The sequence below is a fragment of the Triticum urartu genome, chromosome 5A (assembly GCF_056163025.1).
Source record: "Triticum urartu cultivar PI428250 chromosome 5A, HENAU_Tu73, whole genome shotgun sequence".
Lineage (NCBI taxonomy): Eukaryota > Viridiplantae > Streptophyta > Magnoliopsida > Poales > Poaceae > Triticum > Triticum urartu.
This window is the reverse complement of record NC_141877.1, coordinates 505548618-505620287: the sequence shown is the minus strand read 5'-3', so window position 1 is coordinate 505620287 and position 71670 is coordinate 505548618. Positions and strand designations below refer to the sequence as shown.

Below are 71670 nucleotides of genomic sequence, written 5' to 3'. Positions count from 1 at the left end.
TGAACAGAAAGTTTCTGGAATTTTCAGCAAGATCAAATAACTATCATCCAAGAAGATCCTATAGGTTTTACTTGGCACAAACACTAATTAAAACATAAAACCACATCTAAATAGAGGCTAGATGATTTATTTATTACTAAACAGGAACGAAAAGCAAGTAACAAAAATAAAATTGGGTTGCCTCCCAACAAGAGCTAACGTTTAACGCCCCTAGCTAGGCATGATGATTTCAATGATGCTCACATAAAAATAAGAATTGAAACGCAAAGAGAGCATCATGAAGAATATGACTAGCACATTTAAGTCTAACCCACTTCCTATGCATAGGGATTTTGTGAGCAAACAACTTATGGGAACGATAATCAACTTGCATAGGAAGGCAAAACAAGCATAACTTCAAAACTTTAAGCACATAGAGAGGAAACTTGATATTATTGCAATTCCTACAAGCATATATTCCTCCCTCATAATAATTTTCAGTAGCATCATGAATGAATTCAACAATATAACCAGCACCTAAAGCATTCTTTTCATGATCTACTTGTATAGAAAATTTACTACTCTCCACATAAGCAAAATTCTTCTTATTCGGAATAGTGGGAGTATCATAAGAGACTTGAATACTATAAATTGTTTCCATATTAAAGGAGTAATGTTCAGAAAAAGGGTAATCATAATCGTGACAAGTTTTATAAATATAATCATCACTACTTTTTATAGCATAAGTTTCATCACAATAATCATCATAAGTAGCAACTTTGTTCTCATCATAATCGATTGAAACCTCTTCCGAAATAGTGGATTCATCACTAAATGAAGTCATGACCTCTCCAAATCCACTTTCATAATTATCACAATAAGATTCAACATCCTCCAAAATAGTGGGATCACTACTTCCTAAAGTTGACACTCTTCCAAACCCACTTTCATCAATATAATCATCATAAGTAGGAGGCATGCTATCATCATTATAAATTTGCATATCAAAACTTGGGAGACTAAAAATATCATCTTCATTAAATGTAGCATCCCCAAGCTTGGGACAAACATTAATTGCAGCAAATATATTCTCAAAAACATCATCTTCATCAAACATAGCATCCCCAAGCTTGGGCCTTTTCATATCATAAGCATAATCACTCTCATCATTAATAATATGGATAGCACCAATAGTATAGCAATTATAATCATCACGATGAGTAATAGGAGCAACATCATTTGGGGGAGATACCTTTCTACCTTTGCTTCTTCGTCTTTTCTTTTTCTTCTTCACATCATGTGTGGGTTCAATCCTCTTCTTGGAGCTCCTTATTAATGAGATTGGTTGAATAGAAAGCTCTTCCTCGTTACCTGATTCATCATAAGAAATAATAGGAGGATATTGGGAAGTCTCTTCCCTTTCATTAGTATTCTCTTCATCTTCTATTTGTTTTCTTTTATTTATGTAATTGGCAATATAAGGATTTTCAATGCAATTCACCGCACAATACATATAAATTTCTTCTAGATCAATATCAAGGAATTTCTCGAGGTTATATTCTGGAATAAACTTAGTTTGACGTTTCAATTCTTCATAACCCAAAATCAAACTAAGTTCATTATAATGTGCAAGGGAAATCAAGTCATCACAATTTTTGGACATCATTCGATCATGAAACAATTTGCATTTGATATTTAAATGACCATGTTCATTGCAAAGCTCACAAGTATGGCTAAGAAATTTTAAATTTTCAGCACTAACATTTAGCCTTTCTTGCAACCATTTAGTTTCTAAATGCTTATGCCTCTTGCAATATCTATGTTCCCTATTTGGTGTGTACTTGCAAACCCAATGCACTCCACAAAAATTGACATGTTTATAGGAGACATTTTCATCATAACTAGTGCAATCATCATTAGTACTATGGATATTCAAGGAGTTCATACTAACAACATTGCAATCATACTCATCATTCAAAGATTTAGTGCCAAACATTTTAATGCATTCTTCTTCTAACACTTTGGCACAGTTTTCCTTCCCATCATACTCACGAAAGATATTAAAAAGATGAAGCGTATGAGACAAACTCAATTCCATTTTTTGTAGTTTTCTTTTATAGACTAAACTAGTGATAAAACAAGAAACAAAAAGATTTGATTGCAAGATCTAAAGATATACCTTCAAGCACTCACTTCCCCGGCAACGGTGACAGAAAAGAGCTTGATGTCCACTACACAACCTTCTTCCTGTAGACATTGTTGGGCCTCCAAGTGCAGAGGTTTGTAGGACAGTAGCAAATTTCCCTCAAGTGGATGACCTAAGGTTTATCAATCTATGGGAGGCGTAGGATGAAGATGGTCTCTCTCAAGCAACACTGCAACCAAATAGCAAAGAGTCTCTTGTGTCCCCAACACACCCAATACAATGGTAAATTGTATAGGTGCACTAGTTCGGCGAAGAGATGTTGATAAAAGTGCAATATGGATGGTAGATATAGGTTTTTGTAATCTAAAAATATAAAAACAGCAAGGTAACTAATGATAAAAGTGAGCACAAACGGTATTGCAATGCTAGGAAACAAGGCCTAGGGTTCATACGTTCAATAGTGCAAGTTCTCTCAACAATAATAACATAATTGGATCATATAACTATCCCTCAACATGCAACAAAGAGTCACTCCAAAGTCACTAATAGCGGAGAACAAATGAAGAGATTATCGTAGGGTACGAAACCACCTCAAAGTTATTCTTTCTGATCGATCTATTCAAGAGTCCGTAGTAAAATAACACGTAGCTATTCTTTCCGTTCAATCTATCATAGAGTTCATACTAGAATAACACCTTAAGACACAAATCAACCAAAACCCTAATGTCACCTAGATACTCCAATGTCACCTCAAGTATCCGTGGGTATGATTATACGATATGCATCACACAATCTCAGATTCATCTATTCAAACCAACACAAAGTACTTCAAAGAGTGCCCCAAAGTTTCTACCGGAGAGTCAAGACGAAAATGTGTGCCAACCCCTATGCATAGGTTCATGGGCGGAACCCGCAAGTTGATCACCAAAACATACATCAAGTGGATCACATGATATCCCGTTGTCACCATAGATAAGCATGGCAAGACATACATCAAGTGTTCTCAAATCCTAAGACTCAATCCGATAAGATAACTTCAAAGGGAAACTCAATCCATTAAAAGAGAGTAGAGGGGGAGAAACATCATAAGATCCAACTATAATAGCAAAGCTCGCGATACATCAAGATCGTACCACCTCAAGAACACGAGAGAGAGAGAGAGAGAGAGAGATCAAATGCTACTACTACATACCCTCAGCCCCGAGGGTGAACTACTCCCTCCTCGTCATGGAGAGCGCCGGGATGATGAAGATGGCCACCGGTGAGGGTTCCCCCCTCCGGCAGGGTGCCGGAACAGGGTCCCGATTGGTTTTTGGTGGCTGCAGAGGCTTGCGGCGGCGGAACTCCCGATCTATTCTGTTCCCCGATGGTTTTAGGGTATATGGATATATAGGCGAAAGAAGTCGGTCAGGGAAGCCACGACGGGCCCACAAGGGTGGAGGGCGCGCCCAGGGGGTGGGCGCCCCCTGCCTCGTGCTCTCCTCGTTGATTCTCTGACGTGCACTCCAAGTCCCTTGGATTGCTTCCGTTCCAAAAATAACTCTCCCAGAGGTTTCATTCCGTTTGGACTCCGTTTGATATTCCTTTTCTGCGAAACACTGAAACAAGGGAAAAACAGAAACTGGCACTGGGCTCTGGGTCAATAGGTTAGTCCCAAAAGTAATATAAAAGTGCATAGTAAAGCCCACTAAACATCCAAGATGGATAATATAATAGCATGAATACTTCATAAATTATAGATATGTTGGAGACGTATCACCAGCCACCTGTGTGCAAAGCACGTCGGTAGAACCAGTCTCGCGTAAGCGTACGTGTAATGTTGGTCCGGGCCGCTTCACCCAACAATACCGCCGAACCAAAGTGTGACATGTTGGTAAGCAGTATGACTTGTATCGCCCACCACTCACTTGTGTTCTACTCATGCAAATAACATCAACGCATAAAACCAGGCTCGGATGCCACTGTTGGGGAACGTAGTAATTTCAAAAAAATTCCTACGCACACGCAAGATCATGGTGATGCATAGCAACGAGAGGGGAGAGTGTGTCCACGTACCCTCGTAGACCGAAAGCGGAAGTGTTAGCACAACGCGGTTGATGTAGTCGTACGTCTTCACGATCCGACCGATCAAGTACCGAACGTACGACACCTCCGAGTTCTGCACACGTTCAACTCGATGACGTCCCTCGAACTCCGATCCAGCCGAGCTTTGAGGGAGAGTTCTGTCAGCACGATAGTGTGATGATGGTGTTGATGATGCTACTGACGCAGGGCTTCCCCTAAGCACCACTACAATATTATCGAGGTGGAATATGGTGGAGGGGGGCACCGCACACGGCTAAGAGATCCAAGGGATCAATTGTTGTGTCTCCAAGGGGTGCCTCCCTCCCCGTATATAAAGGAGTGGAGGAGGGGGAGCGGGCCGGCCACCCTAGGCGCGCCCCATGAGGAGTCCTACTCCCATCGGGAGTAGGACTCCCCCCTTCCAAGTGGGAGTAGGAGAGGAGAGGGAAGCAGAGAGAGGGGGAAAGGAAAGGGGGGCGCCGCCCCCCTCCTTGTCCAATTCGGACTGGGGGGGAAGGGGGCGCGCGGCTGCCCTTGGCCGCCCCTCCTCTTCTCCACTAGGGCCCAATAGGCCCATTAGTCTCCCCGGGGGGTTCCGGTAACCCCCCCCGGTTCTCCGGTATATGCCCGAAACTCTCCGAAACCATTCCGGTGTCCGAACATAGTCGTCCAATATATTGATCTTTATGTCTCGACCATTTCGAGACTCCTCGTCATGTCCGTGATCACATCCGGGACTCCGAACTACCTTCGATACATCAAAACACATAAACTCATAATATAACCGTCATCGAACTTTAAGCGTGCGGACCCTACGGGTTCGAGAACTATGTAGACATGATCGAGACACATCTCCGGTCAATAACCAATAGTGGAACCTGGATGCTCATATTGGCTCCCACATATTCTACGAAGATCTTTATCGGTCAAACCGCATAAAAACATACATTGTTCCCTTTGTCATCGGTATGTTACTTGCCCGAGATTTGATCATCGGTATCTCAATACCTAGTTCAATCTCATTACCGACAAGTCTCTTTACTCGTTCCGTAATACATCATCCCGCAACTAACTCATTAGTTGCAATGCTTGCAAGGCTTATAGTGATGTGCATTACTGAGTGGGCCCAGAGATACCTCTCCGACAATCAGAGTGACAAATCCTAATCTCGAAATACGCCAGCCCAACAAGTACCTTCGGAGACACCTGTAGAGCACCTTTATAATCACCCAGTTACGTTGTGACGTTTGGTAGCACACAAAGTGTTCCTCCGGTAAACAGGAGTTGCATAATCTCATAGTCATAGGAACTTGTATAAGTGATGAAGAAAGCAATAGCAGAATACTAAACGATCAAGTGCTAAGCTAATGGAATGGGTCAAGTCAATCACATCATTCTCCTAATGACGTGATCCCGTTAATCAAATGACAACTCATGTTTATGGCTAGGAAACATAACCATCTTTGATCAACGAGCTAGTCAAGTAGAGGCATACTAGTGACACTCTGTTTGTCTATGTATTCACACAAGTATTATGTTTCTGATTAATACAATTCTAGCACAAATAATAAACATTTAGCATGATATAAGGAAATAAATAATAACTTTATTATTGCCTCGACCGCTTCCAGGCCCTGGCATGCCATGCGTCGGGCGTGACGGCGCAGCAGCGAGCCGACCGCTTTGTCGGTGGCCTTCCGGATCACATTCGCGTGGACGTGGAGCTTCGCAGGCCTCAGGATCTCCAGACGGCCATGTATTACGTATGCGCCTTCGAGGCCCGCGCCCAGGCCATGCAGCCGGCCGCCCCAGCCCGAGGAGGCCGGCAAGCCACCCGACCGTCCCCTACGCCGGGCCAACCACCCCCGGCCGCACCGGCGACAACTACCCCAGCCACGACGCGAACCTTCCGTCGTCTCTCTCCGGTGGAGCAGATGGAGTGGCGGCGCCAGGGCCTCTGCTTTAACTGTGATGAGCCCTATACGCCGAGCCATGTCTGTCCGCGCCTCTTCTACTTGGAGATTGTCGAATTCATCGAGGAGGACGCCTTGGCCGACGGGGCAGATGCACTACCGCCCCCAGCGGCGGCTGAGGGCACACCCGCGGCTGCCCCGGCGACGGCGCTCGTGGTTTCTCTCCACACGCTCGCCGGCATCCGCGACGAGCGGACCATGCTCTTGCCGGTGATGATCCATGGCCAGCGCTTGGTGGCCTTGGTGGATACAGGCTCCACCCATAACTTCCTGCCCGAGGCTACCATGCGTCGCTTAGCGCTTCAGCCGACGAGCGGGGAGCAACTTCGGGTCACGGTGGCCAAAGGCGATCGCCTCCGGTGTCATGGCCTCACACGTGACGTACCCATCACCATCTGTGATGAACACTTATCCATCACATGTGCGGGCATCGACTTGGGCTGCTTCGACTTCATCCTTGGCGTCGACTTCCTGCGGACTCTTGGTCCCATACTTTGGGACTTCGACGCTCTGACGATGACCTTCTGGCGGCTGGGCCGCCGCATCCGATGGGACGGCATTGGGGGTGCCGCGCTGGCGACGCCACAGCTTCAGCTGGCCACGGCTACCTCCGAGGCCGAGCACCCACCATTGGAGCACCTCCTGCAGTAGCACGGCGACCTCTTCACCGAGCCGCAGGGCCTTCCACCAACCCGGGTTTATGATCACCGTATTCATCTCTTGCCGGGCTCCGCCCCGGTGGCCGTGCGTCCTTACCACTATCCGTAGCTGCAGAAGCACGAGTTGGAGCGGCAGCATGCACTCATGCTCGCCGCGGGCAGATCTCCACGTCGCCGTTTACCGCACCGGTTCTCCTCGTCCGCAAATCGGACGGCACATGCCGCTTCTGCATCGACTACCGCGCCCTTAATGCTCTTACACTCAAGGACAAGTTTCCTATTCCAGTGGTCGATGAGCTCCTGGATGAGCTACATGGGGCGTGCTTCTTCACCAAGCTCGATCTCCGGTCGGGGTACCCACAGGTGTGCATGCATCTAGATGACATCGCCAAGACGGCATTTCAAACTCACCACGACCACTTCGAGTTCTTGGTGATGCCCTTTGGCCTCTCCAACGCACCGGCGAATTTCCAGGCTCTGATGAACGACGTCCTCCGGCCCTACTTGCGTCGGTTTGTGATCGTTTTCTTTGATGACATTCTTATCTACAGCGCTTTGTGGGCGGAGCACCTCCAGCATGTTGCCATCGTCTTCAACAAGCTTCGAGCACACCATCTTCATCTTAAGCGCTCGAAGTGCTCGTTCGGGACGCCTTCAGTCGCCTACCTCAACCACGTCATCTCGGCCGACGGGGTGGCTATGGATGCCGATAAGGTGGCGGCCGTCGCAGCTGGCCGATGCCGCACTCACCGCGGGCTCTTCGCGGTTTTCTCGGCCTCGCGGGATACTACCGAAAGTTTATCCGGGAGTTCAGCCTCATCGCTTTGCCACTCACGCGTTTGCTGCGCCGCGACGCCTTCGCATGGGACGACGAGGCAACGGCGGCATTCAAGGCCCTCAAGGAGGCCCTCACGACGAGACCCGTTCTTTAGATGCCAGACTTTGACCGCCCATTCATGGTGGACTATGATGCCTCGGGTGTGGGGTTCGGCGCCGCGCTTCACCAGGGCGATGGCCCTCTCGCCTTTTTCAGCCGGCCTTTCGCTCCGCGCCACCTTAAGCTCGCGGCGTACGAGCGGGAGCTCATTGGCTTGGTGCAGGCGGTGCGCCATTGGCGGCCCTATCTGTGGGGTCGGTCTTTACGGATTCGCACGGACCACTATAGCCTCAAGTTCTTGCTGGACCAGAGGCTCTCGACCGTGTCGCGGCACCAGTGGATCAGCAAGCTCTTTGGCTTCGACTTCTCCGTCGAGTATCGTCCGGCCGCCTTAACACTGTCGCCGACGCCTTGTCTCGCTGCGACGCCGACCACGACACCACCGGCGGCGGCTCCGAGGGGACGGCACTCTACATCCGCTCCGCGCCGACCTTCGGCCTCTTCACCGACATTCACCGAGCGATGGTGGCTGCGCCCGACGCTCTTCTTCTTCAGCAGCAGTTGGCTGCGGGCGAGCTAGAGGAGCCTTGGCACCTCACCGACGGGTTGCTCCTTCACGGGCGCCGCGTCTTCGTGCTGGCGCTTGACGATCTCCGTCACCAGGTGCTGCTGCTGGCCCACTCGGCGGGCCATGAGGGGGTGCAGAAAACCCTCCATCGTCTCTGCGCTGACTTCTACATCCCTGGTGATCGGGCCCTGGTCCGGGACTGGGTCCAGTCTTGTGTGACGTGCCAGCGCAACAAGACGGAGACACTACGGCCAGCCGGTCTGCTCCAGCCGTTGGAGGTGTCGTCTCAGGTCTGGGCGGATATCTCCATGGACTTCATCGAGGGCCTCCCTAAGGTGGGCGGCAAATCAGTCATTCTCATGGTGGTGGACCGCTTCTCCAAGTATGCTCACTTCATTGCGCTCGGTCATCCATACACCCTTGCCTCCATGGCCCGCGCCTTCTTCGACGGGATAGTTCGCCTCCATGGGTTTCCCTCTTCGATCGTCAGCAATTGGGACCCAGTGTTCACCGGCCATGTCTGGCGCGATCTCTTCCGGTTGGCGGGCATGAAACTCCGCCTGAGCACGGCCTTCCATCCTCAGACGGACGGCTAGTCCGAGGTTGTCAACAAGGTGATTGCCATGTATTTGCGTTGTGTCACAGATGATCGTCCTCGCGCTTGGGTGGACTGGCTCTCATGGGCGGAGTACTGCTACAACACCTCCTACCACTCCCCCCTGCGCGCCACTCCTTTTGAGGTGGTCTATGGCCGACCGCCCCCGGCCATCATTCCGGTTGATCCGGCCACGGCTCGGACAGAGGTGGCGGGTGAGCTTCTGCGGCGCCGGGACGAGATGTTGGCCGAAGTCTGGCAACGCCTTCTTCAGGCCCAGCAGCTGGTCAAGCACTACTACGACGACCACCATCGCAAGGCGGAGTTCGCGGTGGGAGATTGGGTGTGGCTGCGTCTTCTTCACCGCTCTATGCAGTAACTGGACCCGCGCGCGAAGCGCAAGCTGGGCCCTCGTTACGCCGGGCCTTTTCCTGTCTTGGAGCGCATCGGGAAGGTGGCTTACCGCCTTCAGCTTCCTGCCGGTGCCCGCATTCACGACGTCTTCCACATGGGGCTGCTGAAGCCTTTCCGTGGGGAGCCACCTGCGGCCCCTTCCGCGCTGCCTCCCACCTTCGATGGGCGCATCCTTCCGGGACCGGAGAAGGTGCTGAAGGCCTAGCTTCGTCGCGGGGTGTGGTACGTGCTGATTCAGTGGGCTGGACTTCCGGAGGACGAGGCCACTTGGGAGCAGCGTGATGAGTTCCGCCAACACTATCCAGACTTTTAGCTCGAGGACGAGCTATTTGCGCAGGCGGGAGAGATGTTATGACTGGCCTGACTTACGGCCGTAGAAGGCCACCGAGCAATCTTAGCCCACAAGTTATCTTAGGTTAATTCGTATGCAAGTTATCTAGGTTATAAATATATGATGTAAGACTCTTTTTCAGATTAAGCAATAAGAATATTATCTCTATTGCCCGGCTCCCAGAAGAGCCGGAACCCTAGCCGCCCCCTGCCTCTTGCGCCGGTGCCGCCATCTCCCTCTTCCGCGATGGCGCCCAACCGCCGGCGCGGCCGCTCATCGCCTCGCCCAGCCCCCTCCTTCCCTTACCGCTTACGCCCCAGGCCTGGTAGGATACAAGCTCCTACCACTCCCATTGTACAAGGCCTTAGCGGAATAAGAAGCAACCGACAAACAGTTCCAAAAAAAACTGACGAAGTAAAAGACATAATTGATTACTTCACCTTAAACTGTATAGATTCGTAGAGAATGAACTAAGTGTAGTTACAGGGTAGAAGAGGATGATATTTGAGCTGACCAACTTGCGTACGAACGGTGCATGTTGGGGGCAACCCATGCCAGCAAGGGTGTATGCACTATACAGTATTCATGAGCCTCGATGAATCCGCGTGGGCTAAAAACAAAATCAGAAGCTCTCATCGTGAAAGAATGGACCTGCAAGAAGTTGCTACTGGCACGGAAAGAATTGAGCCATATGGCGAGCGCTCTGGGTGCCATGACACCCGTCCAGGTTCAGGCATTTCCACAAGCGCCTTGCGTGCACCGCTACAGGAGTGGGGAGGAGAAGCAAACCTGAGGGTGGGGGGAGTTTGGGGTCGCATGTCGTGTTTGGCGAGCCAGCCGTGTCGCGCTGCACGCACGGCGAGACGGCATGCCGGCGCGAGCGTGGCCTTGGCCGTGGCGGGCGCCAGCATGTATCCCTCGCTCTCGCTCGGTCCGGCACCAGCATCAGCATGGCCGTCGCCGTCGCCGCCCGTGTCCACGCGAAGCTATTCGCCTGCTGTGCGGCGCTGGCTGACATGGACGATTTGTCAGCATGGAACACCTGAGCTTTTTGAACTTGAATAGCGTGCGAGCTCGTAAGAGAAAGCGGTGACAGTTTTTTGAGAAACGGAAAACATAGAGCAAGACTGAGTTACATGATACTCCCTCCATTCCATAATTCTTTTTATGGGTTTACTTCAAATTTAAACTAAAACCACGACAAAAATTATGAAACAGAGAGAGTAGTGGCCATGACCACCGGCAAGACAAGGTACAACATACTCTATGGAGAAAACAGACATATTCTTCTTGTCCTATAAAAAGCAAAAGAAAAAATGTGAAAAAGAGCCCAAGGTCATGTATTAAGTAGTACATGTCCTTACAAACACATCCATACGGAAAGATATAACAAATCTTTAGGTGTGTCGAAGTCTTTTTCCTCCCGCATCCATTGGCGACGCGCCCTGAGCATACATAGCTCAATGCCAGCTCCCGGCCTCCGTTTCAATGGAGCAAGCTTTTTGAACTCAGGAGCCTGAGGAAGACGCGGGCGAAAAGTCGTCAATGCAGACTAGGAAACGTCTGCGGCTGTGATCCGTGAAGCAAATCGTCGTCTCGGAGAAGAAAAACATCGATAAGGGCGTGTAGAAACTCCTAACTCCTAAGACCAAGAACGCCAGCCGGATTCAAACAAATTCACCGCAAACCTTAACCGACCGGATCTCGAAAGACTCGGAGACAAGACTCCACACTCTCCTTCGGTGATAAGCAAACCAACGAAACAGGAAAAGAGATGGGAGAACATTAATCCTATACGGGGATGGCGCTGCCATATCGCCGCCCTAAACCAAACTCGAAGACTCCCTAAAGAAAAGCTAAAAAAACACACATGTCATTGCTCAAAACGTACGGGTCAGCTGTCGACCTTGCCGCCGTCAGTTGTCAGACCGGCTCCTGCCTACATCTATTACTATTACTCCACATGTCGACCGCTATCCAGCATGCATCTAGTGTATTAAGTTCATGGAGAGAAGGAGTAATGCAATAAGAACGATGACATGATGTAGACAATATCTATCTATGTAGAGATAGACCCCGTCATTTTATCCTTAATAGCAACGATACATACGTGTCGGTTCCCCTTCGTCACTGAGATCAAGCACCGTAAAATTGAACCCACTACAAAACACCTCTTCCCGTTGCAAGATAAATAGATCAAGTTGGCCAAACAAAACCCAAATATCGGAGAAGAAATACGAGGCTATAAGAGATCATGCATAAAAGAGATCAAAAAAACTCAAATACTTTCATGGATATAAAAAGATATAATTGATTATAAACTCAAAGTTCATCATCAGATCCAAATAAACACACCGCAAAAAGAGTTACATCATATGGATCTCCAAGAGACCATTGTATTGAGAATTCAGCGAGAGAGAGGAAGCCATCTAGCTACTAATTACGGACCCGAAGGTCTACAAAGAACTACTCACGCATCATCGAAGAGGCACCAATGGAGGTGGTGAACCCCATCCATGATGGTGTCTAGATTGAATGTGGTGGTTCTAGACTCTGCGGTGGCTGGAATTGATTTTCGTCGACTCCCTAGGGTTTTTGGAATATTGGGGTATTTATAGACCAAAGAGGCGGTCCGGGGGGAACCCGAGGTGGGCACAACTGGGCCTCCTGGCGCGCTCTGGTGGGTTGTGCTCTCCTTGGAGCACCCCCCAGGCGGAGCCTTGGCCCATTACGTGCCTTCTGGTCCATAAAAATTCTACGTGAAGTTTTGTTGCATTTGGACTCCGTCTGATATTGATTTCCAATGATGTAAAAAACATGCAGAAAACAACAACTGGCACTTGGCACTATGTCAATAGGTTAGTACCAAAAATGATATAAAATGATATAAAATGACTATAAAATGATTATAAAACATCCATTATTAATAATATAATAGCATGGAATAATCAAAAATTATAGATACGTTGGAGACGTATCAGAGGCACATGGGTGTAGCCAACCCTTCACCCTTGCCCATTGCCTCTCCCAACAATCCGTGGGAGGCGTAGGATGAAGATGGTCTCTCTCAAGCAACCCTGCAACCAAATAACAAAGAGTCTCTTGTGTCCCCAACACACCCAATACAATGGTAAATTGTATAGGTGCACTAGTTCGGCGAAGAGATGGTGATACAAATGCAATATGGATGATAGATATAGGTTTTTGTAATCTGAAAATATAAAAACAGCAAGGTAACAAGCGATAAAAGTGAGCGTAAACGGTATTGCAATGCGTTGAAACAAGGCCTAGGGTTCATACTTTCACTAGTGCAAGTTCTCTCAACAGTAATAATATAATTGGATCATATAACTATCCCTCAACATGCAACAAAGAGTCACTCCAAATTCACTAGTAGCGGAGAACAAACGAAGAGATTATGGTAGGGTACGAAACCACCTCAAAGTTATTCTTTCCAATTAATCTGTTGGGCTATTCCTATAAGTGTCACAAATAGCCCTAGAGTTCGTACTAGAATAACACCTTAAGACACAAATCAACCAAAACCCTAATGTCACCTAGATACTCCAATGTCACCTCAAGTATCCGTGGGTATGATTATACGATATGCATCACACAATCTCAGATTCATCTATTCAACCAACACATAGAACCTCAAAGAGTGCCCCAAAATTTCTACCGGAGAATCAAGACAAAAACATGTGCCAACCCCTATGCATAGGTTCATGGGCGGAACCCGCAAGTTGATCACCAAAACATACATCAAGTGAATCACGTGATATCCCATTGTCACCACAGATACGCACGGCAAGACATACATCAAGTGTTCTCAAATCATTAAAGACTCAATCTGATAAGATTACTTCAAAGAGAAAGCTCAACCCATTACAAGAGAGTAGAGGGGGAGAAGAAACATAAGATCCAACTATAATAGCAAAGCTCGCGATACATCAAGATCGTGCCAAATCAAGAACACGAGAGAGAGAGAGAGATCAAACGCATCGCTACTGGTACATACCCTCAGCCCCGAGGGTGAACTACTCCCTTCTCGTCATGGAGAGCGCCGGGATGATGAAGATGGCCACCGGTGAGGGTTCCCCCCTTCGGCAGGGTGCCAGAACAGGGTCCCGATTGGGTTTTGGTGGCTACAGAGGCTTGCGGCGGCGGAACTCCCGATCTATTCTGTTCTTCGGAAGTTTTAGGGTACGTGGGTATATATGGATGAAAGAAGTACGTCAGGGGAGCCACGAGGGGCCCACGAGGGTGGAGGGTGCGCCCTAGGGGGGTGGCGCATCCCCTGCCTCGTGGCTCCCTCGTCTCTTTCCTGACGTGCACTCCAAGTTTTTCCGGTAGCTTTCCTTCCAAAAATAACTTCACCAGTTGGTGTCATTCCGTTTCGACTCCGTTTGATATTCCTTTTCTTTGAAACACTAAAATAGGCAAAAAAAACAACAATTCTAGGCTGGGCCTCCGGTTAATAGGTTAGTCCCAAAAATAATATAAAAGTGGATAATAAAGCCCAATATTGTCCAAAACAGTAGATAATATGCCTGATACGTTGGAGACGTATCAGGCATCCACAAGCTTAATTCCTACTCGTCCTCGAGTAGGTAAATGATAAAAAAATAATTTTTGATGTGGGATGCTACTTGGCATAATTTCAATGTAATTCTTTTTAATTGTGGTATGAATATTCAGATTCGAAAGATTCAAGACAAAAGTTTAATATTGACATAAAAATAATAATACTTCAAGCATACTAACAAAACAATCATGTCTTCTCAAAATAACATGGCCAAAGAAAGTTATCCCTACAAAATCATATAGTCTGGCTATGCTCTATCTTCACCACACAAAGTATTTAAATCATGCACATCCCCGATGACAAGCCAAGCAATTGTTTCATACTTTTGACATTTTCAAAACTTTTTCAATCTTCACGCAATACATGAGCGTGAGCCATGGATATAGCACTATATGTGGAATAGAATGGTGGTTTTGGGGAAGACAAAAAGAGGGGAAGATAGTCTCACATCAACTAGGCGTATGAACGGGCTATGGAGATGCCCATCAATAGATATCAATGTGAGTGAGTAGGGATTGCCATGCAACAGATGCACTAGAGCTATAAGTATATGAAAGCTCAACAAAAGAAACTAAGTGGGTGTGCATCCAACTCGCTTGCTCATGAAGACCTAGGGCATTTTAAGGAAGCCCATCATTGGAAGATACAAGCCAAGTTCTATAATGAAAAATTCCCACTAGTATATGAAAGTGACAAAATAAGAGACTCTCTATCATGAAGATCATGGTGCTGCTTTGAAGCACAAGTGTGGTAAAAGGATAGTAACATTGTCCCTTCTCTCTTTTTCTCTCATTTTTTTATTTGGGCCTTTTCTATTTTTTTATGGCCTCTTTTTTTTGTCCGGAGTCTCATCCCAACTTGTGGGGGAATCATAGTCTCCATCATCCTTTCCTCACTTGGGACAATGCTCTAAAAATGATGATCATCACACTTTTATTTTCTTACAACTCAACAATTACAACTCGATACTTAGAACAAAATATGACTCTATATGAATGCCTCCGGCGGTGTACCGGGATGTGCAATGACTCATGAGTGACATGTATGAAAGAATTATGAATGGTGGCTTTGCCACAAATACAATGTCAACTACATGATCATGCGAAGCAATATGACAATGATGGAGCGTGTCATAATAAACGGAACGGTGGAAAGTTGCATGGCAATATATCTCGGAATGGCTATGGAAATGCCATGATAGGTAGGTATGATGGCTGTTTTGAGGAAGGTTTATGGTGGGTGTATGATACCGGCGAAAAGTGCGCGGTATTAGAGAGGCTAGCAATGGTGGAAGGAAGAAGAGTGCGTATAATCCATGGACTCAACATTAGTCATAAAGAACTCATATATTTATTGCAAAAATCTACAAGTTATCAAAGCAAAGTATTACGCGCATGCTCCTAGGGGGATAGATTGGTAGGAAAAGACCATCGCCCGTCCCCGACTGCCACTCATAAGGAAGACAATCAATAAATAAATCATGCTCCGACTTCATCACATAACGGTTCACCATACGTGACAAATTCACAACTAATCAACTAGCATGACTCTAATATCACCATCTTTATATCTCAAAACAATTATCAAGCATCAAACTTTTCTTAGTATTCAACACACTCATAAGAATTTTTACAAATCATTTATGCTTAGCATATTAGGATTATTCAAGCAATTACCATGCTATTTATGTTGGGGAACGTAGTAATTTAAAAAAAATTCCTACGCACACGCAAGATCATGATGATACATAGCAACGAGAGGGGAGAGTGTTGTCCACGTACCCTCGTAGACCGAAAGCGGAAGCGTTAGCACAATGCGGTTGATGTAGTCGTACGTCTTCACGATCCGACCGATCAAGTACCGAACGTACGGCACCTCTGAGTTCAGCACACGTTCAACCCGATGACGTCCCTCGAACTCCGATCCAGCCGAGTGTTGAGGGAGAGTTTCGTCAGCACGACGGCGTGGTGACGATGATGATGTTCTACCGACGCAGGGCTTCGCCTAAGCACCGCTACAGTATTATCGAGGTGGACTATGGTGGAGGGGGGCACCGCACACGGCTAAAAGATCAAATGATCAATTGTTGTGTCTCTGGGGTGCCCCCTGCCCCCGTATATAAAGGAGCAAGGGGGGTGCAGCCGTCCATAGGAGGAGGCGCGCCGGAGGAGTCCTACTTGCCTCCTCTCCTCTCTTCCACCTAGGCCCACTAAGGCCCATTAAGTTACCGGGGGGTTCCGGTAACCTCCCGGTACTCCGGTAAAATCCCGATTTCACCCGGAACACTTTCGATATCCAAACATAGGCTTCCAATATATCAATCTTCATGCCTCGACCATTTAGAGACTCCTCGTCATGTCCGTGATCATATCCGGGACTCCGAACAACCTTCGGTACATCAAAACATATAAACTCATAATATAACTGTCATCGAAACGTTAAGCGTGCGGACCCTACGGGTTCGAGAACTATGTAGACATGACCGAGACACGTCTCCGGTCAATAACCAATAGCGGAACCTGGATGTTCATATTGGCTCCTACATATTCTACGAAGATCTTTATCGGTCAGACCGCATAACAACATACGTTGTTCCCTTTGTCATCGGTATGTTACTTGCCCGAGATTCGACCGTCGGTATCTCAATACCTAGTTCAATCTCGTTACTGGCAAGTCTCTTTACTCGTTTCGTAATACATCATCCCGCAACTAACTCATTAGTTGCAATGCTTGCAAGGCTTAAGTGATGTGCATTACCGAGAGGGCCCAGAGACACCTCTCCGACAATCGGAGTGACAAATCCTAATCTCGAAATAGGCCAACCCAACACGTACCTTTGGAGACACCTGTAGAGCTCCTTTATAATCACCCAGTTACGTTGTGACGTTTGGTAGCACACAAAGTGTTCCTCCGGCAAACGGGAGTTGCATAATCTCATAGTCATAGGAACATGTATAAGTTATGAAGAAAGCAATAGCAACATACTAAACGATTGGGTGCTAAACTAACGGAATGGGTCATGTCAATCACATCATTCTCCTAATGATGTGATCCCGTTAATCAAATGACAACTCATGTCTATGGCTAGGAAACATAACCATCTTTGATCAACAAGCTAGTCAAGTAGAGGCATACTAGTGACACTCTGTTTGTCTATGTATTCACACATGTATTATGTTTCCGGTTAATACAATTCTAGCATGAATAATAAACATTTATCATGATATAAGGAAATAAATAATAACTTTATTATTGCCTCTAGGGCATATTTCTTTCAATTTAAGACTCTTAAAATAATCTAAGTGAAGCATGAGAGATCAATAGTTTCTATAAAACAAATCCACCACCGTGCTCTAAAAGACATAAGTGAAGCACTAGAGCAAACAACAAACTACTTCGAAAGATATAAGTGAAGGTCAATGAGTAGTCGAATAATTATGCAACTATGTGAAGACTCTCCCATTTAATAATTTCAGATCTTGGTATTTTATTCCAACAGAAAGCAAAGCTAAAGAAAATAAAACGACGCTCCAAGCAAAACACATATCATGTGGTGAATAAAAATATAGCTCCAAGTAAAGTTACCGATGAACGAAGACGAAAGAGGGGATGCCACCCGGGGCATCCCCAAGCTTAGACGCTTGGTTATTCATGAATATTACCTTGGGGTGCCTTGGGAATCCCCAAGCTTAGGCTCTTGCCACTCCTTATTCCGTAGTCCATAGAATCTTTACTCAAAACTGAAAACTTCACAACACAAAACTTAACAGAAAACTCGTGAGCTCCGTTAGCGAAAGAAAACAAAACACCACTTCAAGGTACTGTGATGAACTCATTCTTTATTTATATTGGTGTTAAACCTACTGTATTCCAACTTCTCTATGGTTTATAAACTATTTTACTACACATAGATTCATTAAAATAAGCAAACAACACACGAAAAACAGAATCTGTCAAGAACAGAACAGTCTGTAGTAATCTGTAACTAACGCAAACTTCTGGAACTCCAAAAATTCTAAAATAAATCGGTGGACCTGAGGAATTTGTCTAGTAATCATCTGCAAAAAAAATCAACTAAATATCACTCTTCAGTAAAAAGTTGAAGCTAATCTCGTGAGCGCTAAAGTTTCTGTTTTTTATAGCATGATCATAAAGACTTCACCCAAGTCTTCTCAAAGGTTCTACTTGGCACAAACACTAATTAAAATACAAAACCACATCTAAACATAATCTAGATGGATTATTTATTACTAAACATAACCAAAAAGCAAGAAACTAAAATAAAATTGGGTTGCCTCCCAACAAGCGCTAATGTTTAACGCCCCTAGCTAGGCATGATGATTTCAATGATGCTCACATAAAAGATAAGAGTTGAAATATAAAGGGAGCATCATGAAAAATTATGACTAGCACATTTAAGTCTAACCCACTTCCTATGCATATGGATTTTGTGAGCAAACAACTTATGGGAACAATAATCAACTAGCATAGAAAGACAAAGCAAGCATAACTTCAAAACTTTAAGCACATAGAGAGGAAACTTGATATTATTGCAATTCCTACAAGCATATATTCCTCCCTCATAATAATTTTCAGTAGCATCATGAATGAATTCGACAATATAACCAGCACCTAAAGCATTCTTTTCATGATCTACAAGCATATAAATTTTACTACTCTCCACATAAGCAAAATTCTTCTCACTCGGAATAGTGGGAGTATCATAAGAGACTTGAATACTATAAATTGTTTCTACATTAAAAGAGTGATGTTCAGGGAAAGGGTACTCATAATCATGACAAGTTTTATAAATATAATCATCACTACTTGTTATAGCATAAGTTTCATCACAATAATCGTCATAAGTAGCAACTTTGTTCTCATCATAATCAATTGAAACCTTTTCCGAAATAGTGGATACATCACTAAATAAAGTCATGACCTCTCCAAATCCACTTTCATAAATATTATGAGATTCAACATCCTCCAAAATAGTGGGATCATTACTTTCTAAAGTTGACACTCTTTCAAACCCACTTTCATAAATATAATCATCATAGGTAGACGGCATGCTATCATCATAACAACTTTGCATATCAAAACTTGAGAGGCTAAAAATATAGTCTTCATTAAACATAGCATCCTCAAGCTTGGGACAAACATTAATTGCAGCAAATATATTCTCAAATATGCCATCTTCATTAAACATAGCTTCCCCAAGCTTGGGCCTTTTCATATCATAAGCATAATCACTCTCATCATTAATTGGATAGCACCAATAGTATAGAAATTATCATATTCCAAGCAAGTGCCAAAAAGATTTTCAAGATCATAAGAAGTATCATTATCCTCCCAATCATAATAATCACAACAGCAATAGGCATAACTGGATCATCATCAAGTGCATCATCTTCCACTATTATTTTTGATTCATTTTCATGAGGCACAACAATAATAGGAGCAACCTTATTTGGGAGAGATACCTTTTTACCTCTCTTCCTTTTTATTTTCTTCTTCTTCACCACATCATGTGTGGGTTCAATCCTCTTTTTGGATCTCCTTATTAAAGATATTGGTTGAGTGGAAGGCTCCTCCTCGTTACCTGATTCATCATAAGAAATAATAGGAGGATATTGGGAAGTCTCTTCCCTTTCGTTAGTGTTCTCTTCATCTTCTATTTGTTTTCTTTTCTTTATGTAATTGGCAATATAAGGATTTTCAATACAATTCACCACACAATACATATAAATCTTCTCTAGATCAAAATCAAGAAATCTATCAAAATTAAATTTTGGAATACCCTCAGTTATACGTTTCATTTCCTCATACCCCAAAAGAAGGCTAAGCTCTTTATGATGCTCAAGGGTAATCAAATTATCACAATATTTGGACACGACTTGATCATGAAACAAATAGCATTGGAGCTTTGAATGACCATGTTCATTGCAAAGTTCACAAGGTGTGCGATAAATATTGAATCTTTCAGCGCAATCATCAAGACTTTCTTGCAACAATTTAGTTTCTAAGTACTTATGCCTCTTGCAATATCTATCTTCCCTATTTGGTGTGTACTTGCAAACCCAATGCACTCCACAAAATTTGACATGTTTATAGGAGGCATTTTCATCATAACTAGTGCAATCATCATTAGTACCATGGATATTCAAGGAGTTCATACTAAAAACATTGCAATCATGCTCATCATTCAAAGATTTAGTGCCAAACATTTTAATGCATTCTTCTTCTAACACTTTGGCACAATTTTCCTTTCCATCATACTCACGAAAGATATTAAAAAGATGAAGCGTATGAGGTAAACTCAATTTCATTTTTTTGTAGTTTTCTTTTATAAACTAAACTAGTGCTAAAACAAGAAAGAAAAAGATTTGATTGCAAGATCTAAAGATATACCTTCAAGCACTCACCTCCCCGGCAACGGCGCCAGAAAGAGCTTGATGTCTACTACACAACCTTCTTCTTATAGACGTTGTTGGGACTCCAAGTGCAGAGGTTTGTAGGACAGTAGCAAATTTCCCTCAAGTGGATGACCTAAGGTTTATCAATCCGTGGGAGGCGTAGGATGAAGATGGTCTCTCTCAAGCAACCCTGCAACCAAATAACAAAGAGTCTCTTGTGTCCCCAACACATCCAATACAATGGTAAATTGTATAGGTGCACTAGTTCGGCAAAGAGATGGTGATACAAGTGCAATATGGATGGTAGATATAGGTTTTTGTAATCTGAAAATATAAAAACAGCAAGGTAACAAGCGATAAAAGTGAGCGTAAACGGTATTGCAATGCGTTGAAACGAGGCCTAGGGTTCATACTTTCACTAGTGCAAGTTCTCTCAACAATAATAATATAATTGGATCATATAACTATCCCTCAACATGCAACAAAGAGTCACTCCAAAGTCACTAGTAGCGGAGAACAAACGAAGGGATTATGGTAGGGTACGAAACCACCTCAAAGTTATCCTTTCCAATCAATCCGTTGGGCTATTCCTATAAGTGTCACAAACAACCCTAGAGTTAGTACTAGATTAACACCTTAAGACCCAAATCAACCAAAACCCTAACGTCACCTAGATACTCCAATGTCACCTCAAGTATCCGTGGGTATGATTATACGATATGCATCACACAATCTCAGATTCATCTATTCAACCAACACATAGAACTTCAAAGAGTGCCCAAAGTTTCTACCGGAGAATCAAGACGAAAACATGTGCCAACCCCTATGCATAGGTTCATGGGCGGAACCCGCAAGTTGACCACCAAAACATACATCAAGTGAATCACGTGATATCCCATTGTCACCACAGATACGCACGGCAAGACATACATCAAGTGTTCTCAAATCATTAAAGACTCAATCCGATAAGATTACTTCAAAGGGAAAACTCAATTCATTACAAGAGAGTAGAGGGGGAGAAGAAACATAAGATCCAACTATAATAGCAAAGCTCATGATACATCAAGATCGTGCCAAATCAAGAACACGAGAGAGAGAGAGAGATCAAACACATAGCTACTGGTACATACCCTCAGCCCCGAGGGTGAACTACTCCCTCCTCGTCATGGAGAGTGCCGGGATGATGAAGATGGCCACCGGTGAGGGTTCCCCCCTCTGGCAGGGTGCCGGAACATGGTCCCGATTGGGTTTTGGTGGCTACAGAGGCTTGCGGCGGCGGAACTCCCGATCTATTCTGTTCTTCGGAAGTTTTAGGGTACGTGGGTATATATGGGTGAAAGAAGTACGTCAGGGGAGCCACGAGGGGCCCATGAGGGTGGAGGGCGCGCCCTAGGGGGTAGGCGCGCCCCCTGCCTCGTGGCTCCCTCGTCTCTTTCCTGACGTGCACTCCAAGTTTTTCCGGTAGCTTTCCTTACAAATATAACTTCTCTAGTTGGTTTCATTCCGTTTCGACTCTGTTTGATACCCTTTTCTTCGAAACACTGAAATAGGCAAAAAACAACAATTCTGGGCTGGGCCTCCGGTTAATAGGTTAGTCCCAAAAATAATATAAAAGTGGATAATAAAGTCCAATATTGTCCAAAACAGTAGATAATATAGCATGGAGCAATCAAAAATTATAGATACGTTGGAGACGTATCAACCACCACCACCACACCGTCGTGTTGGTTCAGATCTCATCTACCTCCTCTCTCTCGCTTGCTGGATCAAGAAGGAGAGGACGCCGCCGAGCCGCACGTGTGCTAAACTCAGAGGTGTTGTTCGTTCGGCACTTGATCGGGAGTTCGTGGACGGATCGTGATTGTATTCCGAAGACGTTCGACTACATCAACCGCATTTCTTAACGCTTCCGCTTAGCGATCTACAAGGGTATGTAGATGCAATCTCTCCTCTCGTAGTTGTTCATCTCCTAGATCGATCTTGGTGAGCGTAGGAAATTTTTTGTTTCCCATGCAACATTCCCCAACATCTTGAACACGTCCATTGGTGGCTCCTCCATTGGTGCGTGCGTCTGCTCCTTCTCCTCCTCCAACACCTGGTCATAGTGTCACCTCGCCTGAAGCATGATGAACCCGGACACTATCGGCTCCTCCAGCGACGCGGGTGCATGCTCCTACTCCATGGCGATCTCCACCATGGCCATGGGTCGCCCTCCTCCTCCTCTGAGCTCCTGTACCACATGGCATAGGACCGGGCCATCGCGACGGCGAACGAAAGACATGAATGTGAGGGGTGAACAGGTGGTTGAATGGTGTCTCAGATAGTGAGAAAAGGGCTTAGAGGGGTAGAGTTTTGGGGTGTGGCAGCCCGACTTAAATAGCTGGGATAGATGGAGCGACGGGTTGAATGTGGAGCGCAAAAGTAGGCTTCTCGGGCTCCGCCCCCCTGGTGAATGTCGGGACAACACGAAGAGAGATGGGTTATAGGTGAGTCCAGGGCATCGAAGTCCGACGTGGCAGACATACTGATTGGTGACGGTTTGTGAAATTTTGGATGTCCGGACCGGTCTGGACAAATTTGATGATCGTCGTTGGATGGCTAAAAATGTCTGGACGATCTAGTCAAAACATTTACAAGTGATTTGGTGATCTGCGTTGGAGTTGCCCTAAGAGCATTTTCAACACATGATGCAAAGTAGGGCTAGTGCCCAAGAACCATTTTCAAGCAGTTGGACCCAAAAACACTACTCCAACACATGCCCTATTCCTATATGATGATGCAAAAGAAAACGAGGCAGCCCCATATTGCCCCAAATGTTGTAAATATAAAGTAGTTGCCCGACTGCCGCAAAATAAAACAACCACCACGCCCAACCCAACCGCAGGGTAAAATTTCAACCCCACAATTGTTGCCTCTGCGCGGCGGTGCTACCTTCAATTCCGCCGGCACCGCCTTGCGTCGGATTCAAGCCCCCTGCCACCGTCGTGCCGCCCCGCGTCAGATCCATCTGTTGCATCAACTGTTTTGGCCGCCGCACCACCCCATTCAGTCTCTAGTGCATTGATCAATTCCGACAACCACAACCACTGTCGCACCACCCCTCCGGATCCATGCCCCTCGCAACCGCTGCACCACCCCATGCGCGATCCATCGACCGCATCGATTGAATCCATCTGCCGCATCGATTGAATCGACCACCGCTATTCGTAGGATTTATCGCCTCGCCGTTGTTCGCCGAATTCGTCTTCCCCACTGCTCTCCAAGGATGACGCCATCCCGCGAGCAACACGGGTTTCCGTGACGCTCGGCTCCGGCAGTTCGGCCGCTACGCCGCTGAAATCTCATGCGACGGGCGACGGACGTGGCTCAACACCTACGACACCCCGGAGCTCATCGCCCGCATGTACGCCCCCGTGGCTTGAAGGTTCCACCATACGAGGTCCGAGCTGAACGTCGTTGATGTTCCGAGTGTCAAAGGTGGAGTTCCTCGCTCTCGATGTGCAAAGGTGGAGAATGAAGACCGCCTAGTCGTGAAGCAACACATCGCCCATGCGAATGATGCGGTTCCTATGACGAGATTCGCCGAGGCCAATCCACACCTCGTGGAGGTGAAGCGCGAATTCTTTGCCAGGAGGAACGAGGATCTTAAGGAAAGGACGATCAAGAAAGAGGACGAGGCAGGTCCCTATGGGGTGATCAAGCTAGAGTCCGATGATTGATGTTGAGTCCGATGTTATTGAACTGGACAATCGGCAGTTTGAAAATGACGAAAATATGCAATCATGTTTATTTGGTGCCCTATTAGACGTCATCTGCTACGGCAGGAATTTTTTCTTGTGCCCTATTTTACATACCTGGCACGGTAGAACATTTGGTGCCCTAAATTCTCTCTATCATCCGATGGAGATGCTCTTATGGTGCGAATGAACCACCGTAGTCCCCGAGTAACGACTCCGCTCTCTCAGCTACATCACGTGAAAAATCTGGCGTTACACGATTTTGTTTGCGGGTTACTGACGTGACACGAGGTGGTGATGTACTACTCCTACCCCACTATCTCCACGCTACTCGCTTAAATCCAAATCAGAAGGCGCTAATCCGCAGTCAGTAGTAGTATAACGATCTTCATGTCCCTGTCCCAAACTGCGGCCAATCTCCAGCGCCGTCTCCTCTCCATCCCCTCGATCTGACGTCATCCTGCTCCGAGCTCTGAAACCCACTCACACACAACCTGAACCCTCTCCCCCTCCTCGCTATCACCGTGGTCAAATGGCACCCGCCGTCGTGAGGCGGGCCCACTTCTCGAGCTCCTGCCCGTCGGCCGGCCGGCGGCAGCTCGGCGGGAGGGCGGATCGGGTCTCGCTGGCTCCCCGCGAGGCCTCGCCGCCGCGCGTTTCATGGGGTAGGTGCCCTGGGCCAGAGCTTTCCATGCCGTGTAGATTGGTGGAGTCTCGTGTACGATAGTCTGGAGATCCCCTGTGGTCGCGGGCTGCAATCTTCAGAGATTCTTGGTGGTACTGACTTCTGTTCGATGGTTCTTGTCTCCAAGCAGAGCAGGGATCTGGGGTGCCCATCAGGGGACGAGTCTGGGCCAAGGCCGGTGGTTCGTTCCAGCAAGATCGCAGTGGGGTGGGCGCTGCGTCACCTTCTCCTCTGCAGGTGCCCTTCTGATGCAGTACTTGGCGAGTAGCAATATTAGTAATAGTACACTTTTGTTTCTAGCAGAATATTAGTAATAGTTCGCTTCTGTGGCTGCCTGCTTCATGTTTAACAGTTTCAGACTTGTATCTTGCAGGGTGTGGAGGAGGGCAGGGTTGATTTTCTCAAGATTCTCAAGAGTGCCAACTCCATTATTCCCCATGTAGTGCTGGGGAGCACCATTCTTGCGCTGCTGTACCCACCTTCGTTTACATGGTTCACAACCAGGTTGTCTTGCCATGCTTTCGCTGTTTGCTCTGATTTAGCTCTGTCTGCTTTCTCCCAAAGACCAGCTCAATTACGCTTTTTACACTAGTTTGAATTCACTGGGTACAGTGAACAGGGATATGACGAATTGACGATGGATAAATGTTCAATTGACTCAATTAAGTTAGAGAGATGGTACCTGTTGAGGTATTAGGAAAGCAAACACAAATTAAAGTACAGTTTGGGCGTGTTCATTGGGAACTCAACTGATACCATACTTGTGAAGGAACAAGGAAAACTACAATTTATCATCTGAAAGAGTGATTCTGAAATATTTAAACTTCAATCTAATAAATCAAATGACTCACCGGGTAAGGCCAGTCAAGGGACAGGGCTGCATTCCACAAGTACAACTGAAAACTCCAGGAACATGTAAACCCAACCATTCAGTAGCTCAAAACATATGCTGATAGCATGCTTGATGTAATACAATCATTGTTGTGCTAGTACTAAGGGCTACTTACATTTGTGTATGAGCGTGACTGTGTGCTAATAACCTGGCAGATACTACGCACCGGCATTGGGGTTCTTGATGTTTGCTGTAGGTGTCAATTCAAGCGTCAAGGACTTCATTGAAGCAATAAAAAGGCCAGGTGCTATCGCTGCTGGCTATATTGGACAGTTTATTGCCAAGCCTTTCTTTGGATTCCTATTTGGCACTCTTGCAGTTACAACTTTCAACCTTCCTACTGCTGTAGGTAGGAGATTTGAATTTACTATGTTTTAGCATGACTTCATAAGGGACATCGAAGGCAGCGTAGTGAAGTGAACCCTGACTTGGACTTGTTTCTAGGTGCTGGTATCATGTTGGTTTCATGTGTGAGCGGAGCACAACTGTCAAACTATGCGACGTTCCTGACCGATCCACATATGGCTCCCCTCAGCATTGTTATGACATCGTTGTCGACAGCTAGTGCGGTTTTTTTTACCCCAACTTTATCTTACTTGCTTATCGGCAAGAAATTACCTGTTGACGTTGTAGGAATGATGTCCAGCATTGTCCAAATAGTGGTTGCTCCAATTGCAGCTGGATTGCTTCTGAATAGGTACCCACTTAATTTCTCTGTCTGAAGTATGAGAGATAACTGTGCTAGATCTGACACAGTCTATGCTATGTGCCTTTTATCTTTTGCTGCCCACCTGGAGTAAATATCTAATGCGTCTAACTTAGTGTTTTTTATACTATGAAGATTTCTCCCAAGACTCTGTTCGGCTATCCAGCCATTTCTCCCTCCACTATCGGTGTTTGTGACTGCTTTATGTGTTGGCTCACCATTGGCTATAAATATCAAGGCTGTTTTGTCACCGTATGGACTATCCATTGTGTTTCTGCTTTTTGCATTCCATACAACATCTTTTGTAGCTGGGTATCATCTTGCTGGTACTTGGTTCCGCAAGTCAGCTGATGTGAAGGCCCTGCAAAGAACGATATCTTTTGAGACAGGTATGTTGTTTTTTGCAATTGGATTACGATTTGTTGTTTGCAGTTGCTTCTTGTCTTACCAATATTTCCTACAGGGATGCAAAGTAGCCTTCTTGCTCTTGCTTTAGCAAACAGGTTCTTCCCAGACCCTCTGGTGGGAGTGCCTCCAGCAGTATCAGTATGTGTACTCCTCCAAGGCCTCATCTGTTGCTTTTATATCCGCATTAAGCATGAACCGTTTTGATTATTCGCTTTTAAATGTAACTTAAGTGACTTGCATCTAAAGAGCAGCTATGGCGTTTTGTCTTAATCTCGTCATGGTATCACGGAGTAATATCTTTGTAGAAAATTAGAGTTACATGTGTTTCGAGGTGGCTTATTCAGACGAAGCACTTCCTAAATATTAGTTTAGTACCATATATGATGGACACTGCAATCACAGCATCATGACTTGTTTTCTGTGACCATCTGTTGCGCAGATATCAACTAGTAGGAGTTAATATTTCCTGCCCCTGTGTGTAGGTTGTGCTCATGTCCCTGATGGGGTTTGGTCTTGTCATGCTATGGTCCAAGAAAACACAAGTGTAGACCCCGCAAAACCACTGGGCTGGATATACTTCTCAACGAATTTTTCGATGGCGTTGACCAAATCGCCAAGAACAACCCGATCCTTGGTGGAAAGATGACGACTGCAGACCATAGACGGCCAGGGTGCCATGCCAAGTGAGACACCAGGGTCACCGTGACACGTCTGGATCCTTGTCACTCTCTTTTCCTTTGATCCTTGGTGGAAAGATGTCTGTGTAACATTGTAGGATTCATAGGGATAACCTCTCCCTAGTTGATTCTGACAGAAGATAGAAAGGGAGAAGAAACCGAAGTGCTGGTGGATTTATCATCTGATGATGGTATCCGTTTGCATTTCTTGTGACAAAAATGATAATATCCACTCGTGCTGCCTATGCAGCTGTTTTTATTTTCTTATTAATCGAGTTGCAAACTTGGATGATGATGATGATGATGATAGCAGTCTCGGAGTACATCTCATTTTGCTTCTAAGGCAGCTTGAAAATTATTAACCAGAAAAAGAAAGAAAATACAGGCCACTTTGTGGTACACGTACGGTTACAGTACAGTCGCACTGACTGATGGGTCCAGTTGTACAGAAGCTATCACGAGTTCTGTGAACGCCAAGCAAAGCGAAGCTCTTCCCACTTCATGGCGTCTCTCCGGCTCGTGGCAGCACTGGCGCCCTCGCCCCCGCCCCCATCTCGGCGGGAGCCGCGGAAACCTCCGCCGCCCGGGGCCCGCCTGGCGAGGGGCGTCGCCCTCGCGGCGGCCGCCGCCACCGTGGCCGCGGCTGCGGCCTCGCCGCCGGCGCTCGCGGCGCTGGCCGAGCCGGCGAACGCGCTGTCGCTGCCCACCTGGGCCGTCCACGTCTCCAGCGTCGCCGAGTGGTACGTACTACATGCTTCCTCTGCCACAGTCCACTGCTATCGAAGCTCCGAACTATTTCTGCTTCCTGCAAAGATCAAATCTCTGAGGAGGGGAATTGGACTTGCAGGGTGACGGCGATGGCGCTGGTCTGGGACTACGGGGAGCGCACGGGGTTGAAGGGCTGGAAGGGCCTCTCATGGGGGATGGTAAGTGCAAACTCCGATAGAGATATTTCTGGTGAAGAAGCCATATTCTGAAGGAATTTGCTGCGGATAATATCCCTATCTGAATGTGTGAAATGTTGCAAGATTTGCTTGCTATTAGGATGCTGACAGATTGTTGGTTCGCTTTACTCGATGATTTATTCGCCGCAAACTAAGCATATGCGTTTCTTCAGACACCCTCCTTATTGAACCGTGCGTGTCGAGTTGGCCATTGCAAGTAGCAAAGTTTTGCTGATGACAGTTCATGTGCTTGTTGACTAACACGCTTGCATTTCTGCCCAATAATAGGTTCCGCTTCTCGGCGGGGCGATGTGCGCGTGCACGTGGCATTTCTTCTACAATTCAGAGTCTCTCGAGGTAGGATATTTAACCTTCAGACAGAACAGTTGCATCCCCTTTGCTGATTGCTACCACTAGTTGCTTGATAGTATCATCTACCTGTCCCGAATTTTGTGGCTGTCTTCACTTGTCAACTGTCACCCTGAATATTTCCACTAACATAATCACAATGTACTTGATAATTAGCGGGCTAGACATTGCTAACTGCTTTCAGCAGCTATATCCTGAATTCTTTGTGCTTGTTAGTTTTGCTGAATGAGTATGCTATTTGTGCTTCAAAGAATTATTCTGCCCATGTTCCTTTTCCTTAGTTGTGATGTTTTGTGTCCGAATTCCACAGGTACTTGTGGCGCTTCAAGGTGCGCTTACAGTGATCGGTAACATAACAATGTGCATAGCTGCGTACCGCATCTACAAAGGGTCCCAAGAAAGCACTAACAGCAACAGTCCATAACCTGTGTATGCACTCTTTCTCGAACATCTGTCTGTCGGGTGGAAGCTTCAGCTTCTTTTTCCTTCTTACTAAGAGTTTTTCTTCTGTAGATTTGAATACCGTTCTTAATTTGTAAATCTGTCACACCTGATTCGAGAAAATGCAAATGATGGATGCAAAGAAGGTAGACAAAGAAAGTTACTCAGAGGGTCACCATAAAAAGGATTACTGACAGAACGAAAGAAACTTATTTTTGTCCATCTATAATTAAAATGTCAGTTCAAAAAAATCCACCCTGAAATTTGTGTAAGAAGAAACTTACTAAACTTCTCATATTTGAATGACATGCAAGCGTGCCTCGTCTGATACTGATCACTGAATGTTAGTACCTGATTCACATTCACCTTTGCATACTTTTATCCGTTGTTTAGAGATCGAATCGTTTCGATGTGAAATTCCTGCGAAACAAAGAGGCCCTTGAAGCACATTGCCCTACGCCTCGGTGGGACGATGCCCTCCCTCATGATGCTAATTTTGTAAATTTTGAGACAAAATAAACACTTCCTGGTACTTTGGTTCGTGCGTGTGTTCATGATGCACACATGCGCATTATTGCCAAACAACGGTGCACCAGGACAGGTTCATGCACGGCCGGCAATGGTCGCTGGTGCCTTGTCGACGGCGGGGAGAGGTCAAGCATCTAGCATGGGAATGAAACCTGCACTTGGGTGGACGCAGGAACCCGCACTCGACATGTGTCGCGCATTGGGAAGCTGCGGTGCAGCATCGGAGGGTGGGAGCAGCTTCAAGGCACTCGAGTCATTGCTGAAAGTGATAATACAGAGCCAACATCCATGTTTTTCAGCAAACCTTACGTGCCAATAAAACTGGGAAACTACAGCACATAATAAACTATAAAAACAGAACTTCTTGCGCTTCAAAACTCTGAACTTTTCAGCCTCGTTGTCGAGCTTGCTGCTTCCTTATCTTCTCTTTACTTTTTTTTCCTCCTTTGCTCTGCTGCCCTTCCATCCAGCAATTCCAAGCACCAACGGAGCCCACTCCCTGCGCCAGCTGAAAATATCAGCTGCAACTGGCAGCAGCTGGTTTGCTCCGCTGAGTTGCGTTCCTCATATACCTTGCCTATGCAATCCACTCTAAAAAAAGTCAACCATCGAGCTGGTTTAACAAGTACTACCTTCGTATTCAGTGTCATATTTTAACCATGATTTTAACTAATAAAAATTTAGTTATATATAATAAAAATAATATTATCGGGAACTATGTTCAAATACAAATTCAACGATATAATTTTAATGACATGCATTAATATTTTGTTGGTTAAATTTACGGTCAAAGTTTGGCACAAAATACGAAGGGAACCAATAAACTAGGACAGAGGTAGTAGGATCATAGGAAAACTTATATTACTCCCTCCATTCCCTTATACAAGGCCACAAACTCAAATTACAGGTACCTAGGTAAAATTTAATGACTACTTCCTCTGTTCCACAATACATGCCTTTCATTTATCAAAATATAAATGTATCTAGACATGTTTTAGTATATAGGTACATTCATTTTTTGACAAGTGGAAGTCAAGTACTTTGGAACGGAGGGAGTACTTTGCAAGCCAACTTTTCTTCTTGTTAATTGGGATCATTAATGTGCCCGCATGCATGTAAAGAAGGAATAAGAAGGAAGTAGCACATTGTTATTATGACTACATGCATGCAAGTATTAAATAAATTGCTAGTTCAAGAAAACATCATTAAATTTTGCCTCGGTTACTGTTAGGCTGGTCACAATGGACAAGAACATAAGCTAGTAACTTACACATTTCCCTAAACTATGTTACTACCTCCATAGTGGGTAGGAACGTCTGTAGTGTCATGCAACGATGTATTTATTAGATTATAGATTCATTGTTTCTTGGAGTGTGTGATGTTCCGGTAACTTAGGCTCCTCCCAATGCTCCATCTTGTACAGGTGCTAAGCCTTCCACGTAAGCAAAAAATCAAAAAATCTGATGTGGCAAGTTATTTAAGAGGAGAGAGATGAGTGTGGTGACCCCAGGAAGAACCAATGCTAAGCGCGTGAACCTAGGCAAAACATTTAAAGGAAGGGAGCCCACCAATACATGAAGAGCTTTAGTTGCTAAATCATTAAATAAAGCAAGCTTAGCAACCATAAGCTAAGCACCTATGCATTGGGAAGTATAGTTGCTAAGTTATTTAATGTGCTTAGCACCTCATCTAAGCACTCATGCATTGGCAGCAGCCTTAGCTAGTTACCACAAGCACCTCTCTCTTTATTAAATATGTGCCACATAAGCAAAGTTGTATTGGAGTGTGTGATATTACTCCTAAGTTCCTCCCCATTGTGACCAGCCTTAGTGGCATTGTATATATGCCAAATGTATTTTTCATACTGATCTTGTATAAGGGAATGGAGGGAGTATAAGAAAAAGCCGCGGCATTTCTTGTTTTGTAAATCGACCAGAGCAACACAACAACTCCTACAACTACGAGGTTTCTGCTACTCCCCCTAAAATTCATAGCCCGCTCCACTATCTCATCTACCTTGTTAAAATCCATATCGATACTAAAGGCCACTTTAATCGTACCCCATGCATAGCGTGCCATGGGACAACTAAAGAACATATGATCAATACTCTCTTTGGTGAGGTTACCTTGGTCCCTCAAGTTCCCTAAATGTATAGAATTGGTCCCTCAAATTTTTTTGATACACATTTGGTCCTTCAAGTCTCAAAACCGGATAAGTTTGGTTCAAAACCAGATTTTGAGCATGTTGACCGGGTTTGACTACATTGACTAGGTTTGACCAATGAACAATAAATTTTAAAAAGTAGCAATTTTTTCTAAAAAATCTGAAATTTTGTGGCAACCAAGATTCTTGGGTGCGCTAGGTGCGTGAAAAATTGTGTTGTGTCTCGACATTCGACGAGCTCATGGCAAAAAAAAATTTGGCTCACAAGAAGAAATGCCAAAAAATGTTTTTTGCTAGAGCTCCTCGAATGTTATTTGACCACACAAACTTACACGCACCTAGCACACCCAAGCTTATTGGTTTTCACAAAATTTCAGATTTGTTTGAATTTGTTTGCTATTTTTTTGAATTTACTGTTCATCGGTCAAACCTGGTCAACGTGCTCAAAATCTGGTTTTACATCAAACTTATCCGATTTTGAGACTTAAAGGACCAAATGTATACCAAAAAATCTTGAGGAACCAAGTCTATACTTTTAGGGAACTCGAAGGACCAAAAACATACTTTTCTCTAAAAAAAACCATGACATTTCTTGTTTTCCAGATCGACCAAAGCAACACAACAACTCCTACAAGAATGAGGTTTCTGCTACTCCCCCCCTAAAATTCATAGCCCGCCCCACTATCTCATCCACCTTATTAATATCCATATTGATACTAAAGGCCACTTTAATCGCACGCCATGCGCATGTGATGGGGCAACTAAAGAACATAAGGTCAATATTCTCTTTAGCGAGGTTACCTTGCAGTTATTTTAAGGGCCTTTGACGAGGTTATCGATATGGCTACCAAGTTCCATAGTCGGTTGTTCCTATTCAACGTGGCCACCTCGATCTTGATGCAATCCTCAATAGTCTTCTGGCGTCAATAACCCTCTTCGCCATCAGATATCTTGGCCTTCTGCTTTCGGTTTGTCAACTAAAGAGGATCGAATTCCAATACCTTGGGGCCAAGGTTGTCGCGAAGATTCCGCCCTAGTAGGGGGAGGGGAATCACCACAGCCGGTCGAACATGTATTGTGAAATCAGTGCTTATGTCGTAGGTGGTGTATCCCCTCACCCATCTAATTGTTCCCCCATCTAATTAACAAGGTGGAGCCTGCTTTTCTTTGGGCGGCGACAGATTATGCCTTCGGGGCAAAGTGCAAAGTTAATTGGGAGATGGTTTGCCACCCCACTCATTTAGGGGGTTTGGGGATTCCACATATGGAGAAGTTTGCCCGTACTCTCAGGCTGGGGCTCAAATGGGAGGATCCGGGTCGGATGTGGGTTGGTACGGGGAATCCGTGCGATGAGATAGACATGGACCCTTTATGCCTCCACCACCATTGACATTGGAAATGGTGGCAAGGTACCTTTCTGGGACTCTCTGTGGCTGCAAGGGAGGAAGCCCAAGGACATTGCATCCCTCATTTTTTTTGCCGCCTCCAAGGGGAAGAAATGGACGGTGAGGGAGGCTTTTCAGGATGATGCATGGATTGGTAAGATTGACACATCTCATGGTATGTTGACCTCTGGACCCTTTTTAGTCATGTCCAGTCACATGAGGAGATTGAGGATGATGACATCACATGGAGATTGTCAGCGAACAGAGAGTACTTGGCGTCGTCCGCCTACAAGGCACAATTCATGGGAGCTATGCTAACCACAGTGAGCAAGATGTTTGGAAGGTCATCCCCCAAGGTTAAGTTCTTTGTGTGGCTTGCTATTCATAATAGGGTCTGGACTCTCGACTGCCTGGAGAAGAGAGGTTAGACTAATTGTGGGGTATGCACCTTGTGTAAGAGAGCTAATGAGACTGTGGTCCACCTATTCTTCAAGTGCCGATACACTAAGAGAGTTTGGAGAATGATCAAGGACTGGCTCAGCTTGGAGATGTTGGAGACCTCTAGTTGGGTGAATCACCGGTCTGTTTGAGCTTGGTGGACTGCCATGTCGGGTCCCAACACCACGAACCGGAAGCCAATGGCATCCCGCACTATGCTAGTGAGATGGGTCTTATGGAATGGGAGAAATGCACGGGTCCTCCAAAAGAAATCTACACCATCATACCACATCTTGAAGCTCATGCAAGACGAGGCTAAGCATTTGACCACCGCCTTGGCTAAGCATTTGGATACAATAATGGCGCGAATTGTCTTGTAGATCTCCTTTCTGATACGCTCATCGAGCGATAACTCTCTAACACCTTCTTCTTAGTTGATGAATGGGGCAAAGCTTTTGCCTCTCCTTCAAATAAAATATAAAATAATACTCTCTTTCTCATTATAAAACACACACTTGCTACTCTCCCTCCAACCTATTTCAGCAAAGGAGAATGCTTTTTCCTAACAACCAACGGCCAAAAACCTTGAATTGAATGGGAGGGGATTCATAGCACGCGGGGGCAGGGGCACGCAGCCCCATTTTCTTTTGGCTTTCGATTCAAAACCTTTCATACCTTTTGAACCAAAAGTCCCAATTCGTTTGCATATCCGTGTTTCTGGTGACGTGGGTTTTCAAATGAGATCCATTTTGAATATGTTTTAGCCACTTTTTAAAACTTCCTTAAGTTTTAACTTCTCTAACTTGGTACGAGCAACCGACAAAATCGTAAATTTTAGAACCCGCGTCCAGCAAACTTGTAAGTTCAGAAACTAAAACTTAAAACTTGTTGCCCTCGTGCGGGATCCAACAACTTTGTGGATCGTGAGGCTAATCAGACAGCAGGCACGGTTGGGCATGTACATGCCGCTGTGAGTTTCTGGATTTCGAACCGGACTTTAATAAAACAAAGGTTCTTATAAGGGCGTATAACTTGGGCTGTTTTCAGAGCCGAATACAAAAATTCAACGGAAGTGGTACCGGATCTATCCGATAACCACACACATGCATCACTATCTTAAGACAATTCAAAGTCCACAAACAAATTCATGCCCCTGGTTGCTCTGTGTGAGCCATGAGTGCATCTTTTGGCAAAGCAAAGCGTTTTTCCTTGGCTTTCTCTCTCGAAAGAAAGATTCTCTCCTCCATCCATGATGGTCCGTAATGGGGATGGAGGGCTGCTAATGAAGTGCAAGGTCCTTGGGTGGCAGTGAAACGGGTGCTATTGGGGGGGGGGGGGGGGGGGGGGGGGGGAGTGCAGCGCATCATGGAGAGCAGAAAAGGCGCGCAAAGGGTATCATTTTAGCCCAGAAACTGCACGAGCAGGAAAAAGATGATACGCTCGAAAGCCTTTTTGACTTGGTATACATCCATCCATCGAGTGCCAGGAAAAAACGCTCAAGCCTCGTGCGTGCAGAAACGTTCGCTCAAGGATCAATGATACTCCGCACAACAGTTAGCAGCCATCTGCTTTTGCTGTAAGGGCGTGATGCCTTCTTAGTCAACTGTTGAAGAAGCCTAGCGCCACGACGATTAATTAGAGGCGGCATGAGAATTCAACCAACCGGCCTCTTGTAGCTTTGTCATTATCCTGCTGAAATGATTCCCTTCTTTTGTCCTCCAAGCTCACGGTGTCCAAGGCAAAATGGCGTGCGGGACGGTAAATTTAATCTTTATTTTGTAACATGAAAATTTCCTTTTCAAACACATAGTACAGACACAGACGCTCATATATATATATATATATATATATATATATATATATATATATATATATGCACATACACTCGTCCCTATAAACGTACGCAGGCACGCACACCTTCGTGGTACATAAATACAGTACATACAAAGGCCAAATTAGAAAGTCCAACAGGTCTAATGGCTTGTGTGAGCAAGAAAGAACTACTGTATAGCACATAAATACGGTGTAGACAATGATTAAAATACAGAATAGACAAAGGATAATGCTCTCTATTTTGTGAGCCTACCAATTTCTTTCGAGAGGAAATAATCGTTGTATATACACCTTCGCGGTGCCGATGTGTGAAGCATTGGCATTCTGGCCGGCTCCCACACCTGTCTTAGAGCATGGAATCGTTTTTAGATGTCTCAACTAGGGCATTTGAATTGGATTTCGTATTGATAAACGTTCAATTCACCTGTTTGGCTGGACATTGAATTGGCAGTCTGTATTGAAACCACCAGTCTCCTATCATTCTAAGGGATATTTTTAGTTTCTCTTCATGCTTGCAAGTGGAGTATGTTGAATGCCGACGCATGACGTATCAGTGTTAACAAAAGTTTAGTGAATGGAGTAATAATTGTCAATCTACGTTGTGCCGATGAAGAAGAGAAATATGTAGCACTACTTTATAGATGACGATGGAACTCATAACCTTTAGACATATCAAAGGAATGGCTAACTTTGGCAGGTATGTGTTGAAGAATAACTAACATTCTTCACCTCATGCTAGCCAAAGAAGTTATGCCTTTTCTGTCAAAATTAAGGTTCATTATGTCATCTGAGGTTTGTATATTATATATACCTCTAAATTAATTACCCTAGTTGATGAAAACTAGATAAAAGTGTTCACTTGAAAAATATAACCATTTTAGTTGCACCACACAAAGAAAAATTCGGCTATGGATGGGAGGTCTCATGAGAAAGATTTTGTTGGATCACAACCATCGACGAAACCAACATAGCATGCCGGCTTTGCCCCACCTCTTGCTTCTTGGAGCTGTGATGGCTCCAAATTATGACACCTTTTCATGTGTATTTTGTTTGGTTTCATGCAAGATTCTTGCTGGTTTTCATCTTTTCTCTTCAATTTAAAAAGAACGTAAGGTTCCTATTTCATCTTTTTTCTCACCACCCCTTCGTCCAACCTTCCATGTAGGAGTATATGATAATCAATCACCTTAATTTACTTACCTTCTGAACCAATTACATTTTAATTTACTTACCATACTTCTAACAAAAATATAATGTAATTCACGGTCAGAATTTGATGAACATTTATTTACGCAATCGTATTATTATTGACAGGTAAATCACAAGCTAATGTACTGGAATGTTTATATTCCGTTGCAACGCACGAACATTGTTCTAGTTCACTAACAATAATCTTTCAAAAACAAAAAAAAACCTCGTTGCCTTGCTTGTTGTGAAGTTTTTTTTTCCTTTTTGGAAGGAACCAATGCCATATCAGTATAATTGAGGACGAAGTGGACAACTTCCATGTTGAGAAGAAACCCATTTGGCCCATCCAGAAGCAAAGACTACATGTGGTACGAGCTTGCCGTTCATACCACGGTCGTACCAGCCGCCACCGCCCACCTCTCATCTATATGAGACACTTTTATATTGAAAACCCAAGGAGAAGAGGAACATAACGCCGCCAAATCACACCAGAACAGAGGAGAAGAGATCCAGAGGAGAAGAACTTCACTTAGATCCGTTCTGGATTCCCCGGTCTCACAGTCCCCCCATTCATTAATAGAGAGAGAGAGAGAGAGGAACATTCCGATTTGTATGCCCAGGGTTGGTCGCGATTGGTTTAATCATTCATCTTATTGTGACGAACTACAATATTATTGAAATGAATTTCCTTTGCATAATCTCTGTGATTGATTATTCTTCTTCTCTCATGTGCGAGTAATCCCCCATAGACGTGCGAGATGTAGGGGATTGGTAAGATCCATTTGTGCCTAATCTATATGTCATTATTTGTGAAACTACCTCTATGATTAATTGTGAGGTTGATTACCCGTGAAGAGCATAATGCCTTGTTTTCCAATTTAGGAGGAGCGAAGACAATGCAAGAATAATGGGAAGGCAAGGCACGTAAATTGTTGGTACGGTTTAATGGTCTTAATAGCCTAGCCGGCCATGCATATGGTCACGGGGCGATAGGACAATAGATAGAAATAATCCCGACAGGAGGAGTTTGACTATTCAAGAGTGACTCATCTACCGTCCGTCGAATACAACTGGTATAATCACATGAATAGGTGGCTATGCGTTGCCTCTGCATTGGCACATTTTACATCCGCCTTGACCTGAATCTCTCCGTGCCTACTCTCTCCATTGCAGCAACCATTATTTTCAGTTGGTTATTTTATGTTCTTTTATTTGCTACTCTTGAAATTTTACGTTGCCCGTTAATTACTTGCTTTCTGCCAGCATCATAATCCTTGCAGATACCAAAACAGTTAATTCGTACAAGTCTGGTGACAACTTATGTGCGACAGAAAACTCGCATTAACACTCTCCTCCTGCTCTTTGCTGGGAACAATACTATACTAGACTACTTACACTAGTGCAACACTAACCTTGTGTGTCTTGAAGGTCATCAAGATGCTGAGAGTGTTAGCAATTTTATTTCTTTTCCACGAGAAGATGGGAGGACACTTAAAGATGTTATGACATGGCCTCTGCTTTGTACCATGTCTCTACTTGAGAAATGGTGAACATGATCTAGAAGAATTTTGAGAGTGTTGTTTGCCCTCATCACACCACCACCCAAGTCGTGTATAAACTTCTCGACAAAGCACACTAAATAAATAAATGTCATATTATCTTCAAATTTGTGTAAATCACAGGGGTGTAGGGAAAGTAGTGGCTGAGCCGGTACACACCCGCTAGACCCCGTCAAGAAAACATAGCGAAACATTTAAAAAAAATCTGAAACTTTGTGGGGATGATTATAAACAAATGTTATAGATACTTGCAAAGTTTGGTGGTCAAATGAGATCCGAGGAGCTCTGAACAAAAAGACAAAACTACAAATTCCGCTCAAACAGTGCACGTACATTTTGACTAATTTTGAGTACCTTTTTTTGTACAAAGCTCCTCAAAAATCATTTGAGCACCAAACTTTTCAAGCATCTATAACATTTGTTTATAATCATCCGCACAAAGTTTCAATTTTTTTAAAATATTTTGCTATGTTTTCTTGCGAGGGTGCACCGAGCTGGGGTGTAGGAAAACCACTCTCTAGGGGTGCATATCCTTTAGTTGCACTGCACAAAGAACTAACTGGATTGGAGTAAGTACAAATGACTTCGTCACCACACTAGTCATCGTAGTTTAGGTTGAACAATTACTTATTTGTTAATATCAATTGATGAATAAATATTACTAATTAAATTTGTTTGCATTTGATTTCTAACAAGTTAATCATGTTTTTCATATGTAAGTAATTTTTAGTTGCACTGCACAAAATGACTGGGATGCTAATTGTGTGCTATACAAAATAAATTGCACCACCTATTGGCTGCGTATGTCCAGACACGAGCTATTGCACTAGCAATAATGGTTAACATGAAGGAAATACTTTTGTGACACTGCACAAACAAAGATCACCAGTGGTGCTACAAGTCTACCTATTGGTGTAAGTGTCGGCGTGTTTCGTCAGGAACATTTTCACTGGCATTTTGATCGAATTTTGGATAGAGAGCAGTGAAATGATCATTCTCGTCATCTCCTTCCTATAGTGGTGCCTCTATTTTTTTCCCCAAAAGGTGAGATGGGTAGTGTATGAATCTTTGGATCTTAGATCTTCATTTCCTATGTTAGATGTGATAAATCTTTTGATTTTAGATCATCTTTCATATGTAGATTGTGAAGTATGTGTAACTCTTCAACATATTTGAATGTATTATGAGATGCAATTGACTTGTGTGGTGAATTAGAACATGCAGACCTCTATATATGTATATGTCTTCTATGTGAAATTCGAATTTCAGTGGTACAACTTGGTAGGGAAACCTTACGGGAGGCCGTTGTAAAAAGGAAGCCGCTTCAAATGATAATGTATTTCGGGCGGTTATGTACTGGAAACCACCTCATAGTCTTAAATAATTGGAAGATGTTATATTGTAGGAAACCACATCTAATGCTCCTTTATGTAGTAGTGTCCCGTCCTATGTTGAATATATCTTTTATGTGAGATTCAAAATTTTGTGGTACGACTTAGTAGGGGAACCTTATTGGAGGCAGTTATAAAAAGGAAGCCGCTTCGAATGTTAAAGTATTCCAGATGGTTATGTACTGGAAACCATCTCAAGGCCTTAAAGCATTGTATGCGGTTATATTGTAGGAACTGCCCGCGGGCGAACATATTCGAGGCAGTTTCGAAACCCCCTTCTATTTTCTGAGTATTAGCAACACAGACTTTGACGCGAAATGTGGAACTACCGCATGCCCATGTACCAAAACCATCTCTAATGCTCCTTTTTGTAGTAGTTTCCCGTCCTATGCTAAACTATGTCGTCATGTCCTATGTTTTAATTTGTCATATGTTAACTATGGAATATAGAATGTATTTAATCGAATGATCTACGTTGCACAGACTTGCGGAGGGGAAATGAGGAGCACCGTTGTCGGTGCGGACAACTAGGGCTCGACCCCTTGCTGTCCGCGGATATGTCCATATACATACGGGGGCTCAAATTTGTCCGTTGCCCTTGGTGATGCTCTTAGACCGGACACGCCATCGGGAGTCGCGGCGCGAGGAGCCACGAGGCTATGGTTATTGGAGTCAGCCATTTTGCAACCTAATCAATATCATTGTGATCTTTGGTGATTTTCTTCCTAGTTATTATCACGCATTAATTACAAAATATTTCCTTCCTAATTTGTATGTACCAAATATTATGTAATTAATATCATCTATTGCCCTCCATATTTTCATACTTATGACAGTGCATTAATTACGCAATCTTTTCTTCCTTTTTTGTATGGACCAAATATTATGTAATTAATATCATTTATTACCCTCCATATTTTCTTACTTATGATGGTGCATTAATTACGCAATCTTTTCTTCCTCTTTTGTATTGGTGAAGATTATATGATCAATACAATCAATTACTCTTATTATTTTCTTTATTATCGCGGTATCGCCATGCATTAATTGTGTATCATATGTTACCACCAACACTTGACCGGGCTTGACTAGACTAGTTATGCGTTCCTTAGATCCATATCAACGTGTGGCCATTAAAAAAAATCTGAGACCATCTAGAACTAGCCCTTGGAGGCATATTTTTATGGAAGAAAGTCTCTAAGCACCATGCGCCACTCCGGACTCGAGCGCGGGTGGTCTAGCTCGCTCCTTGCGAGCCTAGCCAATAGGGTGACACCAATAGATCCGAGGCTCAAGGAGAATATATCACAGTCGCATTTCTAAGCCTTTGCATCCTCATTTCTGAGTTACTGCATCCATAACGTGCAAACCAAAACAACTACTCACATCTCACTAAAGTACATGCAATTCCATGCTCAGCAGTGCACAATTCCAACTTTGTAGTGACTGATTGAAAAGAAGAGTTTGCAAATTGCAAGAGAGGGATAACCACTAGTATTCATCGCGAAAAGCAAGTGCTATGTATGGAAGGATGGGGAGCGCATCATGGAGAGTACAAAAGGCGTGTCAACGTATCATTTTAGTGAAGAAACCGCAGGAGCAAAGAAGAATGATACGCTCGCTCGAAAGCCTTTTGACTTGGTGTGTCTCTTGCCTCGATGGAGTGGCAAGGAAAAACTCTCAAGCCTCATCATGCACGCACGCCAACACCTTCGCTCAAGCCTCAATGATACTCCGCACGATGCAGAGCGTGACATGCCTTTCTTTCTTAGTCAACTTTTGAAGCGGATTGGCACGATTAATTAGAAGAGCGTAGAAACTAAGCGCATTGGTTTCTTGGAGGTTGGAGCTTGGCTTCCCTGCTGAAATGATTCTCTTCTTTTGTCCTCCAAGCCTCGGCGTCCATGTCAAAAGGTAGATCATGGTGTCTCGTGTGCAATGTGCCATAGCATCCAAAACCCATGTAATAATTGCATCGATTTTTATCCATTCACTCTCCTTTTTTCTTTACTTTTGAGATGAGACCGTGTGCCGAATGATTAGTTCATGGAAGATATGGATCCCTTGGCATGTACATGGTCCATGCTAGGCATGATGGAGAGGAACGCCTGCCTCCATATCTCCTATCCTTCACATGCATGGTGTCATGTCAAACCTCAAAGGTATATAGTACGTGTGTGCATGCACCACCAAACAAAACACCTAAAGCTCACCACGGCAGGCTCACGTACGTACGGCGCCAAAGCCAGGAAAGCCAAGGCCAAATCCACCCTATATATGCGGCGTGTGTTGCCGTTGCCGACAGACGGCTCACTTCAAACACCTTGAGCTCCTCACAAGTCATTTCTAGGAGCCTCACCAACATGTGCAGCTCTGCATCCTGGAACTCCTCACCTCCTGCTGTGCTGTTCATCAGGCAGCAGGGGAAGAAGAAGCCACATGTCTCAGTGACTCTCAGGAGGAAGAGGTAATTAACATCTCAGCTTGTTCCTGTTCCAGATTAACTGTGGCAGCAGCAGCAATGGAGCTTATGGAGCATGATGCTGCGTGCATGTGTGCTTACATGCAGCTACGCCTGATGTTTTCAGGTTAAGGCTGATCAGGAGGAGGAGGAGGGAGCTGAGGAGGGCGGCTGCTGGAGGGGCGGAGATGGCGATGCTGAACCTGAGGCTCCACCTGGAGAACCGGCGCATCCTTGCGGAGAACGAGAGGCTCCGGGAGAGGGCTGGCGCGCTCCGCCGCGAGAACCTCGCGCTGCGTGCCAACCTGTGCAAGGTGGTGCTACCGCCGGCAGAGGCTGCCCCCGGCTGCTGAGCTTCCCGCCGTTCTCCTTCGTCTTGGTGGCTCCTTGTTGTGCTTGTGCTACTTTGTCTAGGTGTTGATGATGGCTGGCTGTCTGATGATCTGTGCTTATCGATCAACCACAGGGTTTTTCTTGGACCTACTTTGTGTGATTTGTGGCAAGATCAATAGATCATGGTTGCACATTATATGTTTAATTTCAAGTGCAGAGATTAGTTAGCAAGTTTTTGTCTGGCTGGCTCTTTTTGAAAAGAAAAGGGTGGGAGGAAAATGGAAGGCAGCTTTGATCAAAAGGGCAAACATGTCAACTCTACTTTCTCTTGTTAAAACCAGAAAATTTGTGTGATTTGTGGCTTGATCATGGTTGCACATTATATATGTTTAATTTGAAGTGCAGAGATTAATGTAACCAAGTTTTTGTCTGGCTGGCTTTTGAAAAGAAAAGGGGGAGGAAAATGAAAGGCAGCTTTGATCAAAAGGGTAAAGATGTCAACTCAACTTTCCCTTGTTAAAATCAAAAAATTAAAGGCAAAAAGATGGCAGTAGTCCTTTGTCCCTCTACATGCTCAATGTTTACTTACACCTTAAGGTCTCCAATGATTAAATACCATGAACTCCTCATCAAACCTTTTCCAGCCTTTTTCATTCTGCTCAAAAGCATATATTGGCAGATATCCTTGTGAGCTTTCCCTTTTACACCTTTATTACCTAGTACTTTGATGAATGTTACTGGCAATGCATTATATGTGCAAGTTTAATATCTACAACTGTAGAACCTGAATCAAACTTCCAAATGGCGGCAAAAATCGCAACACTGAAACTGAAGCCGGAGCTGAGCTCTTCTTCGGAATAAGAACAAATAAACCCAAAACAACTACTATCACCAAGCTGTGACGACGAGGGAAACAGTCAGGTTATCTTGCAGCTTAGATCATACTCCCTCCGTCCCAAAATTCTTGTCTTAGATTTGTCTACATACGGATATATCTATTCACATTTTAGTGTTAGATACATCCGTATCTAGATAAATCTAAGACAAGAATTTTGGGACGGAGGGAGTACAACAAATGGAGCTAAGCTTATACAAGTAATACCCAGTGTGCATCACTCAAAACCGCAAAATGGAGAAAACAATGATATGAGGTACAAACAACAAAGCATGCCACTGGAGTTGCCCCAAACATTTCCATCAAGTTATCGGTTCAAAGTCGGGGCACAAGGAATTGTACCATAATCCGATGAATCCAGCACACAGCTACAGGGACAGACAGACACTTTATACAGTTCAAAAATCGACCGGAGTTTTTCCCAGGATTGAACAAAAATAATTTCAACACAACAAGAGATGTTTTTTTTTTCTTCCTATGATTGTTTCCCGCGACCTAAGTAAAGTATTGTCCAGAGCATATGGTATTTTTAACCGAATCTGTCGTATCAAATTTCCCTTGGAAGATCTCATTTGGGAAAGCATCCTAAAAGTTCCGCTGGCGTTGCTGACCTTGCTGGAGCTGTGATGGTTGCCTCAGAATTTGCAGCTGGTGAAGCTGAATCATCTGGGAGCTCATCCGTTGCTCTGAACTGTTCGGCATATGAGGATTACTGGCCTCGGCAACAACCAGATTTAGGCGTTCGACCTCAGCATGCAATGCTTCGTTCAGAGCTGGACACAGAGTGAAAACCCAAGTTAACTGACTATGACAAATAAACAATAAAGTTCATTCTAACATAGGCGTAGTAGGGGTAACAAGCACGTTAACACAGCATACCACATGACTAACAGGACTCAACACAACTGAAGTAAAAGTGCAAAATACTGATAGTTTACAATCAACCATTGGAAGAACACAACTTGAAGTAAATCAGCAGAAAAATCTTGCAGTGCTGGTCAATAAACAAAGCAAATATACCAGACAACGAATGAGAACATTATGAGATTAAACAATAACATGCAGGTTCTGTTTGAATTAAGTTACACAAGAAGAGGAACCATTGTCAAAAGATCCAAGTTTTGTGGCACATTTAGAATATTCTACGATATCAAGTTATTCAGGCATGCATACATGCGCTAGTTTGACAACGCGGCACCAGAATTCAACATAATGTTTTTGGTGTTATGCCTAGACTCCATCCTACCATTTGGTTTTCTGAACTACACATTCAATTCTTAACATTGAAAACTCCAGTCGCCCTAACAGTCGAAACAATTCCTGAATTCCAGTTGCCCCAACATGCTTATATGTTGCAAAGCATTATCTATTTTTATCACTGTAAACACAAAGCCAAGTTTTGGTTGTAGGAATCATCATAACTTCTATTGCAACATCGCAAGCTGCACATGAACAGTCAGAACATACAGCACCGGGCACCAACTCATATATCATACATACGCTGACTGCTATTTCGACTCATTATCTATTTTTACCGCAACTTACAGTGATGCTGGAAAATAAGGAAGCAAACTCACCCTCTTTCAACTGTGCTTGCTCCTCCAAAGCTTGCAGCCTGATTCTCATCTCATGGTTGTGAATTGAAAGCCTAGCCTGGCCCTTCTGCAAAATACATGCATTCACAGTAACTAGGACTGTCAAACCTTCAAATACAAATCAAAATGCTCACCACATATAAAGCTGGGCCAGAAAGCCTCTTGTCTGTAAGAAGGGGGGAAAAAGGCCCACCAAATTCAGAGAACGAACCTTAACCATTTTCACTTGTGCAGATAAGTTCATAGTCTCCCCCTGCAGCACCTGAACCTTGCCCTCAAGCTCCACTATGTATTTTGCCTTGCGCTCCTTTGACTTAGCAGCAGACAGCCGATTGTTTAGGATCCTGGAAAATTTTACAAGATATGATCAATTTTCAGTAAGCGAAACATTTTTACCAATGACAACTTTATTGCGATCATGGACGCCCAACACACCTCCTGACCCTCTTAGGATCGGTCAGCACAATCTGCGCGAGGTGCTCACTGTCCATGATAACCTTCTTCTCTGCTTCACTGAATTCCTTACTGTTTGCGAATTCCTTGGCGAAGAGAGCAGCGGCGCCACCAATGGAACCACTTCCACTGCGTGCCAGCCGAGCAGCAGCACCCGGCCCCGGACCCGGAGATGGAGGCGGCGGGTTGGAGTTGGAGTTGGAGTTGGACGGCTCCAGGCCGGACGGTCCAAACTTGAACTTCCCTACAAGGCTGTCCGCCGACAAGCTGCGGCAATGCCTGGGCAAGCTGCCGTCCGCGCTCTCGGCTTCGTTCTCGCTGCTGTCACCGGGGCTCCAAGCGGGCGCTTGGCTGTCCAGCTGGTCGCGCCGCTCCTGGCCGACGGGCCCGGAGGAGCCGACCGCGCCCAGGCCATTCGTACTCTTGTTGTAGGCGCCGAGGATCCCGTCGAGGGTGCTGTTGTTCGCGGCCACCAGGGCCTCCGCGTTCACCGGCGCCGGAGGTGGCATGGGCAGGTTCTGCTGGGAGGAGAACGCGAGGAGAACGTCGCTCTGCGACCGCTGATGCCCCGCCCGCAGCGGCGGCAGTCTGGACGCCCCCCGCTCGGAGCCCGACGGCGGCGGCAGTCCGGACGCCCCCCGGTCTGAGCCCGACGGCGGCGGCGGGGAGAGCGCGATCGCTGATGGCGCAGACGGATCGGGGTACGGGGGCCGGAAGAGAAAGTCCATGGAGAAGAACTGGGGTTGCGACAGCGAGCGCGAGTGATGGGATCCTGCGCCACCGCTCGCCGCCGGCGGCAGCGGCGGCGGTGGTGGCGGGGGCACGCGGTAGTAGCCGAAGCCCGGGACGAAACGGGCGGCTACGGAGGCAGGGTGGGCCGGCGGGAGTCGGAGCGAGGGCTGGAGGCGGTGTATGGAGGAGGAGAGGTCGGCGGCGGCGGGATGAGAGGTCGGTGGCGATGGGATGAGAGGGCGAACACGCATGGACTGTCTAGTGGTAGGCGTCCATGTGGGCCCGGCAGCGGGAGGACGCGGCGGCGGTGCGCGGGGGCGTCCATGTGGGCCCGGCAGTGGGAGGAGGTGGCGGCGGTGCGCGGAGTCGTCGTCCATGGCGAGAGAGGGGGGAAGGGGGGGGGGGGAGGGAGGGGGTCTGGTCGGGCCTCTAGGGTTCTCGGGGATACTAATACGATGCCGCTGAACGCGGGACGATGCGATGTCGACGGTACGACGAGGAGCCGGTCGAGTGAACGCGGAGAAGGAACACACGGAGAATCAACCAAAACATGAAGTATTCCCTCTCGCGTACCGCTGCATGGCCATGGTGGGCCCACACACCCGTGACAGAAATGTAAAGGCGTGTGGATCGTCTATCCTATTTTTTCGCTGAGGTTTTTTTTACCTAGTTGGACTCCTTCCGCCCTTGTGGATCGTGGTTTGGTAGAATCAAAGCCACTGTGGCACATGGCTACGTAGGTGTTTGGTGTCCATGTGGGCCCGACAGTGGAGGAGGTGACGGCGGTGCGCTGAGTTGTCGTCCATGGCGAGGGGGGAGGAAGGGAGGGGTCTGGTCGGCCCCTAGGGTTCTCGAGGATACTAATGCGGTGCTGCTGAATGCGGGACGATGCGATGTCAACGGTATGGCGGGAGCCGGTCGAGTGGACGTCGAGAAGGAACACACGGAGAATCAAGCAAAACATGAAGTGTTCTCTCTCGCGTGTCCCCGAATGGCCATGGTGGGGCCACACACACATGACAGAAAATGTAAAGGCGTGTGGAGTGTCTATCCCATTTTTTTAGCTGAGGTTTTTTACCTAATTGGATTCCTTCCGCCCTTGTGGCTCGTGGTTTGGTAGAATCAAAGCCACTGTGGCACATGGCTACGTAGTGTTGGGTGTCCATGTGGGCCAACAGTGGGAGGAGGTGGCAGCAGTGCGCTGGCTCATCGCTCATGGCGAGGGGAGGGAGGAAGGGAGGGCCTGGTTGGGCCGCTGGGGTTCTCGAGGGGATACTAATATGGTGAGGCCGAACGCAGGATGACACGGGTGTTAACAGTGTGGTGAGGAGCCGTCGAGTGAACACCGAGACAGAATGCATTTAGCATCGAGCACAACGTCAAGCGTTCTCTCTCACGTTCTATCGCATGGCCATGGTGGGCCCGCACATACGTGATGAAAATGGAAAGCCACGTGGGGGTGTCTATCTCATTTTGTCTTCGCTTCGAGGTTTTTTTTGCCTAGTTGGACTCCTTCCGTCCTTGCCTCATGGCTCATGCACACATGGCTCATGGTTGTGTAGAATCAAATCCACCATGGCACATGGCTATGTGGTGTTGGTTGTACTTGTGGGCCCGACTATGGGAGGAGGTGGCGGAGTTGCGTTATGTCGTCGCCATGGTGAGGAGAGGGAGGAAGGGAGGATCTGGTCAGGCCACTAGGGTTCTTGATGGGATACCAATATGATGAGGTTGAACGTAGGATGATGCAGATGCCGATGGTGCAGCGAGGAGCCATCGAGTGAACGCCGAGACAGAACACATGGAGCATCAAGCAAAACATGAAGCGTTGGGTGGTGTGCCTATCACGTTTTTTGTTTGCTTCAAGGTTTTTGCCTAGTTGGACTCCTTCCGCCTTTGCCTCATGACCCATGCACATGTGGCTTGTGGTTGGGTAGAATAAGCCACGATGGCACATGGCTGCGTAGTGTTGGTTGTTCATGTGGGCCTGACAGTGGGAGGAGGTGGCGGCGGTGCACTAGGTCATCATCCATGTCGAGAGGAGGGAGGAATGGAGGGGTTTAGTCGGGCCACTAAGGTAATCAAGGGGATGACAATACGGTGAGGTGAAATGTGGGATAATGCAGGTGTCGATGGTGCGGCAAGGATCCGTCGAGTGAACATTGAGAGGGAACACATGGAGCATCGAGCAAAACGTGAAACAATCTCTTTTGATTCCACCACATGACCATGGTGGGTCCACACACACATGATAGAAATGGAATGGCGCATGGGATGTCTATCTCATTTTTTCTCCGCTTCGAGATTTTTTGCCTAGTTGGACTCCTTCATCCCTTGCTTCATGGATCGTGCACACGTGACTCATGGTTGGGGAGAATCAAAGCCATCGTGGCTCATGTCTGTGTAGCATTGGGTGTCCAAGTAGGCTCGACAATGCGAGGAGGTGGCAGCGGTGTGCTAGGTCGTCGTCCATGGCAAGGCGGGAGGAAGGGAGGGGTCTAGTCAGGCCACTAGGGTTCCCGAGGGGATACTAATACGGTGAAGCCGAACACGAGATGATGCGGGTGCCGACGGCGTGGAGAAGAGCCGTCAAGTGAATGCTGAGACATAACACATGGAGCATCAATCAAAACATGAAGCGTTCTCTCTCGCGTGCCGCCGCATGCCCATGGTGGGCCCTGATACGTCTTCAAGGTATCTATAATTTTTTATTGTTCCATGTTGTTATATTATCATTCTTGGATGTTTTACAATCATTTTATACCCATTTTATATCATTTTTGGGACTAACCTATTGACATAGTGCCAAGTGCCAGTTGCTTTTTTTGCTTGTTTTTTACATCGCAGAAAATCAATATCGAACGGAGTCCAAATGCAGCGAAACTTTTTGTGGAATTTTGATGGACCAGAAGACACCCAATGGGCCGGAGAAGCACGTAGGGGGTCGATGTGTGGAATTATGTTGGATGGCGTTCGATGTGTGGAGTAATAGTAGTAGATGCAAACAGGAGTCGGTCTACTAATCTTGCACGTGATGACTATATAATGATCATTGTGTGGATATCGTCATGATTATTTGAAGTTATATAAATTGCCCAACAGTAATTTGTTTACCCACCGTTGCTATTTTTCTTGAGAGAAGCCATTAGTGAAATCTACGGCCACCGGGTCTCTTCGTTATAATATTTGCCTTCGCGATATATTTTTATTTGCTTCTATTTTCAGATCTATTAATCCAAAACCCCAAAAATACCTTGCTACAATTTTTGTTTATTTATTTATCTCGCGTTCCCGCGAGATCTATTTATCCAATCTACTATAATTTTACCTATCTTTTTACCCGTGAGGGATTGACGACCCCTCTCTTACGTCGGGTTGCAAGTATTTGTTCTTTGTGTGCAGGAGCTGTTTATGTGATGTTGCGTGGTTCTCCTACTGGTTCGATAACCTTGGTCTCATCATGAGGGAAATACCTTCCGTAGCTATGCTGCATCATCCCTTCGTCTTTAGGGAAATACTGACGTAGTTCAAGCCGCATCAAAAGGAATTTCTGGCACCGTTCCCGGGGAGATATCATCAACATCTACCAGGTTCCTAATCACAAATCTCATCTCCTCGAAATTTACATTATTTGCCATTTTCCTCTCGTTTTCCTCTCCCCCACTTCACAAAAAATTGCCGCTTTATTCGCTCTCTTTTTCGTTCGTCGTTTTCTCGTCAGATCTATTTTTGTGTGCAATCTTGTTTGCCACTTCTTGTCGTTAATGATAGTTCTTCCGCTATTGCGTGCACTCCCGAGAACGAGGTTCTTAACTTTAAACAAAGGGGAGGGGAGAATTTAAAGGATGCTTGGTATAGGATTTGCAATGCTCATAATAGATCTATCCGTAAGCAATCTACCATTTTTCTTCTTCACTGTTTTGATGTGGGCATCATCACTTGGTATAGATTCGTCCTTGATACGATTACCGGTGGAAATTTCTTGATGTGTCCCTCTCTTGATGCTTTTAGTGCTATGAGAAATTTAGTGTGTTCACTACCGCTTATGGTTAATGAAACAACTTTGACTCTTGAGCATATTATGGAAATACTAGATGTTATTGAAAAGAAAATGCTTACCGAAGAACATATTGAAAACTTGGATAAAAAGATGCATAATTTTGCTACTAAAATTGGGTCAAAAGAGGGAGAAGTTTTTAAGTTGTTAAAAGAAAAGGGGACCATAATTCATGAAAGAATTGAAGAAAGCCCGTCTCGGATTGATAAACTAGAAGAAATCTTTAGTAATCTAAGTACGGCTTTTGCTTCTGCTTAAACTATTGAAAAAACTCCTGTAAAAGTTGGCAAGATTACTTAAGTTACGAAGAACAAGGGTGAAACTTCTAGTAATAGCAGTAAAGAAGATCTTAAGATGATTAGTATTCATCCAGATTTTGTTGAAGTTATAAGAGATCCTTTGTGCAAAAATGAATTCCTTAAACTTGTTCCTAGGAGTATTGTCATTCAAAATTTGTATGCTAAATCCTTGAAGAATTAAAAATGTCTGATTTAAGAGTTGGAAACTAAAGATGACAATACTTAGATCCTTCACATTATGCCTAGCTAGGGGCATAAAACAATAGCGCTTGTTGGGAGGCAACCCAATGAATAAAATTGATTTTTGTCTTTTTTCTTTCTGTTCTTGAGTGTTTTCACACTTATGATACTGTTATGATTGTGTTTTTTGTGTTTTAATTAGTGTTTGTGCCAAGCAAAGCCTTTGGGATCATGTTGGGTGATAGTTGATTTGATCTTGTTGAAAAACAGGAACTTTTGCGCCCATAAAAATATTTTTAATTTTTAACAGAAGCGTGATAAAATACTGATTGTTTTTGCAGAAGATTTATATACAAATTTCTCACGTTGTCCTAATTTCTTAGAACTTTTGGAGTTACAGAAGTATCCGAAATCTCCAGATTGCTACAGACTGTTCTGTTTTTGACAGATTCTATTTTCTTTGCGTTGTGTGCTTGTTTTGATGATTCTATGGTTTTCTTTGGAGAGTTTTTGCCATATAAAAGTTGGAATATAGTAGATATAATGCAAAACTAAAAAAATAATGGGTTTACAACAATACTTATAGTAGTGATTTGCTTTCTTATACTAACGGATCTCACAAAGGTTTTGTTGAGTTTTGTGTGATTGAAATTTTCAAGTTTTGGGTGACTTTACGATGGATGAAGGAATAATGATTAGCAAAAGGCTAAGCTTGGGGATGCCCGAGGCACCCCAAGATAATATTCAAGAAGTATCAAGCAACTAAGCTTGGGGATGCCCCCGAGTGGCATCCCCTCTTTCTTTTAACAACCATCGGTATTTTACTTGAAACTATATTTTTATTCATCACATATTATGAGTTTTGCTTGGAGCGTCTTATATGATATGAGTCTTTGCTTGTTTTTATTTGTGTTTTTAGTCAGGAATCTTTGCTGGACACACCTATTTGAGAGAGCCAAAATTATGCCATGACTTGTTAGAATTGCTCTCTATGCTTCACTTAAATCTTTATGAGCCATGGAATTGCTCTAGTGCTTCACTCATACCTTTTTAAGCACGGTGTGCTTTAGTATATTTGAAGAAATGATCTCATGATTCACTTAGATTTATTTGAGAGTTAGTATTTTTTTAAGAAATTCTCTCTTGCTTCACTTAAATTATTTTGAGAGAAGAATTTTTTTATGCTCACTTATATTTGTTTGAGCTATCAAAAGCAACATATGAAACTAGTCCCAAAGTGATAGATATCCAAGGAGGATATAATAAAAACTTTCATGAAGATCATTGGAAAAAATAAACTTGATTCCTTGTAATAGTTTTGAGATATGTTGATATAATATGTGAGTCATGTTGATGAGTAATTATGCTTTAGTAAGAATATTGGTGTTAAGGTTTGTGATTCCCTATGCAAGCATGAAAGTCAATAATTATGCAATGAAATTACATCCTACTTGTGGTGCATTATTTGGTGATAGTTATGCTTAATGATTGCTTATGAGATTTTTTGTTTCTTGGTTGGTTGCTTGTCAATCTTATGCTAGCCTTCATTTTGCACTAAGTGTAGTGATCCGACCTCAAACGGTCAAATCTCTGTGCATAAGTGTCAACCCTGGATCGGTAATGCAGACACACAAAGTACTTGAAGGATTTATAACAGAGTTCAATCACACACTTATTACATCGAATATCTCAAAAGAGAACTTATTACAATAATATGGCTGAAGGCCATATAATGAAGATAACAGCAGAAGGCTTCGAAGGTAAAATGAGTCCATCAACTCCAACGGCATAGCTGAGTGCAAGACAATGACCTAGCGCACCTTACTCTTCGTTTGAAAAGTCTGCAACATAGTATGTTGCAGCCCAAAATGGGTCAGCTCATGGAATATGCTGGAAAAATAACACTATAGAGCAATGAACAAGTAGCAGCTATAACTATATGCATGTTTAGCTGGTGGAGGCTCTATGGTTATTTTTGCAGAAAGCTAGTTTTTCCCTACAACAAAGGAATATATTTTATTTAACTACAAAGTTTGTTGAAAACATTGATAATGGTAACCCCATCTCAATCCCAAATTAATAGTCATTAATCCAACAAGTTAATTAAGTAAAGTGATGAGATCAACATAATAATTCAAGCACCAGATACTCAAGATGTCCATAACTAGGGACACAGCTAACCATGATTAGTTTGTACACTCTGCAGAGGTTTGGGCACTTTTCCCCACAAGACCCAATCTCCTCCGTTTGATTTCTTGCACTACATGATGTTTGAGAAACGGATGACCGAGACACAGTCTTTCAGAAGCATTAGCTCTTTTGACGGGTAAACCGTACCACCTACACCCCCTACATCTGATAGTTTACCACTGAAATGTAGGGTTTCGTAGTAATTTCAAAATTTTTCCTACGCACACGCAAGATCATGATGATGCACAGCAACGAGAGGGGAGAGTGTTGTCTACGTACCCACGCAGACCGACTGCGGAAGCGTTGACACAACGTAGAGGAAGTAGTCGTACGTCTTCCCGATCCGACCGATCCAAGCACCGTTACTCTGGCACCTCCGAGTTCTTAGCACACGTACAGCTCGATGACAATCCTCGGGCTTCGATCCAGCAAAGCGTTGGGGAGGAGTTCCGTCAGCACGACGGCGTGGTGACAATCTTGATGTTCTACCATCGCAGGGCTTCGCCTAAGCACTGCTACAATATGATCGAGGTGGAATATGGTGGCAGGGGGCACCGCACACGGCTAAGGAACGATCTCAAGGATCAACTTGTGTGTCCTAGGGTGCCCCCTGCCTCCGTATATAAAGGAGCCAAGGGGGAGGGGGCGGCCGGCCAAGGAGGGCGCGCTAAGGGAGTCCTACTCCCTCTGGGAGTAGGATTCCCCCCCCCCAATCCTAGTTGGAATAGGATTCCTCGAGTGGGGAAAGAGAGAGAGGGGGCCGGCCACCTCTCCTTGTCCTAATAGGACTAGGGGAGGGGGGAGGCGTGCGGCCCACCTTGGGTTGCCCCTTTCTCCTTTCCACTAAAGCCCACTAAGGCCCATATAGCTCCCGGGGGGTTCCGGTAACCTCCCGATACTCCGGTAAAATCCCGATTTCACCCGGAACACTTCCGATATCCAAACATAGGCTTCCAATATATCAATCTTTATGTCTCGACCATTTCGAGACTCCTCGTCATGTCCATGATCACATCTGGGACTCCGAACAATCTTTGGTACATCAAAATGCATAAACTCATAATAACTGTCATCGTAACGTTAAGCGTGCGGACCCTACGGTTCGAGAACAATGTAGACATGACCGAGACACGTCTCCGGCCAATAACCAATAGCGGGACCTGGATGCCCATATTGGCTCCTACATATTCTACGAAGATCTTTATCGGTCAGACCGCATAACAACATACGTTGTTCCCTTTGTCATCGGTATGTTACTTGCCCGAGATTCGATCGTCGGTATCCAATACCTAGTTCAATCTCGTTACCGGCAAGTCTCTTTACTCGTTCCGTAATACATCATCCCGCAACTAACTCATTAGTTGCAATGCTTGCAAGGCTTATGTGATGTGCATTACCGAGAGGGCCCAGAGATACCTCTTCGACAATCGGAGTGACAAATCCTATTCTCGAAATACGCCAACCCAACATCTACCATTGGAGACACCTGTAGAGCTCCTTTATAATCACCCAGTTACTTTGTGACGTTTGGTAGCACACAAAGTGTTCCTCCGGCAAACGGGAGTTGCATAATCTCATAGTCATAGGAACATGTATAAGTCATGAAGAAAGCAATAGCAACATACTGAACGATCGGGTGCTAAGCTAATGGAATGGGTCATGTCAATCAGATCATTCAACTAATGATGTGACCTCGTTAATCAAATAACAACACTTTGTTCATGGTTAGGAAACATAACCATCTTTGATTAACGAGCTAGTCAAGTAGAGGCATACTAGTGACACTAAGTTTGTCTATGTATTCACACATGTATTATGTTTCCGGTTAATACAATTCTAGCATGAATAATAAACATTTATCATGATATAAGGAAATAAATAATAACTTTATTATTGCCTCTAGGGCATATTTCCTTCAGTCTCCCACTTGCACTAGAGTCAATAATCTAGATTATACAATGATTATTCTAACACCCATGGAGCCTTGGTGCTGATCATGTTTTGCTCGTGGAAGAGGCTTAGTCAACGGGTCTGCAACATTCAGATCCGTATGTATCTTGCAAATCTCTATGTCTCCCAACTGGACTAGATCCCGGATGGAATTGAAGCGTCTCTTGATGTGCTTGGTCCTCTTGTGAAATCTGGATTCCTTTGCCAAGGCAATTGCACCAGTATTGTCACAAAAGATTTTCATTGGACCCGATGCACTAGGTATGACTCCTAGATCGGATATGAACTCCTTCATCCAGACTCCTTCGTTCGCTGCTTCCGAAGCAGCTATGTACTCCACTTCACATGTAGATCCCGCTATGACGCTTTGTTTAGAACTGCACCAACTGACAGCTCTACCGTTTAATGTAAACACGTATCCGGTTTGCGATTTAGAATCGTCCGGATCAGTGTCAAAGCTTGCATCAACGTAACCTCTTACGGTGAGCTCTTTGTCACCTTCATATACGAGAAACATATCCTTAGTCCTTTTCAGGTATTTCAGGATGTTCTTGACCGCTGTCCAGTGATCCACTCCTGGATTACTTTGGTACCTCCCTGCTAAGCTTATAGCAAGGCACACATCAGGTCTGGTACATAGCATTGCATGCATGATAGAGCCTATTGCTGAAGCATAGGGAACATCTTTCATTTTCTCTCTATCTTCTGTAGTGGTCGGGCATTGAGTCTGACTCAACTTCACACCTTGTAACACAGGCAAGAAACCTTTCTTTGCTTGATCCATTTTGAACTTCTTCAAAATCTTGTCAAGGTATGTGCTTTGTGAAAGTCCAATTAAGCGCCTTGATCTATCTCTATAGATCTTTATGCATAATATGTAAGCAGCTTCACCGAGGTCTTTCATTGAAAAACTCTTATTCAAGTATCCCTTTATGCTATCCAGAAATTCTATATCATTTCCAATCAGTAATATGTCATCCACATATAATATCAGAAATGCTACAGAGCTCCCACTCACTTTCTTGTAAATACAGGCTTCTCCGAAAGTCTGTATAAAACCAAATGCTTTGATCACACTATCAAAGCGTTTATTCCAACTCCGAGAGGCTTGCACCAGTCCATAAATGGATCGCTGGAGCTTGCATACTTTGTTAGCTCCCTTTGGATCGACAAAACCTTCCGGTTGCATCATATACAACTCTTCTTCCAGAAATCCATTCAGGAATGCAGTTTTGACATCCATCTGCCAAATTTCATAATCATAAAATGCGGCAATTGCTAACATGATTCGGACAGACTTAAGCATCGCTATGGGTGAGAAAGTCTCATCGTAGTCAACCCCTTGAACTTGTCGAAAACCTTTTGCGACAAGTCGAGCTTTGTAGACAGTAACATTACCATCAGCGTCAGTCTTCTTCTTGAAGATCCATTTATTCTCAATTGCTTGCCGATCATCGGGCAAGTCAACCAAAGTCCATACTTTGTTCTCATACATGGATCCCATCTCAGATTTCATGGCTTCAAGCCATTTTGCGGAATCTGGGCTCACCATCGCTTCTTCATAGTTCGTAGGTTCATCATGATCTAGCAGAATGATTTCCAGAACAGGATTACCGTACCACTCTGGTGCGGATCTCGCTCTGGTTGATCTACGAGGTTCAGTAGTATCTTGTCCTGAAGTTTCATGATCATCATCATTAGCTTCCTCACTAATTGGTATAGGTGTCGCAGAAACAGTTTTCTGTGATGTACTACTTTCCAATAAGGGAGCAGGTATAGTTACCTCGTCAAGTTCTACTTTCCTCCCACTCACTTCTTTCGAGAGAAACTCCTTCTCTAGAAAGGATCCATTCTTAGCAACGAATGTCTTGCCTTCGGATCTGTGATAGAAGGTGTACCCAACAGTCTCCTTTGGGTATCCTATGAAGACACATTTCTCCGATTTGGGCTCGAGCTTATCAGGTTGAAGCTTTTTCACATAAGCATCGCAGCCCCAAACTTTAAGAAACGACAACTTTGGTTTCTTGCCAAACCATAGTTCATAAGGCGTCGTCTCAACGGATTTTGATGGTGCCCTATTTAACGTGAATGCGGCCGTCTTTAAAGCATAACCCCAAAATGATAGCGGTAAATCAGTAAGAGACATCATAGATCGCACCATATCTAGTAAAGTATGATTACGACGTTCGAACACACCATTACGCTGTGGTGTTCCGGGTGGCGTGAGTTGCGAAACTATTCCGCATTGTTTCAAATGTACACCAAACTCGTAACTCAAATATTCTCCTCCACGATCAGATCGTAGAAACTTTATTTTCTTGTTACGATGATTTTCAACTTCACTCTGAAATTCTTTGAAATTTTAAAATGTTTCAGACTTGTGTTTCATTAAGTAGATATACCCATATCTGCTTAAGTGATCTGTGAAGGTGAGAAAATAACGATATCCGCCACGAGCCTCAATATTCATCGGACCACATACATCGGTATGTATGATTTCCAATAAATCTGTTGCTCTCTCCATAGTACCGGAGAACGGCGTTTTAGTCATCTTGCCCATGATGCAGGGTTCGCAAGTACCAAGTGATTCATAATCAAGTGGTTCCAAAAGTCCATCAGTATGGAGTTTCTTCATGCGCTTTATACCGATATGACCTAAACAGCAGTGCCACAAATAAGTTGCACTATCATTATCAACTCTGCATCTTTTGGCTTCAACATTATGAATATGTGTGTTACTACTATCGAGATTCATCAAAAATAGACCATTCTTCAAAGGTGCATGACCATAAAAGATATTACTCATATAAATAGAACAACCATTATTCTCTGATTTAAATGAATAACCGTCTCGCATCAAACAAGATCCAGATATAATGTTCATGCTCAACGCTGGCACCAAATAACAATTATTTAGGTCTAATATTAATCCCGAAGGTAGATGTAGAGGTAGCGTGCCGACCGCGATCACATCGACTTTGGAACCGTTTCCCACGCGCATCGTCACCTCGTCCTTTGCCAGTGTTCGCTTAATCCATAGTCCCTGTTTCGAGTTGCAAATATTAGCAACTGAACCAGTATCAAATACCCAGGTGCTACTGCGAGCTCTAGTAAGGTACACATCAATAACATGTATATCAAATATACCTTTGTTCACCTTGCCATCCTTCTTATCCGCCAAATACTTGGGGCAGTTCCGCTTCCAGTGACCAGTCTGCTTGCAGTAGAAGCACTCAGTTTCAGGCTTAGGTCCAGACTTGGGTTTCTTCTCCTGAGCAGCAACTTGCTTGCCGTTCTTCTTGAAGTTCCCCTTCTTCTTCCCTTTGCCCTTTTTCTTGAAACTAGTGGTCTTGTTAACCATCAACACTTGATGCTCCTTCTTGATTTCTACCTCCGCAGCTTTCAGCATTGCGAAGAGCTCGGGAATAGTCTTGTTCATCCCTTGCATATTATAGTTCATCATGAAGCTCTTGTAGCTCGGTGGCAGTGATTGGAGAATTCTGTCAATGACGCAATCATCTGGAAGATTAACTCCCATCTGAATCAAGTGATTATTATACCCAGACATTTTGAGTATATGCTCACTGACAGAACTGTTCTCCTCCATCTTGCAGCTATAGAACTTATTGGAGACTTCATATCTCTCAATCCGGGCATTTGCTTGAAATATTAACTTCAACTCCTGGAACATCTCATATGCTCCATGACATTCAAAACGTCGTTGAAGTCCCGATTCTAAGCCGTAAAGCATGGCACACTGAACTATCGAGTAGTCATCAGCTTTGCTCTGCCAGACGTTCATAACATCTGGTGTTGCTCCAGCAGCAGGCCTGGCACCCAGCGGTGCTTCCAGGACGTAATTCTTCTGAGCAGCAATGAGGATAATCCTCAAGTTACGGACCCAGTCCGTGTAATTGCTACCATCATCTTTCAACTGAACAATAGCACGAGCCATCTATCTACAATGAACATAAACGAGCAAGATACTATCAGGTACTAAGTTCATGATAAGTTTAAGTTCAATTAATCAAATTACTTAAGAACTCCCACTTAGATAGATATCCCTCTAATCCTCTAAGTGATCACGTGATCCAAATCAACTAAACCATAACCGATCATCACGTGAGATGGAGTAGTTTTCAATGGTGAACATCGTTATGTTGATCATATCTACTATATGATTCACGCTCGACCTTTCGGTCTCCGTGTTCCGAGGCCATATCTGCATATGCTAGGCTCGTCAAGTTTAACCTGAGTATTCTGCGTGTGCAAAAACTAGCTTGCACCCGTTGTAGATGGACGTAGAGCTTATCACACCCGATCATCACGTGGTGTCTGGGCACGACGAACTTTGGCAACGGTGCATACTCAGGGAGAACACTTCTTGATAATTTAGTGAGAGATCATCTTATAATGCTACCGTCAATCAAAGCAAGATAAGATGCATAAAAAGATAAACATCAAATGCAATCAATATAAGTGATATGATATGGCCATCATCATCTTGTGCTTGTGATCTCCATCTCCGAAGCACCGTCATGATCACCATCGTCACCGGCGCGACACCTTGATCTCCATCGTAGCATCGTTGTCGTCTCGCCAATCTTATGCTTCCACGACTATCGCTACCGATTAGTGATAAAGTAAAGCATTACATCGCGATTGCATTGCATACAATAAAGCGACAACCATATGGCTCCTGCCAGTTGCCGATAACTCGGTTACAAAACATGATCATCTCATACAATAAAATTCATCATCATGCCTTGACCATATCACATCACAACATGCCCTGCAAAAACAAGTTAGACGTCCTCTACTTTGTTGTTGCAAGTTTTACGTGGCTGCTACGGGCTTAAGCAAGAACCAATCTCACCTACGCATCAAAACCACAACGATAGTTTGTCAATTTGACTCCGTTTTAACCTTCGCAAGGACCGGGCGTAGCCATACTCGGTTCAACTAAAGTTGGAGAGACAGTCGCCCGCAAGCCACCTATGTGCAAAGCACGTCGGGGGAACCGGTCTCGCGTAAGCGTACGCGTAATGTTGGTCCGGGTCGTCTCGTCCAACAATACCGCTGAACCAAAGTATGACATGCTGGTAGGCAGTATGACTTATATCGCCCACAACTCACTTGTGATCTACTCGTGCATATAACATCAACATATAAAACCTAGGCTCGGATGCCACTGTAGGGTTTCATAGTAATTTCAAAAATTTTCCTACGCACACGCAAGATCATGATGATGCACAACAATGAGAGGGGAGAGTGTTGTCTACGTACCCACGCAGACCGACTGCGGAAGCGTTGACACAACGTAGAGGAAGTAGTCGTACGTCTTCCCGATCCGACCGATCCAAGCACCGTTACTCCGGCACCTCAGAGTTCTTAGCACACGTACAGCTCGATGACAATCCCCAGGCTCCGATCCAGCAAAGCGTCGGGGAGGAGTTCCGTCAGCACGACGGCGTGGTGACAATCTTGATGTTCTACCGTCGCAGGGCTTCGCCTAAGCACCGCTACAATATGATCGAGGTGGAATATGGTGGCAGGGGGCACCTCACACGGCTAAGGAACGATCTCAAGGATCAACTTGTGTGTCCTAGGGTGCCCCCTGCCTCCGTATATAAAGGAGCCAAGGGGGAGGGGGCGGCCGGCCAAGGAGGGCGCGCCAAGGGAGTCCTACTCCCTCTGGGAGTACGATTCCCCCCCAATCCTAGTTGGAATAGGATTCCTCGAGTGGGGAAAGAGAGAGAGGGGGCCGGCCACCTCTCCTTGTCCTAATAGGACTAGGGGAGGGGGGAGGCGCGCGGCCCACCTTGGGCTACCCCTTTCTCCTTTCCACTAAAGCCCACTAAGGCCCATATAGCTCCCTGGGGGTTCCGGTAACCTCCCAGTACTCCGGTAAAATCCCGATTTCACCCGGAACACTTCCGATATCCAAACATAGGCTTCCAATATATCAATCCTTATGTCTCGACCATTTCGAGACTCCTCGTCATGTCCATGATCACATCCGGGACTCCGAACAATCTTCCGTACATCAAAATGCATAAACTCATAATAACTGTCATCGTAACGTTAAGCGTGCGGACCCTACGGTTCAAGAACAATGTAGACATGACCGAGACACGTCTCCGGTCAATAATCAATAGCGGGACCTGGATGCCCATATTGGCTCCTACATATTCTACGAAGATCTTTATCGGTCAGACCGCATAACAACATACGTTGTTCCCTTTGTCATTGGTATGTTACTTGCCCGATATTCGATCGTCGGTATCCAATACCTAGTTCAATCTCGTTACCGGCAAGTCTATTTACTCATTCCGTAATACATCATCCCGCAACTAACTCATTAGTTGCAATGCTTGCAAGGCTTATGTGATGTGCATTACCGAGAGGGCCCAGAGATACCTCTCCGACAATCGGAGTGACAAATCCTATTCTCGAAATACGCCAACCCAACATCTACCATTGGAGACACCTGTAGAGCTCATTTATAATCACCCAGTTACTTTGTGACGTTTGGTAGCACACAAAGTGTTCCTCCGACAAACGGGAGTTGCATAATCTCATAGTCATAGGAACATGTATAAGTCATGAAGAAACCAATAGCAACATACTAAACGATCGGGTGCTAAGCTAATGGAATGGGTCATTTCAATCAGATCATTCAACTAATGATGTGACCTCATTAATCAAATAACAACACTTTGTTCATGGTTAGGAAACATAACCATCTTTGATTAACGAGCTAGTCAAGTAGAGGCATACTAGTGACACTAAGTTTGTCTATGTATTCACACATGTATTATGTTTCTGGTTAATACAATTCTAGCATGAATAATAAACATTTATCATGATATAAGGAAATAAATAGTAACTTTATTATTGCCTCTAGGGCATATTTCCTTCATGAAAGAGGTCACGCAACATACTCAACTATGCCAGAGCCCATAATGGCTTGTGGCTACACACGGAAGTTTCTAGCATGAATAACTTTATGACCCCTTTGAGCCTGGGTGGCGGACCATAGGATGATCACACGGATTCCCCGGATCTCCTTGGACAACACTAGATTACCCCAGGGGCCCACAAACAATCCACCCAGATGTGTGTTAAAGTAGCCACCTTAAATAAACCCTTAGTTCATAATAATACTCAAAACTGTCATGAATCACTCAAACCAAACCACGTCTACGAGCATAGCATAGCAGTATAAGCATAACATAGAAGTAACTCCCAGGGTTTGAATGAAAAGGGCAATAGGTACTGCCTCACCAACTAATTCCCAATACCCACATGTTAAACAGATCCTACTCATGAAATGTTTGAGGGTTGAGACTAATGCATAAAAACTGGGTAATAAAGGGATACGATCAAACTGTTACTTGCCTTGCTGACGATCTGAAAACCCTAGTGACTCGTAGTAGCACGCTTCGCACTCCGGAAACTCTATTGCAAACAAACAATAACATACATAAGCACTCAAGCAATATATGCAAGGGTAAAACGTACGAGAAAAGATCCAAATTGAAAGTTCAACTAAAGAGCTTCGATTTGCAAAAAGAATCAATCAAATCAGAGTTACGAACCTCAAACTATGATCAAAAGAAGTTCAAATTCAAATCTGCTTGAAATCAAATTTTAAATTGTCAAAATCATGTTCAAGTTGGTTAACTGGAAAGAGGGGTCCGAGACGAAGAGTTTGGCGTTGGTTTCATTGGATTTGGACGAGCGAGCAAAAAGTTGCGAGGGTTTAAAGATCACGGGCTAATCTGCGATAAAAAACGTGGATAGGTCCCTGGCCGAAAATAAAATAAAAGAAAAAGACTATCGAACGAACGTTTGCTATCAGGGACAAATGAGCGAATACGTTCGCTAACAGAGTCGTTCGAGTGAACGTTCGCTAATTAGTGAACTAAAAAAACCGATCTAAACCAATCTAACGAAAAACCTAAAAAAACGGGCGGCAGTTTTGGCGGTTTTACCGCTTCAACCAAAAAAAACGGCGGCGACGAGATGTCCGGCGGCGGCGGGCAACGGCGAGGCGGGGCGGCGCTATGGGGCGTCGGTGAGCGGCAGCGCGCAGCAGGCGGAGGCAAGAAGCGGCGGGGGCGCGGGCTTGCGGTGGCGGCGGCTGCGGCGGTTGCGGGACGGGGTGGAGGCAGCGGTAGTTAAGGTGGGGAGGGGGTGGCGGCGCCTTGGGGAAGGGGTAGCACGAGGCGGGGTCCGGCTCGGACTCCCCTCGGTGTCCGTGCCTCGCACGGCGGGAGGAAGGCGGCGGCGCGGGAGTGGGCCGGCCAGCTCGGCTGGGCTTCGGCCCAGTCAGGCGGGGAAAGAACTTTTTTTTAAAATAAATTCCACCCAAATAAAACTCCTAATAAAATATAAAAACAAATTCTAAAATGCCAAAAAACAATTTTCACCGTCTAATCAAAATATTTAGAACAAAGTGAACATTTTTCTGGCCTAAAAATGCATATTTTCTAATTCAAATAAAATATATATTTGATTTTAAAAAAAATTCCTCCAAAATTCCTCTTTTTTTGAAGAAGTCATATTATCTTCTCTCTTTTATTTTTAATATTGGAAATATCCAAGAGAAAAATACTAAAACCAAATTGATCCTATTTTCAAATTTGAGAAAATTCAAATATGAAAATAAACGAAATCTCCAACTCTCTCCTTGGGTCCTTGAGTTGCTTAAGATTTCTAGGATCACAACCAAAATGCAAATAAATTATGATATGCATATGATGACCTATTTATAACATCCAAATTGAAAATTGGGATGTTACAAACCTACCCCCTTAAGATGAGTCTCACCCTCGAGATTCGGGTTGGCTAGAAAATAGGTGTGGGTGGTCTTTCCGTAGGTCTTCCTCTCACTCCCAGGTGGCTTCATCCTCGGTATGGTGGCTCCACTGAACTTTGCAAAACTTGATAACCTTGCTGCGTGTAACTCGGCTGGCAAACTTGAGAATCTTGACGGGCTTCTCCTCGTAGGTTAGGTCATTATCCAATTGAATTGCTTCCAGGGGCACTGTATCTCTTAGAGGAATATCGGCCATCTCGGCATGGCACTTGTTCAACTGGGAAACGTGAAACACATCGTGAACTCCTAACAATCCTTCAGGTAACTCCAACTTATAAGAAACTTGTCCCATACATTCCAGAACTCGGTACGGTCCTACAAATCTCGAGGCTAACTTTCCTTTAACTCCAAATCATTTAACTCCTCGGAGTGGTGACACACGAAGATATGCTCGATCTCCAATTTCATAGGCTACCTCCTTTCGTTTAGTATCGGCATAACTCTTCTGCATGGACCGAGCTACCTGCAGTCTATCTCGAATCAACTTAACCTTCTCTTCAGACTCTTTGATCAGATCTGGTCCAAACAACTGACGGTCTCCAACTTCATCCCACATTAACGGTGCCCTGTATCTCCTCCCATAAAAGGCTTCAAAAGGTGCCATCTTCAAACTAGCCTGATAACTGTTGTTGTATGATAACTCTACGTAAGGCAAATTGTCATCCCAACTAGATCCATAATCTAGCGCACAAGCTCTCAACATGTCCTCCAAAATCTGATTGACTCTCTCGGTCTGTCCATCTGTTTTCGGATGAAAGGTTGTACTGAACTCTAGCCTAGTACCCAAAGTCTGGGGCAATTGATTCCAAAACTTCAAAGTAAAATGTGTTCCTCTATCTGATACGATGGTCCTCGGAACTCCATGCAGACATACAATCCTGGTCATATATATCTTGGCCAACTTTGCACTCGTGTAGGTGGTTTTCACTGGGATAAAGTGAGCTACCTTGGTCAAGCGATCAACTACTACCCAGATTGAATCATATCCCGATTGGGTCCTGGGTAGTCCAGTGATGAAATCCATGCCAAGTTTGTCCCACTTCCATTCTGGTATCGGCATAGGCTATCACAATCCTGCTGGCTTCTGATGTTCTGCCTTCACTATCTAACATACATCACATACTTCTACATACTCGGCAATATCCTTATTCATACGTGTCCACTAGAAACGTTCCTTCAAATCCAAATACATCTTGGTGTTTCCGGGGTTAATCAAGTATGGTGAGTCATGAGCTTCCTGAAGTGTTAACTTCCTAATCTTTGCATTATTGGGCACATATACACGATCCTCAAACCATAAAGTTTCATGTTCATTGTCGGTGTCGAAACCGGCGGATCTCGGGTAGGGGGTACCGAACTGTGCGTCTAAGGCGGATGGTAACAGGAGGCAGGGGACACAATGTTTTACCCAGGTTCGGGCCCTCTTAATGGAGGTAAAACCCTACGTCCTTCTTGATTATTCTTGATAATATGAGTAGTACAAGAGTTGATCTACCACGAGATCGGAGAGGCTAAACCCTAGAAGCTAGCCTATGGTATGATTGTATGTATATATCTATCGACTAGCCTGGCCTCGGTTTATATAGTGCACCAGAGGCCTAGGATAACAAGAGTCCTAGCCGAATACGCCGGTGGGGAGGAGTCCTTGTCTTGATCACCAAGTCTTGTGGAATCTTCCATGTATGCGGAAGCTGTCCAAACTGGCCCATGAGTATACGGCCATGGGGGTCGTCGGCCCAATCTAATAGATCAGGAGATGACGTGGTGAGTACCCCCTAGTCCAGGACACCGTCAGTAGACCCCTGAACCGGTCTTCAAGTTAGGGATGCTCCTCGATTCTTCCGAACTGTTCTTCATCTTTGGTTGTCGGTCTTGAAAACTGGTTCAACAAATCTTCTCATCTTCGATCTTGAGGATCGCCGAAATGCAATCGACGAGTTTACACGTCGGGTATCCGAGGAGCCCCTTTAAGTTTCCGGCCTTTATCAATGCCTTGTTATTTTTATGCCACACCTCGGGTTTGAAGTTTTTCCCGGGAGGCAGTGTCCTCTTGCGTCCGAGCTCTAAGGCCGGACTGCATTCGAGGTATCTTTTGCAGCTGAGCACCAATGCCGGACTGCTTTCGAGCTCCAACGCCGAAATGTATCCGAGCGCCAACGCCGGACTGTGTCCAAGCTCCAACACCGGACTATATCCAAGATGTCAGATCATCTTGGTCCAAAAAAGTTGAAGGAGTTTAGCCGAGCTTAATGCTGGAAATGCCCTCTATGGAGCCAGCCACTAGCTCCCGAGCTTTATGCCGGACTGCTTCTGAGGTGGTGCACCACCCCGACTGTGGGCCAATTTTTTGTCAATATTTTTGATTGGTGCAATTTATTCTCTGCCGAGATATATAGCTAGTAACCCTCAACGTGTGTATCGGTTTAAAACCCGAGATGCACTTGAAGGATGATGTAAGACCACTGATTCCAGTAGCCGCTGAGACTTAATTGATTTGCAAAATCGGCCTGAGGATCAAGTCCTAGCTCGGCAGAATACTTCGGGATACAAAAAACGGTATGCTCAGTCCTCGAGACTCAAGTTGGGTGCGGCCGACCAACCTGAGGATCATAATCTCCTTGAAAACTGTATTGCACTTAAAATTTTCTGCATTGGACAGGAATGCAGTAGCCCCCGAGACACTGGTCGGGTGGCAACACCAGATTAGGGGATCGATGTGCCCCTTTAATATTTGTAAATAATAAGCCCGAAGCCTAGTAGCCCCCGAGCCTTAATGCGGGCACGGGTGGCCGGATTAAGGATCGATATCCATAGTAAAATCACAAATTATGTGTAATGACTCTATGTATCCAAGTACTTTACATCCTTAATGCTCGGATCTGCATTGTACCAAACTTTGTTGACCGACCATCGGCTTCCACCTCCTCGGCTAGTAGCCGAGGATTGTTTGTCCTACTTTATAAAGCTTTTATGAGGGAAAATATTTACGACAAACAAGGCCATCTGGCCATACGGTTTTATAAACAAAGGTATGCAGAGAGATATGTTATATTACTGTTCAACATAAGAAATGTCTTCCCAAGAAAATAGTCCCGCTATCGGTTCCTTTCTTTGGGTTGTCATGCTAAGCATGATCATGAAACCTCAGCTCTAATGTAAGAGCAAAATATCGAGGATTTAGTTTGGGAGGCCAGTTAATAGCCCCTGGTAGTGTTTGGCGACAGTCGAGGTCAAGCCGTAAACACTTCGGCCATTGTTATGAATGGCCCGTCATTTAACGCCATCATCGGATTGCTGACCAGTTTACGCTTGTTGTGACAGCCAGTTTTCGGCTTTCTCCACTGAGGTGCTTAACCATGTGAGCTGGAAGCACAATCGCAGTGGTTCTCCCTTTGCACACCTAGCCAAACAAAGCGGAACGTAGGAGGCAAGCGCAGGAGCCGAGCAACCCAACTATTGACTTAAGACACAATTCGAAACCAATGCATATATAGTGAGATCCGAGAATGTTTTTGCCGAATCTATGAAGGTGTCCGGCATTGCATTGTGAGACTTGTGCTGGAAACACACAAATAGTTTAAAAGTGCCAAAAAGCTTGGAAAACCAAAAAATGTCAGTAAAAACATGACGTCCGAACAAGATCAAGTGTTCGGTGCCAATCCTAAAATTGGAAGAGAAAGAAAAATTGTGCTTCTGTCGTGTTTTGACAACAACCAAGAAGAAAACACATTTACAACTCATATATAAATTTTAAGAGCCCCCAAGTGACTTGGGTAAGAATTTTATGTATAATGATTGTATGCACCGAAGTACTTATATCATATTTGTGTTCACCCGAACTTTAAACGCGTCTTAACCGACCGTCGGCTTCTCCCTCTTCGGCCAAGGGCCGAAAAGTGTCATGTACTCCGCCTGTCGAGAGTATCGACGGTGTTTCCGATGACCAGGCAATCAGGCCATAAGGCTGTAACAGACAAAGCGCGCTCAGGGAACTTATGCTATATTACTAACGAAGTGTAAGAAGCATCTTCGAAGAAAATAGTACCCCCACCGATACCTTTCTTCGGTGCTCATTATTACTATGAGACTTGTGCAATAGATTTTTTGTACTCATGAGTTCCGTTGTGTGCCGACCATGATTGAAAACAATAAGAGCACTAGCTTTCGGCTTCACCCAGTCTGAGGTCAGAGCTCGGATGACCCGGTCGCGACAATCACAGAGGTGCTCCCTTTACTCCCTAGCCGAACAATCGGGAACGTAGGGGTAAGCACAGGAGCCAGGCAACCCAGCTTGCAAATCGCTTAGGTCAATATGGTGCATATTGTGGCGTAATACACGAACAAGGAACGAAGCCATACAAGTATAATCATATGCAAGAGTAAAAGCTCCATCAAGGGAGCCCCCAAGTAAATGGGGTATTTTAATTTTGTGTGTCACAAACAAAGTTTTGGCAAGGAGATTCTCTACAAGCAACTCTTTTTTTTAAAAAGGTATAATGCTTGGTCGAACCGAACACAAGTTAAAAATTTAAAACTTTGAGCATGAAGACAACTTAGCTGGTTAATGTGTTCGGTATTGATGACGCGGCCCGAGCTTGATGCGGGACAAGGTTCCATCCCCCAAGCCGGTCCCAAGGTGGCGGAGCAAAGAGATCGCCACTCCGAAGTGGTGACATAGCACGGTCAATGCGGGCCAGCAGAGTGATGCCGAAGTCGCTGGCATGGGGTAATGAAGTGTTGACGAAGCCCCCCCTGTCCAGCCGAGGTGACGTGGTATGTCAGTACGCCGAGTTGACGATACTGCCCAACCCGGATCATTTTCCTGTGCACAAAAAATAGTGCAAACCAAAGATAATAGTAATAATAATAATTAAAAAAATCGTTGCATAATAAATAATTTATGCAAAGTGAGTAATAAAAGAAATATGGCCTGGCGCCGAAGTCAATGTCGATGCAGGGCGTCGGCGTGATGCGGTAAAGGCATGGCAAAGCCTGAATTCACAGGTTGGTCCGAGTTCCGGATGCGGCGTTCGCTGGACCATGTACGGAAACTGACCGAACCACCATGCGACCGTCGTTAATGTGGCCATCATTTGATAGACCTGTGTACATATGATGAACAAACCAAAGTAATAATTTCTCGGGAAAAATGAATCCGAACAAGCAAAAAATACTAGAATTAATAGCACCTGGTTTATTTGTTGTAGCAATCCGAAGAAAGGTGATTCTGAAAATTGGGACCCGATCCGCACACCCATTGCCTGATGGGCGATAAAGCGACGGTATGGCGATGCTGGCAAAGGTTGGCTTGCCGAGGCAAAGCCCTCGGTCCAGCTAACGTGACGGAGCTGGTCGGCTAGTGACGCCGAAGTCTCCGGAGTAGGTTGATGAAGAGATGGCGAAGCCCCCGGTCCAACCGAGATTTCGAAGTAGGTCGGCGTGATGGACACCAGCTTGAAGAAGCAATAGTGCGGCCCTGCCGATGCAGGTCGTGACGTGGTCGATGCCGGCTTGATGAAGTGACCATGCGGCGATGCCGGCATGCCCGCTCCGTGTAATCCGTGGGGCGGCGATGTTGGTGATGATTTATCCTTCACGATTCCGGACTCTTGTTCGGCTTGCCGAGATGATGATCTGAAGAAGTTGAGCTCGGCTCAACAAAGTGACGACGTGTCTAGCGCAGTTCGGCAGCCTTGGAGCAATATTGTCGGACTGGTTTGACACCAGCATAATGATGAAGAGGACCTCAGGGGAGGCTCAAAAATTTACGAGCACGTGTTAAAAAACAACGCACAATACCCTAGAAGAGAATTCCTCTAAAAAGGTTGTCCAATATCACGTTCATAAAGAAACATGAATTCGGGTCGTATCCGTATTCGCGCAGAAAACGGATCTGAAAATTGGTCCACTCATCGAAAGGTTCCCAGAGTTTGAACCATCGGATCGAGCTGAAATTTGGAGGGGTGGTAGATATGGGGATTCCTCAGTAGATGAATGGTTGGATCTTCCAAAGGACCTCCGAGCTGGGACCTGGAGACCACACCCTAAACTCGTCCAGATTCCCGTCCAGATTTGACAGGGCTCCGGTATATTGTAGATTGTCAAAGATTCCTCCATCGGAACTCGATAAAATTTTGCATGGCTGTTGAAGACGTAATTCCGCACTATTCCACTGAAGCAATCGTCAAACTGACGCTCGAGGAGGTGGCGACAGCGAATACAAGTTCGCTGTCCATAAAAACAGCACGGCCGCCCGAGGGCAATGTTGACGTTGAGCCCTCGAGCTCCATGGATGACTCCTCTATGATCATGATAGAGATCGGAGTTGATGTTGAAGAAGGCCCCCATCCGAACATGATGATCGGAGATGGAGCACGGTCCTCGGTCGAGCCAAGGTGACCAGTCGAGCCGGCGACGAAGATGCCGGCGTCGCAGTTGACCTGCGGGCGAGCCATTGATCCTTTTGCCGATCACACATCGGAACTCTCAATGAAAGCACCAATGTCGGTGTAAAAACCGGCGGATCTCGGGTAGGGGGTCCCGAACTATGCGCCTAAGGCGGATGTTAATAGGAGGCAGGGGACACGATGTTTTACCCAGGTTCGGGCCCTCTTGATGGAGGTAAAACCCTACATCCTGCTTGATTATTCTTGATAATATGAGTAGTACAAGAGTTGATCTACCACAAGATCGGAGAGGCTAAACCCTAGAAGCTAGCCTATGGTATGATTGTATGTATATATCTTTCGACTAGCCTGGCCTCGGTTTATATAATGCACTAGAGGCCTAGGATAACATGAGTCCTAGCCGAATACGACGGTGGGGAGGAGTCCTTGTCTTGATCACCAAGTCTTGTGGAATCTTCCATGTATGCGGCAGCTGTCCAAACTGGCCCATGAGTATACGGCCATGGGGGTTCTCGGCCCAATCTAAAAGATCGGGAGACGACATGGTGAGTACCCCCTAGTCCAGGACACCGTCATTCATCCTCATGAAAACCCTTGGCTTTTCCCTTGCTCATCTTCTCCTTTATCTCAGCAATTTCCTTATCATCCTTCTAAGCTTCTCGAATCTTTCCCAATAACATAGACTGAACCTCCATTGCTGCAACAAAACCTCTTGGAACTATTTCCAAACGAAGTTCCTTAAGATCGTCAACTAAGTCCTGCAGTAATCCTCCGCTTACGTGGGTATTGGCATAGCTTTTCCGGCTCAAAGCGTCAAGTACGACATTGGCCTTATCTGGATGATAATGCAATTTCATATCATAATCCTTTATGAGCTCCAACAATCTCCTCTGCCTGAGATTCAGCTCCTTCTTCGTGAAAATGTACTTCAAACTCTTGTGATCCGTGTACACATTACATCTGTTTCCAATCAGAAAATGTCTCCAGGTTTTAAGCGCATGCACTACGGCTGCTAACTCCAAATCATGGATGGCATAATTCAACTCGTGAGGTCGGAGCTGTCGTGAGGCATATGAAACAACTCTTCTGTCCTACATCAGTAATCCTCCAAGTCCTAAGCGAGAAGCGTCACAATATACATGGAAATCCTTGCGTATATCCGGAAGAATCAGCACTGGGGCTGTAACCAAATGTTTCTTCAACTCGTGAAAACTAGCCTCACAATCTTCAGTCCATTTGAACTTGGTGACAGACTGAACCTTGGTAGGATCAATGGCTATAC

The 71670-nt window shown here is 44.9% G+C and overlaps 5 protein-coding genes across 5 annotated transcripts; 4 read left to right on the top strand and 1 right to left on the bottom strand.

The window, feature by feature from the left end:
* Window positions 1-6872: 6872 nt before the first annotated feature.
* On the top strand, window positions 6873-8429 carry LOC147972292 (uncharacterized; the record flags this gene model as incomplete). The annotated part of the gene is made up of 1 exon (XM_087524289.1): window positions 6873-8429. A coding segment is annotated over one exon (1221 nt), but the record flags the coding sequence as incomplete, so codon positions are not given.
* A 16267-nt stretch (window positions 8430-24696) lies between these two features.
* Window positions 24697-28007, top strand: LOC147972291 (putative sodium/metabolite cotransporter BASS5, chloroplastic). The gene is made up of 8 exons (XM_087521379.1): window positions 24697-25009; window positions 25160-25266; window positions 25403-25533; window positions 26077-26270; window positions 26366-26618; window positions 26763-27016; window positions 27091-27173; window positions 27518-28007. Exons 1-8 carry the CDS (start codon window positions 24877-24879, stop codon window positions 27581-27583), a joined length of 1221 nt encoding a protein of 406 aa, XP_087377505.1. The 5' UTR covers window positions 24697-24876; the 3' UTR covers window positions 27584-28007.
* A 56-nt stretch (window positions 28008-28063) lies between these two features.
* LOC125527874 (YCF49-like protein) lies at window positions 28064-29611 on the top strand. The gene is made up of 4 exons (XM_048692377.2): window positions 28064-28452; window positions 28560-28638; window positions 28945-29013; window positions 29336-29611. The coding sequence occupies exons 1-4, from the start codon at window positions 28214-28216 to the stop codon at window positions 29447-29449; spliced, it is 501 nt and encodes a 166-aa protein (XP_048548334.2). The 5' UTR covers window positions 28064-28213; the 3' UTR covers window positions 29450-29611.
* Window positions 29612-42170: 12559 nt separating this feature from the next.
* LOC125510077 (uncharacterized) lies at window positions 42171-42977 on the top strand. The gene is made up of 2 exons (XM_048675171.2): window positions 42171-42419; window positions 42541-42977. The coding sequence occupies exons 1-2, from the start codon at window positions 42316-42318 to the stop codon at window positions 42764-42766; spliced, it is 330 nt and encodes a 109-aa protein (XP_048531128.2). The 5' UTR covers window positions 42171-42315; the 3' UTR covers window positions 42767-42977.
* A 916-nt stretch (window positions 42978-43893) lies between these two features.
* Window positions 43894-46834, bottom strand: LOC125556421 (bZIP transcription factor 29). The gene is made up of 4 exons (XM_048719160.2): window positions 45672-46834; window positions 45448-45580; window positions 45219-45303; window positions 43894-44414 (listed from the first exon to the last, which is right to left on the bottom strand). Exons 1-4 carry the CDS (start codon window positions 46796-46798, stop codon window positions 44227-44229), a joined length of 1533 nt encoding a protein of 510 aa, XP_048575117.2. The 5' UTR covers window positions 46799-46834; the 3' UTR covers window positions 43894-44226.
* Between the last annotated feature and the right edge of the window lie 24836 nt (window positions 46835-71670).

Bases quoted from the DNA above. Each gene is read 5' to 3' on its own strand.
- LOC125556421 (XM_048719160.2), bottom strand. From the start codon at position 46,798: ATGGACGACGACTCCGCGCACCGCCGCCACCTCCTCCCACTGCCGGGC. The intron at 45,304-45,447 runs GTTCGTTCTCTG...TGTATTTTGCAG, and splicing joins CACAAGTGAAAATGGTTAAG to AAGGGCCAGGCTAGGCTTTC. The intron at 44,415-45,218 runs GTGAGTTTGCTT...CTCTGTGTCCAG, and splicing joins GCAAGCACAGTTGAAAGAGG to CTCTGAACGAAGCATTGCAT.
- LOC125510077 (XM_048675171.2), top strand. From the start codon at position 42,316: ATGTGCAGCTCTGCATCCTGGAACTCCTCACCTCCTGCTGTGCTGTTC. The intron at 42,420-42,540 runs GTAATTAACATC...TGATGTTTTCAG, and splicing joins GTGACTCTCAGGAGGAAGAG to GTTAAGGCTGATCAGGAGGA.
- LOC147972291 (XM_087521379.1), top strand. From the start codon at position 24,877: ATGGCACCCGCCGTCGTGAGGCGGGCCCACTTCTCGAGCTCCTGCCCG. The intron at 26,271-26,365 runs GTAGGAGATTTG...ACTTGTTTCTAG, and splicing joins CAACCTTCCTACTGCTGTAG to GTGCTGGTATCATGTTGGTT. The intron at 27,017-27,090 runs GTATGTTGTTTT...TATTTCCTACAG, and splicing joins AACGATATCTTTTGAGACAG to GGATGCAAAGTAGCCTTCTT.
- LOC125527874 (XM_048692377.2), top strand. From the start codon at position 28,214: ATGGCGTCTCTCCGGCTCGTGGCAGCACTGGCGCCCTCGCCCCCGCCC. The intron at 28,639-28,944 runs GTAAGTGCAAAC...GCCCAATAATAG, and splicing joins AGGGCCTCTCATGGGGGATG to GTTCCGCTTCTCGGCGGGGC. The intron at 29,014-29,335 runs GTAGGATATTTA...CGAATTCCACAG, and splicing joins ACAATTCAGAGTCTCTCGAG to GTACTTGTGGCGCTTCAAGG.